Below are 72,089 nucleotides of genomic sequence, written 5' to 3'. Positions count from 1 at the left end.
CTATCATGGCTCCTTGGAGCTGTCGTCATTGGTACTTCCTGTCTATCATGGCTCCTTGGAGCTGTCGTCATCGGTACTTCCATGTCTATCATGGCTCCTTGGAGCTATCGTCATTGGTGCTTCCTGTCTATCATGGCTCCTTGGAGGTGTCATTGGTGCTTCCTGTCTATCATGGCTCCTTGGAGCTATCGTCATTGGTGCTTCCTGTCTATCAAGGCTCCTTGGAGCTGTCATCATTGGTGCTTCCTGTCTATCATGGCTCCTTGGAGGTGTCATTGGTGCTTCCTGTCTATCATGGCTCCTTGGAGCTGTCATCATCAGTACTTCCTGTCTATCATGGCTCCTTGGAGCTGTCGTCATCGGTGCTTCCTGTCTATCATGGCTCCTTGGAGGTGTCATTGGTGCTTCCTGTCTATCATGGCTCCTTGGAGCTGTCGTCATTGGTGCTTCCTGTCTGTCTCAGGAGCTTGGAGCTATCCTCATTGGTGCTCCCTCTCTATCACGGCTCCTTGGAGCTGTCGTCATTGGTACTTCCTGTCTATCATGGCTCCTTGGAGCTATCGTCATTGGTGCTTCCTGTCTATCATGGCTCCTTGGAGCTGCCCTCATCGGTGCTTCTTGTCTATCATAGCTCCTTGGAGCTGTCGTCATCGGTGCTTCCTGTCTATCATGGCTCCTTGGAGGTGTCATTGGTGCTCCCTGTCTATCAAGGCTCCTTGGAGCTGTCATCATTGGTGCTTCCTGTCTATCATGGCTCCTTGGAGCTGTCGTCATTGGTGCTTCCTGTCTATCAAGGCTCCTTGGAGCTGTCATCATTGGTGCTTCCTGTCTATCATGGCTCCTTGGAGGTGTCATTGGTGCTTCCTGTCTATCATGGCTCCTTGGAGCTGTCATCATCAGTACTTCCTGTCTATCATGGCTCCTTGGAGCTGTCGTCATCAGTGCTTCCTGTCTATCATGGCTCCTTGGAGCTATCGTCATTGGTGCTTCCTGTCTATCATGGCTCCTTGGAGCTGTCATCATTGGTGCTTCTTGTCTATCATGGCTCCTAGGAGCTGTCGTCATTGGTGCTCCCTGTCTATCTTGGCTCCTTGGAGGTGTCATTGGTGCTTCCTGTCTATCATGGCTCCTTGGAGCTATCGTCATTGGTGCTTCCTGTCTATCATGGCTCCTTGGAGCTGTCGTCATCGGTACTTCCTGTCTATCATGGCTCCTTGGAGCTGTCGTCATCGGTACTTCCATGTCTATCATGGCTCCTTGGAGCTATCGTCATTGGTGCTTCCTGTCTATCATGGCTCCTTGGAGGTGTCATTGGTGCTTCCTGTCTATCATGGCTCCTTGGAGCTATCGTCATTGGTGCTTCCTGTCTATCAAGGCTCCTTGGAGCTGTCATCATTGGTGCTTCCTGTCTATCATGGGTCCTTGGAGCTGTCATCATCGGTACTTCCTGTCTATCATGGCTCCTTGGAGCTGTCATCATCGGTACTTCCTGTCTATCATGGCTCCTTGGAGCTGTCGTCATCGGTGCTTCCTGTCTATCATGGCTCCTTGGAGGTGTCATTGGTGCTTCCTGTCTATCATGGCTCCTTGGAGCTGTCATCATCAGTACTTCCTGTCTATCATGGCTCCTTGGAGCTGTCGTCATCAGTGCTTCCTGTCTATCATGGCTCCTTGGAGCTATCGTCATTGGTGCTTCCTGTCTATCATGGCTCCTTGGAGCTGTCATCATTGGTGCTTCTTGTCTATCATGGCTACTTGGAGCTGTCGTCATTGGTGCTTCCTGTCTATCATGGCTCCTTGGAGCTGTCATCATTGGTGCTTCCTGTCTATCATGGCTCCTTGGAGCTGTCGTCATCGGTACTTCCTGTCTATCATGGCTCCTTGGAGCTGTCGTCATCGGTACTTCCATGTCTATCATGGCTCCTTGGAGCTATCGTCATTGGTGCTTCAGGTCTATCATGGCTCCTTGGAGGTGTTATTGGTGCTTCCTGTTTATCATGGCTCCTTGGAGCTATCGTCATTGGTGCTTCCTGTCTATCATGGGTCCTTGGAGCTGTCATCATCGGTACTTCCTGTCTATCATGGCTCCTTGGAACTGTCATCATCGGTACTTCCTGTCTATCATGGCTCCTTGAAGCTGTCGTCATCGGTGCTTCCTGTCTATCATGGCTCCTTGGAGCTATCGTCATTGGTGCTTCCTGTCTATCATGGCTCCTTGGAGCTGTCGTAATCGGTACTTCCTGTCTATCATGGCTCCTTGGAGCTGTCGTCATCGGTACTTCCATGTCTATCATGGCTCCTTGGAGCTATCATCATTGGTGCTTCCTGTCTATCATGGCTCCTTGGAGGTGTCATTGGTGCTTCCTGTCTATCATGGCTCCTTGGAGCTATCGTCATTGGTGCTTCCTGTCTATCATGGCTCCTTGGAGCTATCGTCATTGGTGCTTCCTGTCTATCATGGCTCCTTGGAGCTGTCGTCATCGGTACTTCCTGTCTATCATGGCTCCTTGGAGCTGTCGTCATCGGTACTTCCATGTCTATCATGGCTCCTTGGAGCTATCGTCATTGGTGCTTCCTGTCTATCATGGCTCCTTGGAGGTGTCATTGGTGCTTCCTGTCTATCATGGCTCCTTGGAGCTATCGTCATTGGTGCTTCCTGTCTATCAAGGCTCCTTGGAGCTGTCATCATTGGTGCTTCCTGTCTATCATGGGTCCTTGGAGCTGTCATCATCGGTACTTCCTGTCTATCATGGCTCCTTGGAGCTGTCATCATCGGTACTTCCTGTCTATCATGGCTCCTTGGAGCTGTCGTCATCGGTGCTTCCTGTCTATCATGGCTCCTTGGAGGTGTCATTGGTGCTTCCTGTCTATCATGGCTCCTTGGAGCTGTCATCATCAGTACTTCCTGTCTATCATGGCTCCTTGGAGCTGTCGTCATCAGTGCTTCCTGTCTATCATGGCTCCTTGGAGCTATCGTCATTGGTGCTTCCTGTCTATCATGGCTCCTTGGAGCTGTCATCATTGGTGCTTCTTGTCTATCATGGCTACTTGGAGCTGTCGTCATTGGTGCTTCCTGTCTATCATGGCTCCTTGGAGCTGTCATCATTGGTGCTTCCTGTCTATCATGGCTCCTTGGAGCTGTCGTCATCGGTACTTCCTGTCTATCATGGCTCCTTGGAGCTGTCGTCATCGGTACTTCCATGTCTATCATGGCTCCTTGGAGCTATCGTCATTGGTGCTTCAGGTCTATCATGGCTCCTTGGAGGTGTTATTGGTGCTTCCTGTTTATCATGGCTCCTTGGAGCTATCGTCATTGGTGCTTCCTGTCTATCATGGGTCCTTGGAGCTGTCATCATCGGTACTTCCTGTCTATCATGGCTCCTTGGAACTGTCATCATCGGTACTTCCTGTCTATCATGGCTCCTTGAAGCTGTCGTCATCGGTGCTTCCTGTCTATCATGGCTCCTTGGAGCTATCGTCATTGGTGCTTCCTGTCTATCATGGCTCCTTGGAGCTGTCGTAATCGGTACTTCCTGTCTATCATGGCTCCTTGGAGCTGTCGTCATCGGTACTTCCATGTCTATCATGGCTCCTTGGAGCTATCATCATTGGTGCTTCCTGTCTATCATGGCTCCTTGGAGGTGTCATTGGTGCTTCCTGTCTATCATGGCTCCTTGGAGCTATCGTCATTGGTGCTTCCTGTCTATCAAGGCTCCTTGGAGCTGTCATCATTGGTGCTTCCTGTCTATCATGGCTCCTTGGAGGTGTCATTGGTGCTTCCTGTCTATCATGGGTCCTTGGAGCTGTCACCATCGGTACTTCCTGTCTATCATGGCTCCTTGGAGCTGTCATCATCGGTATTTCCTGTCTATCATGGCTCCTTGGAGCTGTCGTCATCGGTGCTTCCTGTCTATCATGGCTCCTTGGAGGTGTCATTGGTGCTTCCTGTCTATCAAGGCTCCTTGGAGCTGTCATCATTGGTGCTTCTTGTCTATCATGGCTACTTGGAGCTGTCGTCATTGGTGCTTCCTGTCTATCATGGCTCCTTGGAGCTGTCATCATTGGTGCTTCCTGTCTATCATGGCTCCTTGGAGCTGTCGTCATCGGTACTTCCTGTCTATCATGGCTCCTTGGAGCTGTCGTCATCGGTACTTCCATGTCTATCATGGCTCCTTGGAGCTATCGTCATTGGTGCTTCAGGTCTATCATGGCTCCTTGGAGGTGTTATTGGTGCTTCCTGTCTATCATGGCTCCTTGCAGCTATCGTCATTGGTGCTTCCTGTCTATCATGGCTCCTTGGAGCTATCGTCATTGGTGCTTCCTGTCTATCATGGCTCCTTGGAGCTGTCATCATTGGTGCTTCTTGTCTATCATGGCTCCTAGGAGCTGTCGTCATTGGTGCTCCCTGTCTATCTTGGCTCCTTGGAGGTGTCATTGGTGCTTCCTGTCTATCATGGCTCCTTGGAGCTATCGTCATTGGTGCTTCCTGTCTATCATGGCTCCTTGGAGCTGTCGTCATCGGTACTTCCTGTCTATCATGGCTCCTTGGAGCTGTCGTCATCGGTACTTCCATGTCTATCATGGCTCCGTGGAGCTATCGTCATTGGTGCTTCCTGTCTATCATGGCTCCTTGGAGGTGTCATTGGTGCTTCCTGTCTATCATGGCTCCTTGGAGCTATCGTCATTGGTGCTTCCTGTCTATCAAGGCTCCTTGGAGCTGTCATCATTGGTGCTTCCTGTCTATCATGGGTCCTTGGAGCTGTCATCATCGGTACTTCCTGTCTATCATGGCACCTTGGAGCTGTCATCATCGGTACTTCCTGTCTATCATGGCTCCTTGGAGCTGTCGTCATCGGTGCTTCCTGTCTATCATGGCTCCTTGGAGGTGTCATTGGTGCTTCCTGTCTATCAAGGCTCCTTGGAGCTGTCATCATTGGTGCTTCTTGTCTATCATTGCTACTTGGAGCTGTCGTCATTGGTGCTTCCTGTCTATCATGGCTCCTTGGAGCTGTCATCATTGGTGCTTCCTGTCTATCATGGCTCCTTGGAGCTGTCATCATCGGTACTTCCTGTCTATCATGGCTCCTTGGAGCTGTCGTCATCGGTACTTCCATGTCTATCATGGCTCCTTGGAGCTATCGTCATTGGTGCTTCAGGTCTATCATGGCTCCTTGGAGGTGTTATTGGTGCTTCCTGTCTATCATGGCTCCTTGGAGCTATCGTCATTGGTGCTTCCTGTCTATCATGGCTCCTTGGAGGTGTCATTGGTGCTTCCTGTCTATCATGGCTCCTTGGAGCTGTCATCATCGGTACTTCCTGTCTATCATGGCTCCTTGGAGCTGTCGTCATCGGTACTTCCTGTCTATCATGGCTCCTTGGAGCTATCGTCATTGGTGCTTCCTGTCTATCATGGCTCCTTGGAGCTGTCATTGGTGCTTCCTGTCTATCATGGCTCCTTGGAGCTGCCGTCATCGGTGCTTCTTGTCTATCATAGCTCCTTGGAGCTGTCGTCATCGGTGCTTCCTGTCTATCATGGCTCCTTGGAGGTGTCATTGGTGCTTCCTGTCTATCAAGGCTCCTTGGAGCTGTCATCATTGGTGCTTCCTGTCTATCATGGCTCCTTGGAGCTGTCATCATTGGTGCTTCTTGTCTATCATGGCTCCTAGGAGCTATCGTCATTGGTGCTCCCTGTCTATCTTGGCTCCTTGGAGCTGTCATCATTGGTACTTCCTGTCTATCATGGCTCCTTGGAGCTGTCGTCATTGGTGCTTCCTGTCTATCATGGCTCCTTGGAGCTGTCATCATCGGTACTTCCTGTCCATCATGGCTCCTTGGAGATGTCATCATTGGTACTTCCTGTCTATCATGGCTCCTTGGAGCTGTCATCATTGGTGCTTCCTGTCTATCATGCCTCCTTGGAGCTGTCGTCATTGGTACTTCCATGTCTATCATGGCTCCTTGGAGCTATCGTCATTGGTGCTTCCTGTCTATCAATGCTCCTTGGAGCTGTCATCATTGGTGCTTCCTGTCTATCATGGCTCCTTGGAGCTGTCGTCATTGGTGCTTCCTGTCTATCATGGCTCCTTGGAGCAACCGTCATCGGTGCTTCCTGTCTATCATGGCTCCTTGGAGCTGTCGTCATCGGTACTTCCTGTATATCATGGCTCCTTGGAGCTATCGTCATTGGTGCTTCCTGTCTATCATGGCTCCTTGGAGCTGTCATCATTGGTGCTTCCTGTCTATCATGGCTCCTTGGAGCTGTCATCATTGGTGCTTCCTGTCTATCATGGCTCCTTGGAGCTCTCATGATCGGTACTTCCTGTCCATCATGGCTCCTTGGAGCTGTCGTCATTGGTGCTTCCTGTCTATCATGGCTCCGTGGAGCTATCATCATTGGTACTTCCTGTCTATCATGGCTCCTTGGAGGTGTCATTGGTGCTTCCTGTCTATCAAGGCTTCTTGGAGCTGTCATCATTGGTGCTTCCTGTCTATCATGGCTCCTTGGAGCTGTCGTCATTGGTGCTTCCTGTCTATCATGGCTCCTTGGAGCTGTCGTCATTGGTGCTTCCTGTCTATCATGGCTCCTTGGAGCTGTCGTCATTGGTACTTCCTGTCTATCATGGCTCGTTGGTGCTTTCTGCCTGTGGTGAGCCCTTGGAGCCCTGATCACTCCTGAAGCTCGAGTTTCTTAAGGCATTGTTCCTTTTACTCATACCTGTGAACCAGGTTTTGCAACAGAGTCAAAATACCTGTTTGAAAAACACGTCTCAAAGGAGCACTTGTGAAATTAAAGAAATCACTTCGACCCCGTTACCAATCACAAACAGACTTACTAGCCAACCAAGTGGCCAGATGCCTCAATAGGATGAACAGCAAATTTAATACCACCTTCTGTCTTTTTGTCCACTCTCCTCCCAACACACCGGGCCCGATTCACAGAACTAACTTAAGACAAAATCCTAAACTTACTACTAAGTTAGGATTTTGTCTTAAGTCTGTCTTAAGTCTGTCTTAAGACAAACTTAAGGCAAAATCCTAACTTCTGTGAATACCAAAAGTAGTAAGTTTAGGATTTGGTCTTAAGTTAGTTCTGTGAATCGGCCTCGCCCACTCTAATCCCAAACTACCCCCCTCTAACAGATCTTGCATGGATCTCAGAGCTACTAGAAAAAATAATCACTAGCCAAAACCAAGGATATAATGTGCCTCGGGAAATCCTGAACATGCAGAAATCCGGGTTCAGACAATGCAGAGACTGCAAAGCGGAAAATGAAGGTCAGAAACAAGCAGAAAGGGGCAGAATAAAGAACAGAAAAGAGCAGAAAGAGGCAAAATAAGGTGAGAAACGAGCGGAAAGAGGCAAATAAAGGTCAGAAATGAGCAGCAATAATCCACGTCTAATAATAGCTGTGAGTTGAAGGGTTAACAGATATCAGGCAATCAGTAAACCCCTAGCCGGTGTCTTTGATGCAAGGTCAACAGATAACCAAGAATTTATTCCAGGTGCTGACATCACTAAAGCTGTCTCCTCGTGCTGACTTTGAGAATGTTGGAGAGCCTAGCGGAGGGGTACATGGCCCGGGGCGACAAATTCTCAAAGATATTGGTAAAATTTGTAGCGTAGGCAGGTGTGTGAATTGAAAGGTTTCCTTGATTAAAAAACCTTTCCATTTGCAGGTAATCTGTGTATGTGTAATTTACACTTGAGTAAGCACCCAAGGACATTTTGGTATTCACAGTGAAAGGTAAATACAGGGTAAGGTAAGTCAAACACATTCTCATTGGCATGTTATCTCTACATGCAGTAAGGAATACTTTGGTAGTCAGTAAGAAAGTTAATTTACGATTTTTTTTAAATCTCACAACTTACATAGACATACATAACACGTTTTCCCCTTCTTTTTCCATGAAGAAGTAGTTCCAATATTGTCCAACCTTTCCCATAAATACCCATTGATGCTTTAATTGGTCGGAACACTTTTCCCTCTCTGTTCTTTGTAAGTATTCCCTTTGCCCGTGCCCCTGAAGTCTAATATTAAGTGGGCATTCTTGTGACTCCGGCCTCTCGTTTGACACCCCTCTTTTTCATGTGACCTTTTCACATTTAGGGGCCGATCCGATGTCGGACGGACCAGAGTCTGTCTGACATCGGTCAAGAACTGGAACAGTAAAGGCTCTTGTCGTCGCTTTCAGACCTGCAAGTAGGATGCGAACAAACCCTGTTCGGTCGTAATCCTATACTTAACAATGAGAGCATGCATTCTGCATTCTCGCATCGATAAGTGCCGAGGTGCAGTTCATCCCTGCACCCCGTGGCAGGCACCCCACGGTGCCTGCCACCGGGTGCAGTGATCAACAGGGCCGCCATTTGGTGGCCTTACACCCAAGAGGGCCCCGCTGGGGGCCCCCAAAGACAATATACCACTGTCTTTCTGTGTCGTAAATGCCGGTACAGAAAGGCAGTGGGAAACTTTAATCGTACTCGGATGGAAAGAGCCGGCCGGGGGAGTACCAAAGGGTTTGCGGACTGGCTCTCCAAGCCTGTTGGAAGCCATGCGAGGGGAGAGGATGAGGTCCGTCGGCTAGACTGCCGACTTTGGTGCTGGAAACCAGGGTTCGAGCCTCGGGGTCACGTCCACATCCTGTGATTCTGGGCAAATCACGTAATCTCCCCGTGCCTGAATGTGTAATGTAAATATGGTGCTCATGTAAAGTGCTCCAATACCTTCGGGTCGAGTTCGCGCTAAATAAATATGCAAAACAAAATGCGGAAAACGGAGTCGGATTCCTTTCCGAACTAGCCCATCGGGATGGCTCAGTCGGAAAGGAATCCAAACAGCAGTTCGCGATGCGGGAAGGAGGGCTCTGACAGAGGGCCTGAGCCCTTCCGGCCCGCATCAGAATTGGGCCATTAGTCATTGGCCTGATTCACCAACTGCATTTAGTAGCACATAAATCAGTTCTACAGGAGTTCCACTTACATAGTACAAAATGCAATTTACAATTTGGTGAGTTTAAATCTCCACCTCCACCTTTCCGATCTTTTCTATGGGAAGTGCCTCACACATGTAACTTTACTACTTAGTAGCAAATATACCCGAACTCAGAACTGATGTAAGTTCAGCACCACATAGTGCCAACCACTGTACTGCGATACTGTCCCTTAGAAAATAATAGTGAAAGGGACTTAAAATAGACTCCTCTGGGAAATAATGTTAAATTAAACTAAACTATTTAAACCGGTTAAAAATATAACTAAATGTAATTCAATGTTAAAAAATCTGAAAATAAGATATCTATCATTTTAGAATAAAATATTTAAATAACAATTTTTAATGTACACGTTAATGTAACATTATTCGAACTAAAACATAATTAAATTACTTTGAATTCAATCTATAAATCTCTACTAAATGTTTTAATACATAATAAAAAAAATATTTCTTTTACTATGTGTGGAATTTTTTTATTTAAAAAATAAAAAAATAATTGTAATTCAATCTAATATATTTAACATAATTAAAATTTTAAATTGCAATTATGTTAATAGTGCTGTAGTATTTTTAATTGCAGTTCTACATTCTAAATAAACATATAGAATTAATTTACATAAACATTTAACAGATTTTTTTTCTCCAAGTTTTCCAGACTTTTGTTTTACTTTACCGTACACTTTAACTTAAGGAAATTTGTGCCACAGTGAAATTAAATATTTAGTGAATTAAAATTTGTTAAATGAACATTCTTTTTTACAATATAAAAAAAACTGTCAAAAGTAAAACGTTTGTGTTTATGTATTTTGTATTAAAATGTACAAGACGTTACAGAATTAATTTAAAATAATTTAATTACTTTAAAAAAAGAAAGTTACATTTGTTCAAAAGGGTAGTAAATTATTTTTCCATAAAATCATATTTATGTCTTTGATTATGTTTCAGTTATTAGCATTAAAATAATTGTAAATACATATTTAAAAAGTCAAAATAAACTAATTTAATTTAACATTATTCCTAATGGGGTTCTATTTTAAGTTCCTGCCTCCATTATTTTCTATGGGAGTTTGTGGCAGCAACAGTAGTTGTCTATGTGTAGTGCTGGATTTATTCATTACTCCTTTTAGGAAACAGTAACTTACACTTCTAAATTTGGCTCCACCCCGGTTTTCAGGGGATGGAGAGACATGGAAGTCTACAGTTGTGAGTAACTTTACACTTGCAAATGGTGACTGGCTAAAGTAGTAAAGTTCCTCAAAAGTGTAATGGAAACGTATATTTGTAACTTACATGTGTAAGTTACATTTATGAATAACCCTAAGTATGCATACTTACCTTCACAATATTTTCGATGCCGATATCCTGGCCATGATGGTTTTATGGCGGGAGAATGTTCTCTCACTTGATATAGTGTCATACGACCCCAGAATATTTCACAGTGGCATTATTGTATTCTTTTATGGGGGGATAGCCTTGAAGAGGTTTCTTAGCCTTGACATAGGGGTAACAGGCGAACTTACGACATCTCTGTGTGTGGATTCAGCACATGCTCCAGCTCGACTTGCCCCCAACGCTTCCTTAGTAGCCACAGAAAAAGAATTTAAAAATAAAGGCTTGGGCAGGGTGAACTGTCCTACAGGAAAAAGGGAATTTATGAAGCAGCTAGTGTTATTTACAGACTTCTGGCTAGCTTTCCACAAGTCGACTAACATGTCAGGAACTTTATGCCTCTTGAACGCCAATCTGTTCGTGACAGTAGCCAGGGCCAGTGGTGAAACCCCAGTTATTGCCAATAACTGCTGATGGGGGTCCCCATTGGAGAGAGTTCTCCGAGTGGATATAAGTGTTGCTAGCAGAGATCATGTGAACAACACACACCACAATGAATTAGAGGTGACATACTGGGCAAGGGGAGGACGGGAGTGCGGTCTGCCCCGGGTGGCATGAGTTTGGGGGAGGCAACCTCCCCCGCTCTTACCTGCAGCCGTCGCTCACGGGGGCAGCAAGCACAGGAATCACAAGTACCCCCTCTTACATTTGGCCTCTGCGGGTTGCAAGCACAGGGACCGCCACGGTGGCAAGAGGCCTAGCTCCACCACTGGTGCATGTGGAATAACTCTGACGGCACCTCCTCTACACAGCGATTCACGTCCACCGAAAACAGTAACGGAACAACAAACACACCACTGACCATACAGCTTCATGTGCTAAACCATAGTGCCAATATCGGCCACACTCACCAGCCCTCCCGCAGCAACATACATGTAACATAAATAAGCAGAAAAGACAACTTTTTGGTGGGAAAAACTGCTGCAGGTTTATTAGCATACCAAATATGCCAACATGATGGGTTATCTTACAGGGATCCAAAGGCAAGCCGCCCCTTGCGGCCTACCACCTGATGGGCCAACTTGCATCGTGGCCTTAGCCAATTGGTGCTTAGCGGTTATGGTGAGGGGATAGCCCCTCCCACTTCCGGTGAACCGTCGAACCACCCCATTACTCACGCTCCCTACGAGGGGCGGAGCGTTCAAGCGACCCCTGGTTGTACAGGTTTCCAACTGCCAGTAGGGCAGACGGGGCGCCGTCGCACCTCAGGGTCCACCGCAAAGACTTCCTGGGGATATTAGGCCTCAGCACCCTTTGTGCTCCTGAAGAGGGTACACCTGAGTACCTTTCCGCCTCTGGATCGCCCTGTAACTCCGCCACAGCCCTGGGTGTGGCGACCGTCGCAGCCAGGGCCCCCCACCAAGGCCGGCGCTCCTACTTACATCCTGCTATTTCTAGGGCCTCTCCCCTATCCAGCAAGATAGGTCCCTACTTCTACTAGACAGATGTACCCCATTGTCCTCAAAACACCCTGTGAATTTGGCGTGTAGCACTCATGTCTAATGAAGCCAACTCTCCTCTGCTCAGTGAATTTATGCATGGCGCAGATGAACGTCCTGCACGCAGGCTCCATTGCCTCCCCCGACCGAGCTCCATGCCACGGGAGCTGGGGGGGGGGGGGGTGATTTCAGACCACTGAAGTTCACCTGTCCCCAACTGGTTGCTAATTTGCAGTGTGGTCTTCTTCTAGGGTGCATTACTTCACCACATTGACCAGACAATTTCATAGTTCATTTCAATGTATCCCTGGTGCACATAGTAATGGTGTCACAACAGGTTTGAGGGAATAAGTGTATGGTGCCCGTTGTTAGACACTGCACCCTTTCGCGAAGTGACATCTTACACAGCCTACCCTGTTTGCTGAACCTTTGACCGGTCACAGATGCCCGGGCCCTGCTATCCACGTGTGACCCTTGATACTTACACCAGTAATGGTGTCGGACTACAAGATTTTGTGTCACATGTTTCACTGTAGTCCCTTTGGTGGACCAGCTGGGACCCTTCTGTGTCCCTGCAAATGCTGTGTCACGCACTAAGGTCCTTTAATGCCCTTGCCCGTCCCTCAAAGACACCTGACAGCCTGATGCCTCCAGCCGCTTTGGTGAGGGGTTTTGGGCCCAGCACACCCCAGTCTGTGTTTCTATTATCTCCTCTACAGGCTCCAGATAGTGTGAGTGGCTATCCCTGTCCTGGCAAGGCATATCAATGGCCATTCCCCCCCTTTGGTGACTATCCTGCCATGGGATATGTGACATAAGCACGGGTGTCCTTGTGTACTTGCCATGCAAAAGGGGGAACCACATGAACGAATACTTGCCCCTTCTTGAGCAGTGAGAACGCCAAAACAATCCTTCTTCAATCATTGTAGCCAAATTATGCTCTGAGCCCATGTCCCCCTCAGCTTATTGCCCCGCAACCCACAAATTAGCTGGCAGCTTCCACAAATGCCTGGCTCCCTGGCTATAGGGCGGGTGTTTTTGTCTGTCCTGGATGGTCTCGAGGGTCCATCTCTTGGTGCATGCTTGCAACCCTTAACATTATCACATTAGTTGGACAAGACCACTGCCTGGCCGCAAGCTTAGCTAAGCCCCTGCGGAAAACGCCTGCCTGTGCGAGCAGACCAAGCTATCTCCCTTGGCATACCATCCCTTTAACACAAGGTTTACCTCTTTGGGCATGTCACTAATTGTCTCCATCATGCTTTTAACCACTTCCATGCTGCGGTAATTTTTAAAATGCCGCATACAGCGGGAAAAGCCGCCGCACGCATGCGGTTAAGTCTAGTTTGAGACCTGCTTAGACAACATCCCTTCTAGTACACTGTGCAGAGTAACTATTCATGTTTGTCTCTTGACAAGTCGCCCCGTTTGGGCACTCGTTGGACCCAAGGCGGTTTTTAACTAGCACCCTATCCAAATGAATGTATATATCATGTTGCGCAACTTGGGACACTATTACTTCCTCACTACGTACTTCCCGCATGTAAATACTGCCTAAGATCTCCCCACCTTAGTACCTGAATAACCACTAAATAAATACTGTCTCACGTAGAAAGATTACTACTGCACCTAGCCAAGGGCCCTCCTCAGTGTGTGAACCCCTGCTGTTGCGTTTTAGACTTGTTTTTTCCTGCCCACATCTGGACCCTACAAGTAAAAGCAGCCAAACCATTTGCAGGCCCTTCTGCAAAGACACAACCCAATATGGCCATAAACGTGCCAATATGTGTCCAATGTATTCTGGGCAACAGAAATTAAAACCCCGTTAAATCCAAATGCAATAGTCACCAATGATCTTGACTTACTCAGTGCCTGTTGTAGTGGTCCTCTCTGAAAGCCAGACAGTGCCACTTAGTGGCCGACTGTCAGAGGCGCCAGTGGTGACAATTGAGGGATGGTGCCGCGCCCCAGAATAAAACAACTTGTCAGATTGAGCACCGGTGAACTTGCTGCTGAAAATAGCAGTGACGGGCCATTGATGCACTTCCGGTAGTCCATACTTGACTTTCTCACCTTCTGGGGTTAAACCAGTTACAAATTTGACAAGTGCGTACCCCACAACTAACTAGATGGGGAGAAAATTTAAGTGCCCCTCCCCCTTGTGCGACACAGGTGGATTGCCATGACAGAAAGATATTAAACCGTGTTTGGCTTTCTGCAGCAGTGATTCTGGGCAACATAAATTAAAACAAACCGTTAAATACAAAGACATTAAACAAATAAAGGCTTTGTTGTATCAGCCAGACCAACAGTGGAGTCATAGCCGAATGGACTAAGTGTGGGCCAGAATGGAGGAGGTATAGGAGAAGATACGGCAGGCCCCAAGGTTTGTGCAACTTGCTGCTGCCTCACCATAATGCCAGTGGCCCTTAGTCTAAGAAAACGGTGATGTTGTGATACAACTTAAGTTAATGTGGGCAAAGTAAATCAGTTGGTTCTTAGTTCAAGCACCTGTGTACTGACAGGTTCTGAGCAGTACGGCGAATACCAGCCGTGCTGCAGTCTGCCCATGAGTTTATAAAGCTATCAAATTTAGAAACCCCTGGTACCACGAGGTTTGCTGCTGTGGAAACTTCTGAGGCTTTGCCTATGGGTCACAATTTGTAGTGTATATTTTCGCACAGCAGGTGAAACAATAGCTGATTAAAACAATTCTACTAGCTGCACTTAGTACCGTAATGCACTCCCACGAGCCATATTAGAGTGGATACATACACAGAGCCTGCTAGTATCATATGCTTGAGTTAATTTGCCACTTGTATACATGTAATTAACCACTAGTACATGTCAAAAGGTATAAGAATAAAGTATAAGAAAACTGGTGATGCTGTGATACAACTTATGTAAATGTCTCAGCGTGGGCCAGAATGTAGGAGGTATATGTGTGGCTTCTGCAGGCCCAACTAATCTGCAGGGCTACCCAGCTTACTCAGGCAATGTGCTGAATATTGCCTGGCATTTCGCCGCTATGTCATTGCCTCCCTATATTTACTACTAAAGGAGCACTACACCTACAACAAACCCATCTGTTGGCTTAGTCAATGCTTCTAATTACATAAGATAAATAAGCCACAATTATCGCTTTCTTCTATAGCCAACCGAGAGCTAGCCGCCCCCATCCATGGCTGCCAAGGTTTCAACTGCTCTATGTGACATGTCCATCATTGCAGTGTACTATGAGTGACATTTAAAAGACTATGAGTAACCTCTTTCTTGCTAGCAATCAAACAATGGGTGAGGGACAAAGAGGCCGCCAGGTGGGCGGGGGAGGCATATATACCTCCCCCTTCCCCCACCTCGGCCAGAAGTGACGCATGGGACGCTGAACGGGTCACCAGAGACTAGGCTGTCCAGTGTGCCATCCTGTGGCACTGATGGGGCCGCCCTCTTATGAGGGTCCCCTGCGGGGACGCGTCGGTCAGTCCGCAGACTCTTCGGGGGAAATTTATCAACACTGAGCTGGTTTTGCATCACAAAAGTGAACCCAGCAGCAAAATGTTGTATTGGGATTTACTTTCCAATGAAATCCAGATTTGCATGAGAAAGTTGCCTAAAGTAAAGCAAAGTTGTGCTCTGAGCTACTTTGCGTCAAGAGAGTGTCCTGTGGGTGCTCAATTGGAATACCCATGCAATCACCCAGGGGTTTTGCCACAAATCCATATCTACTATTAGGGGTAAACAGAGATTTGCACTAAAAACATACACCTCCGCAAGGTAAGCGTGGGTTTGAGAAAAGTGTCCTATTCCCAAACTTATGCGAAAGTGCATGAGATGCATAAAAAGTGGGAAACGTATTATATTTTTACTATTGGAAATGCACCCTTCCTATACGAAACCTATGCTTGACAGAGCGCACGTGCAAGGGTGTCTGCGTTGGCGCATGGCAGCTTAAAGTGAGCCAGTGGGGGGGGGATGAAAGCCATGCCATATCACTACAGATGTGGCACTGTTTTAGTCTTTCCTGATGTTGCTGCGCTGCACAGCACCAAACATTTGTAAATCTACCCCTCACTCTGGTTGGGAATCCTCAAAGATGCCTGGGTTCCGCTAGCGCTGCGAGGCCAGACTAGTCTCACAAAGCGCGCTAGTCAAATGACTCAAACATAAAACAGCATTAAAGTCATCAAGAGGGGCGTGGTTCGGAGGCCCTTTGAAGGCAGGTGACACTATTTTCCCTGAAGACAAAGAAACAGACTCTGCTTCTTGCCCATCCACAGACTGCTCAGGTGAAGTCACCCTGGGCAGAGCAGCTCATCTTACAGCGCAGGACAGAGCCCAGCAGTGACGCGGGAGCTCGCCTTGTTTCAGCCCTGTGAGCCTCGCCAGGTCGTTCCCACAGAAACTAGCGACGGGCCTGGGTGGGGTCAGGCGTCGGTGCATTTAGTTACCTACCTTGGATTGCAATCTGCAAACAAGCAAGTTCCTTGTTGATCTTTCTGCAAACTAGAATCACCTGGGCCTTTGCCGAGCTCCCTCTGCACTCCGTTCACTCTGGCCTTTCCTGAGCTCCCTCTGCACTGCAGTCACCAGAGCTCCCTCTGCACTGCATTCACCTGAGCTGTCTGTGTGCTGCATTCACCTGAGCTCCCTCTGCACTGCATTCACCTGAGCTCCATCTGCACTGCAGTCACCTGAGCTCCCTCTGCACTGCAGTCACCAGAGCTCCCTGTTCACTGTAGTCACCTGAGCTCCCTCTGTACTGCAGTCACCTGAGCTCCCTCTGCACTGCAGTCACCTGAGCTCCCTCTGCACTGCATTCACCAGAGCTCTCTGTGTGCTGCACTCACTGAAGCTCCCTCTGCACTGCAGTCACCTGAGCTCCCTCTGCACTGCATTCACCTGAGCTCCCTCTGCACTCCGTCCATCCCCGCCTTTCCTGTGCTCCCTCTGCATTGCGGTCACCTGAGCGCCCTCTGCACTGAATTCACCTGAGCTCCCTCTGCACTGCAGTCACTAGAGCTCCCTCTGCACTGCGGTCACCTGAGCGCCCTCTGCACTGCATTCACCTGAGCTCCCTCTGCACTCCGTCCATCCTCGCCTTTCCTGTGCTCCCTCTGCACTGCGGTCACCTGAGCGCCCTCTGTGCTGCACTCACCTGAGCTCCCTCTGTGCTGCACTCACCTGAGCTCCCTCTGTGCTGCACTCACCTGAGCTCTCCCTCTGTGCTGCACTCACCTGAGCTCCCTCTGTGATGCACTCACCTGAGCTCCCTCTGTGCTGCACTCACCTGAGCTCCCTCTGTGATGCACTCACCTGAGCTTCCTCTGTGCTGCACTCACCTGAGCTCCCTCTGTGATGCCCTCACCTGAGCTCCCTCTGTGCTACACTCACCCAAGCTTCCTCTGTGCTGCATTCACCTGAGCTCCCTCTGTGCTGCACTAACCTGAGCTCCCTCTGTGCTGCATTCACCTGAGCTCCCTCTGTGATGCTCTCACCTGAGCTCCCTCTGTGCTGCACTCACCCGAGCTCCCTCTGTGCTGCACTCACCCGAGCTCCCTCTGTGCCGCACTCACCTGAGCTCCCTCTGTGCTGCACTCACCTGAGCTCCCTCTGTGCTGCACTCACCTGAGCTCCCTCTGTGATGCCCTCACCTGAGCTCCCTCTGTGCTACACTCACCCGAGCTTCCTCTGTGCTGCATTCACCTGAGCTCCCTCTGTGCTGCACTAACCTGAGCTCCCTCTGTGCTGCATTCACCTGTGCTCCCTGTATGGTGCATTCACCTGAGCTCCCTTTGAGTTGAGCTCCCTGTGTGATGCATGCATCTGAGCTCCCTCTGTGGTACATTGAGTTGAGCTCCCTCTGTGCTGCACTCACCCGAGCTCCCTCTGTGCTGCACTCACCCAAGCTCCCTCTGTGCGGCACTCACCTGAGCTCCCTCTGTGCTGCACTCACCTGAGCTCCCTCTGTGCGGCACTCACCTGAGCTCCCTCTGTGCTGCGCTCATCTGAGCTCCCTCTGTGCTGCACTCACCTGAGCTCCCTCTGTGGTACATTGAGTTGAGATCCCTCTGTGCTGCACTCACCTGAGCTCCCTCTGTGCTGCACTCACCTGAGCTCCCTCTGTGCGGCACTCACCTGAGCTCCCTCTGTGCTGCACTCACCTAAGCTCCCTCTGTACTGCATTCACCTGAGCTCCCTCTGTGCTACACTCACCTGAGCTCCCTCTGTGCTGCACTCACCTGAGCTCCCTCTGTGCTGCACTCACCTGAGCTCTCCCTCTGTGCTGCACTCACCTGAGCTCTCCCTCTGTGCTGCACTCACCTGAGCTCTCCCTCTGTGCTGCACTCACCTGAGCTCCCTCTGTGATGCACTCACCTGAGCTCCCTCTGTGCTGCACTCACCTGAGCTCCCTCCGTGATGCACTCACCTGAGCTTCCTCTGTGCTGCACTCACCTGAGCTCCCTCTGTGATGCCCTCACCTGAGCTCCCTCTGTGCTACACTCACCCAAGCTTCCTCTGTGCTGCATTCACCTGAGCTCCCTCTGTGCTGCACTAACCTGAGCTCCCTCTGTGCTGCATTCACCTGAGCTCCCTCTGTGATGCTCTCACCTGAGCTCCCTCTGTGCTGCACTCACCCGAGCTCCCTCTGTGCTGCACTCACCCGAGCTCCCTCTGTGCCGCACTCACCTGAGCTCCCTCTGTGCTGCACTCACCTGAGCTCCCTCTGTGCTGCACTCACCTGAGCTCCCTCTGTGATGCCCTCACCTGAGCTCCCTCTGTGCTACACTCACCCGAGCTTCCTCTGTGCTGCATTCACCTGAGCTCCCTCTGTGCTGCACTAACCTGAGCTCCCTCTGTGCTGCATTCACCTGTGCTCCCTGTATGGTGCATTCACCTGAGCTCCCTTTGAGTTGAGCTCCCTGTGTGATGCATGCATCTGAGCTCCCTCTGTGGTACATTGAGTTGAGCTCCCTCTGTGCTGCACTCACCCGAGCTCCCTCTGTGCTGCACTCACCCAAGCTCCCTCTGTGCGGCACTCACCTGAGCTCCCTCTGTGCTGCACTCACCTGAGCTCCCTCTGTGCGGCACTCACCTGAGCTCCCTCTGTGCTGCGCTCATCTGAGCTCCCTCTGTGCTGCACTCACCTGAGCTCCCTCTGTGGTACATTGAGTTGAGATCCCTCTGTGCTGCACTCACCTGAGCTCCCTCTGTGCTGCACTCACCTGAGCTCCCTCTGTGCGGCACTCACCTGAGCTCCCTCTGTGCTGCACTCACCTAAGCTCCCTCTGTACTGCATTCACCTGAGCTCCCTCTGTGCTACACTCACCTGAGCTCCCTCTGTGCTGCACTCACCTGAGCTCCCTCTGTGCTGCACTCACCTGAGCTCTCCCTCTGTGCTGCACTCACCTGAGCTCTCCCTCTGTGCTGCATTCACCTGAGCTCCCTCTGTGCTGCACTCACCTGAGCTCCCTCTGTGCTGCACTCACCTGAGCTCCCTCTGTGCTGCGCTCATCTGAGCTCCCTCTGTGCTGCACTCACCTGAGCTCCCTCTGTGGTACATTGAGTTGAGATCCCTCTGTGCTGCACTCACCTGAGCTCCCTCTGTGCTGCACTCACCTGAGCTCCCTCTGTGCGGCACTCACCTGAGCTCCCTCTGTGCTGCACTCACCTAAGCTCCCTCTGTACTGCATTCACCTGAGCTCCCTCTGTGCTACACTCACCTGAGCTCCCTCTGTGCTGCACTCACCTGAGCTCCCTCTGTGCTGCACTCACCTGAGCTCTCCCTCTGTGCTGCACTCACCTGAGCTCTCCCTCTGTGCTGCATTCACCTGAGCTCCCTCTGTGCTGCACTCACCTGAGCTCCCTCTGTGCTGCACTCACCTGAGCTCCCTCTGTGCTGCACTCACCTGAGCTCCCTCTGTGCTGCATTCACCTGAGCTCCCTCTGTGCTGCATTCACCTGAGCTCCCTCTGTGCTGCACTCACCTGAGCTCCCTCTGTGCTGCACTCACCTGAGCTCCCTCTGTGCTGCACTCACCTGAGCTCCCTCTGTGCTGCATTCACCTGAGCTCCCTCTGTGCTGCATTCACCTGAGCTCCCTCTGTGCTGCACTCACCTGAGCTCCCTCTGTGCTGCACTCACCTGAGCTCCCTCTGTGCTGCACTCACCTGAGCTCCCTCTGTGCTGCCCTCACCGCAGCTTCCTGTACGTCGTGTCCTCCCATCCCGCAGGCCTCACCTGTCCGTCATCAGCCTCCGGGCCGCAGGAACGCCTCTGTTTGCACAGCGCTTGTGCGCGGCAGCAGGAAATGGAGTGATTTGCATCCGAGGACACAGATCACTGGAGCGCCCGCGAGCTCTGATCCAGCAGCGGACACACCTCTCCCCCTTGAGTACTATCGATCACCCCCTCTGCCATCTGATTGGAAGTGGGGGTCCCCTGCCCTGGAGTGCGCTGAGCCGAGTAATATCGATCACCCCCTCTGCCATCTGATTGGAAGTGGGGGTCCCCTGCGCTGGAGTGCGCTGAACCGTGTGACCCTGGCACCTTCCCTGGGGGACCCTTGGCTGTCACTGGTCCTGGGCCTCTAACCTGAGCTGGAGTCCGCCCCTGGCAGCGATGGGGAGATCGGTGAGCACCAGATCACTTTTCTGCTGAGGAGCACAGAGGCGTCTGCAAGGTATAGTGACTTCAGTTCGGGCTTTCATAATCCCCTTTAGGCTAAAATGATTCTCATCTCTTCGGACTGCCAGCTCTGGAGAGTAAAGTTTTAGACACAGTTGATAATGTTATTCTTCGCAGTTCCTAAGAAGTCCCCAAGCGCGTGTTATTTGAATATCACAGAAGGACCATCGAAGCCTCTTTTCAAGGCACGATGACAGATGACAGCCCCCCCCCCTTCGCCAGAGTTCCCACCCCTGGCTGGTGCAGAGGTTCTACCTGAGGCCCAGACCCTTCACCACGACCAGTGTTTGTTGGTCATGCTGATGCCAACCTTGGCTGGACATTGCATTCTCCAACCTCGCCTGAGTCCAGGGCTTAATTTGTAAAAAATATAAGTGTGGGGGGTCCGTAGTGTTTGGTAGGAGCTCTCCACCGATGCCACTGAATGCCAGGGCAGCTGAACACTGAGGCTTTCTGCTCTTCATTCAGCCTCAGGCCTGATCCACTTTCCAACACCTCCTGTCTCTTTACCTCATGAATGCCGAGACTGCCTACTATTGATTTCACCTCATGCCTCCTTCTTTCACCACCATACACTTGGGGGCCCGTTATGATGGCGGGCGGATTGCCCACGCCAGGCGGGCGGATTGCCCACGCCAGGCTGGCAGTGGCCACCGCCAGCCTGGCGGGGGCAATCCGCCCGCCATCAACTCTAGTTTCCCCCCCCGCCATATTAGTATGGCGGGGGGGACCTCAGCGGTCGGAAAGACCGTCCGCCGCTTTTCCGCCCCAGTCGCCTTGCGGCCGGGACGGAAAAGGAATAATATGGTGGCGGTGTCTATCAGACACCGCCAGCCATATTGCCGCCATGGAAAAGCATGCGGACTTCACTCTGGGGGCCCCCTGCGGGCCCCCAGAGTGAAGGACAGTAAGGGGGTGCACACAGGGGGTACCTGTGGTACCCCCCTTTCATTTGCATTTACAAAGTGGCAGGCACCGCGCGGTGCCTGCCACTTTGTAAATGCAAATGCTGGAAAGCATTTTTAGCATTGTGGCGGGCGGTGCAGAGAGCACCGCCCGCCACAATGCTAAAAATACAGGATGTGCCCGCCACTGTGGCGGGCACATCCTAATACCACCCCCGGGACCCCCGCCCTTATGGCGGGCGGTCCCAAACCCCGCTAGGATAACGGGCGGACTAAGTCCGCCCGTCATCCTAATGACCCCCTTAGTCTCTTTGGGCCCAATTCACAGAACTAACTTAAGACAAAATCCTAAACTTACTACCATTTTGGTATTCACAGAAGGCACTTACAGCCAGATTCATCAAGCCAAAATCGGCTCGCAAAGGGCCAGATTCTCAGAATCTGGCCCTTTGCGAGCGCTATTTTTGCATTTGGGATTCATCATCCCAAATGCAAAAATCGCAATACTAGAAATCGCTAATTTGTGAATAATTGCATTTAAGGAATCTCAATTTGAGATTCCTTAAATGCAATTCATGAACCATTTTAAAATTGCAAATTCACAATCTGGGGCCGCTATGTACCGCGAAGTCTAACTACGTGGTAAATAGCGAAAACTTAGAAAAATGCACTTTAGTGCATTTTTCTAAATTGTATGTTGTATGTTGTGTGTGTATGTTACACACACACACATGTCCTTTGGACAAGTGTGTGCGCAACACCAGTGTACATTACCATTTCAGGGGTGCTACAGGGTGTCCTTTGGACATCCTGGCACCCTTGAAATCGCTTCCTTATTTGCAATTCGCTAATTCGCTAATTGCGAATCGCAAATAAGGAATGAATTAAGGACTTGCAAAACGGGATTCATGTAGGAATTGCAAAAAATATTGCGATTGCGATTCCTACATGTTCCTTATGTTCCTTATTTGCGATTAGCAAATTGCTAATCGCAAATAAGGAATAACTCCCCATGCATTCCTATGGGCCTACAGGCCCATAGGAATGAATTGAATGAATTGGGAATTGGGAGTTATTCCTTATTTGCGATTAGCAATTTGCTAATCGGAAATAAGGATGCGATTTCAAGGGTGCCATGGGTGTCCAAAGGACACCCTGTAGCACCCCTGAAATGTGAATTTACACTGATGTTGCGCACACACATGTCCAAAGGACATGTGTGTGTGTAACATGCAACTTAGAAAAATGCATTTAAATGCATTTTTCTAAGTTTTCGCTATTTACCACGAGGTTTGACTTCGTGGTAAATAGCGGTCCTAAATTGCGAATTCGCAATTTTTAAATGTTTCATGAATAGCATTTAAGGAATCTCTAATAGAGATTCCTTAAATGCTAATCCTCGCAAATTTGCGATTTCTTTATTAGCGATTTTTGCATTTGGGATGATGAATCCCAAATGCAAAAATTGCACTCGCAAAGGGCCAGATTCTCAGAATCTGGCCCTTTTGCGAGCGCATTTCGCTTGATGAATCTGGCTGTTAGTTCTTTGAATCAGGGCCTTTATCTCATGAATGCCAAAGCTGCCTAATATTGATTCCACCTCATCCTTCTTAGTCTTCACACTTCCTGCCTCTTTCTCTCATGAATGCCAAGGCTGCTTAGTAGTGATTCCACCTCATGCCTCCTTCTTTCACCACCATACACTTTGTCTCTTTGGGGCAGATATACAAGAAACTAACGCAGTGCGGTGCCCGAAGTCTATTTGCTGCGCTACGCCGCGCTGCGTTAGTTTTGAGGCACAGGGATGTGACATATTTACAACAATATGTGGCATTTCTGTGCTTCCCCCCTGTGCCTGCGCACAAACTGCTGCCATGCGCCAGAGCAGGCAACCTTGCATCATGGTGCAAGAATACCTGCGTTGTAGGGAGATTGTTTTTGTGCAGGAAGGAACTCCTTCCTGCACAAAAACAATCAATGGAGGTGATTTCCTCTTCCAATGTGTGCTGTAGAATGCAGCACGCATTGATAGAGGAAAAAATAAGGAGAAATGAACATTTTTTCCTCATTCCGCCTCCCTACGCTTCCCCTGGGGAGGCGTAGCAGTCTGATGCATTTCCAGATTTATGATTGCTCGTTAATCTGGAAATGCATCGGTGGACATGGGTGTTGTGTGGTAACTAACCCTGGGCTCAGTACTACACTAGACTCATGGAGCTTGCGTAGTTTGCGCTACTACGCTCTACGTGAATTGCACATAGCACAGTGCAAAAACGCTTGCGTAGCGGGCATTTTTTGCTTGCTCACGGTCCACAATGTCAAGTTAGCGGCCGCGAGCGAGCAAAATCAACATCCCGGCGAGACTTTTTCCTCGTTCGCGATCAGCAACATCAAGTTGCAGATCGGAAGCATTGAAAATAAACCTCCAGGTGAGATTCTGAACGCGGGGAGGTCAGGTTTCTCATTGCGAGTGGTCACGTATGCTCGCGACCGCTCGCAATGAGAAACTACAAGTTCGCATTGAGAAAGCTGCCGCTCGAGTACAAATCTGCTCAAGCAGCAGAAAACGACCGCTTGCACTGTGCAAGATGCCATTAGCAATGATTAAACAGTGCGGACAAGCATCCGGCACTGTGCAATCAGTGAGAACAGCATTTTCTCTACCGCACTACGCAGTTTGTGTAGCTGCGCGTAGCGTGCGTAGTGCGAAGAGCACTTCATGTAGCTACGCGTAGCACTACTATGCAAACTACACTCAGGGGTAACCCTGACAGCAACACCCATGTCATGCCACTAACACACAAAGTGTTGCGTGAAAAGAGGTGATATTTACAAGCATAGGTACAGCCACGCAGGGTGGCTTTACGCGTGCTTCTAAATATCATGCAACAGGATGCGCCGCCAGTGCATCACGTAACGTGACACACCTGCGGCATAAAGGGCTTCTTAAAAATCTGCCCCTTTAGCTCATGAATACCAAGACTGCCTACTGTTGATCCGGTATGGGCAATTGGAGCATCTTTGCAAGAGAGACAGAGCAGGACTCTTTAACCTAAAGGAAATACGTCTCATTCCATTCCCCAGTGGAACTGGAATAAGCCCCCTCAGATGTATGACCCCAGAACGCTTAGGCTCGCACGCGGCTTAACCAACAGCACATGGCAGGTCTCCCAGCAGGACAAAAGGCAGGAGACTGACAGGGGTACTGAGCCAGGTACTGGCCCATCCAGAGGGAGTTGTTGAAGTGTTGGCAGCCAATCAAATTTTAGTAGGAGCCGCCAGTTCACTACAAGGACTCGCGTCCCCAGATATCTATATTTTTCAAACTTTAAATTCTCTGAAACTACTGAACAGATTTACACCAATTCACAAAAAACATGCTTTCTGCACCAACATCTAGCTTTCTGCCAAATTTGGTGTATTCCCATTCAGTAGTTCGGGTTATGGTGTGTTGAAAAAACAGAAAATCCCCATTGACATAGCAAGGGGAAAACGTGTTTTGGGACCCCCTCCTCTTTTCTCGGCTTCTGCTCGACAGAACACCCTGAAAATTTTAACACAGCAGCTGAACCAAAAATTGTTCATGTAACTACTTTTATGTAAAAGTTTCTGGCAATCATTGGGTGTTGCCCGTGGCGTGAACATTTTCTAAAATATAAAATTAATAAATAATGTTCAGATTTTCCACCAACCTGTGAAATGGAGGGAGTGCGGAACACTCTCTTCCTACAGTATAAACCTGCAGTGTTGACTGTAGGACATGAAAATATTTTTGTTGGTGGTTCTTTCAGAAATGGATCCCCATTGTCAAGGCAACAAGGGTGACCCATTTAGGAAGGAACAATGCGTTCTTGTGTTCATGACTTACTAGCAACAGTAATGTGTTTTATATCTTAAGTGCCAGCTCTGTCCTCATTGCTTTGTGCAAATAAAGGTTTCTGTCTAAGAGGTTTCTCTTATTTCCTTTCATTGTGCTGACCAATTACCGCAGAAGTCGGGGTGGATTTGCACAAGGGCACACTGAGGGCTGTGGGTAGAGCTGATTAAAGAACATAAGGTTAGAGGAGAAAACATTCTAATTCCTAACTCTGTGCCCTAACTTGTGAAATGCATCTTTGTATCCAGTGTTTAATTTGAGCCGGTGTTTGCAGGAGGCGACAAAAGCACTTACTTTTGGGACTCTGGACTTATTTTTTATCGTCAGATGCAGGCCCAGAGCAAGAGACAGGAAAGCATGAAAGGGAGGAAAATAAAGATATGAAAACAGTGGCAAACACATTAAACAGGGATGAAAAGATACTACAAGAGTACGAAAAAGAGAGAGGAAGTGTAGGGTGGTGGGAGAAAAATGCCTGAAGTGGAATCAAGACTAGACATCCCTGGTATTCATGAGATAAAGAGACAGGAAGTGTAGGGCAGTTGAAGAAAGAGGCATGAGGTGGAATCAAGACTAGGGTAAACAACGTTTAGCGCGAATCTTTCTCCCCGCAGGGAATCACAACGCGGTCGTTACAATGACTGCGTTGTGATTCCGCATACCATTACTCCGCAAGTCGAAACAACCACTTGCGGAGGGGGGGGGAGGTGTTGGATTTAAAGTTCAACACCTTCCCTATTGTTCGTACTTGCTGGAGTTGGAATAGTAAATTATACTTTTCCAACATCCAGCGACCCCCCTACGTAAATCGTTGTTCCGACTTGCGGAGTAATGGTTTGCGGAATCACAACGTGGTCGTTGTAACGACCGTGTTGTGATTCCCTGCGGGGATAAATACAGCGGGATGGCATCACATATTCCAAGACTAGACAGTCATGGTATTCATAAGGTAAAGATACAGGAAGTGGAAGGAGGTGGAAGAAAAAGAGGTGAGGTGGAATCAAGAGCAGGCACTTAGTATTTGGCAACACCTGTATTCTGAAGCATGGGTGGGGGCACTTGAGAAAAGCTGTAGACCTCTCGTGATATTATATTGGCTACATTAGAATGGTGTTTCTCTCTTACAGTCTGTTGTTCACTTTCAGATGTTTACCTTTAAAGTGTAAACGTTCTTTGGGACTCTGGTTCACCTTACACAATAAAAGTGTGGTCATATGTATTTGTAGGCGTTCTCGGTCAGAAGTTGCAACATATCCAGTGTAGGAGTAATGAACAGTACGTGTTAACTTTAAAATAGAAAAGCCTTAGGGAAATTGCAGGTTGTCGAGGAGAGTAAATCTCTCCTAGGGTACTTTGGACATTATACAAGATCACAACAGAACGGATTAGGTGCTGGTGGTGATGAAAAGTGGGAGCTTGGGTAATGAGATGTTGAAGGAATTTGTAGCAGTATTTTACTGCAAGATTGGTGCCCTCAAGGGGCTTTTGCACTATCATATCTTCAAAAAGGGAGTGATCCTCACTGTACATGTCACACAATCTGTCCTAGATTGCCATCTAAGAAGTGAACCAGGAAATCGATAAGCTTCCACAATCTGGCATGATTGAACCAATGATGTCATTACATTGGTTAGCCCCTTTGGTCGTGGACAGACAGGTTAAAAACAAAATTTGTGTGTGTTGACCTCAGGGACCTAAATAGTAATGTAGTTAAAAAGTTTCCATTGTCAAAGATAAAGGAGATGCTGGCCAGGGCTACTGACCTCTCTTTAGTTTATCATCAAATAAAGTTTACAAGCACAGAATAAGCAGTCAACTGCGTTCTTGACACCAATAGGATAATTCCATTATGTTTGCATGCCCTTTCGTTTGGCATCAGCGGCTGTGGTATTGCAATGCCTCATGGACCAAGTGTTGAGCAATCTTAATGGAGTGATGTTTTATCAAAATTATATCTTGGTTATGGGCGAAGATAGGGGCCAACATGACAAACATTGATAAATAAGAACAAAAGAGAACCCTGCCAATAATTTTTAAATAAGGTCCTATACAAGGATCCTAGGATGCAAACAAGACATCGGATCAGCCATCAAGAGAGTCAAAGCATCAGACCCAACGTTACATTAGTTGATTTTATTCATTTTTTCAAGTTTTCAGGATTTAATACATTATTACAACATAAACATTAATTTATTATAAAGTCATAGATATTAAAACACACACATGATTTTCAACATATAAAGTCCCACACACACCGTTCAAATCTCACACTCACATAAACACTCATTCAACTCTTAACCAAACAACCGATCTCACACTCGCAACTGTACATATAATCACAATAGTACATAAACGCCACAAAGTGTATTGGTGACCAGATGGAAAATTCAAACAAAGGGATGTGAGCAGGGAAAGAGGTAAGGGCTAGAGATGGAAATAACAATCCTGCTGCCCACAAGAACAACGCCGAGGCGCGTTTCGGTGTAGAACCCCGACTGGGGCCACACCTTCATCAGGGCGATGATGTACCACGGAGTAGGGGACAGTAAATCTGTAGATAAAAAATATACATTATAGTTTATATCGAAGCCCAAAACATGAGACTGCCAATAGCGAGGGCTCAGAGGCTGGATCCAGGGTTCTCTTTTGTTCTTATTTATTGCTTGTTTCCCCCTGCGAACCTGCCTACATTCCATTTTTGGGGGCCCCCTTCTGTCTAGTTATGACAAACATTTATGCTTGATCCATAACATCTTAGAAACATGTGGACTCACAGCAGAACATAAGAAATGTAAGTTTTCTGTTAGAGTATATAGACCTTGTGGTAAGTTGTGACAGGATCAAGCTAAAGAGACGTTGTTTTGTGCCATAATATGAAATAAAGTCCTACCTGAGACAAAAGGAATCAAATCCTAAATTTGTTCAAACTTTACCGAAAAGCCTTATGTCATGAGATAACTCCTCAGGAACAAAGTGAAGCATTACAAGCTGCTAAATTGTCAGGAGGAGTTCTATGGGAAAATAGAGGATATCTGCACACCAAGTGCATCATAACAACTGATGCAAGGGTGTTGTACCCAAAGAGACAAGAACGAATAAGAAAGAGTTGTGGTTGATTCTCATGTTTCAGCCCCAGAAGATGTACAACTTTCAAGTGCAGAGAGAGAGATCTTGGTGGGATTGTGGGGATTAGAACACTTCTGCGAGATCATTTGGGGATCTGAGTTACTTATCAGATGTGACCGTAAACTAAGCCTGGGCAGTGAACTCCGTGTTACACGGAGCTCGCGGAGTTCCGAAAAGTATTTTTCCTCGTTGCCGATCGTCAACATCAACTTGGTGAGCACGAGTGAGGAAAATCCACCTCCCGGCGAGATTTTTCAGCGCAGAGGGTCAGGGTTCTCATTGCAAGTGGTTGCGTGTGCTCATTGAGAAACTGCCCATTCGCTTTGAGAAAGCTGGCGCTCGAGTAAAAATCTAGTCGAGCTGCAGAAAGAAAACCAGCGCCTGCTTGCGCTGTGCATGGTGCCATTCACGATGATTGCACAGTGCGGAAAAGCATCCAGCACTGAAAGTCACTGCGAACAGCATTTTCCTATCACACTCTGCCACTTGCGGAGCTCCGCGTAGCGCGGCGGAGTTTTTTTTCCACTTCGCCAAGTTTTGCATAGTGCAACTCCACGAACTCAGCGAACCCCGCCCATGGTATGGTACTTGCTGCCGCCGTGGTGGCGGCCACATCATAATACCACCTGTGGAACCACCGCCTTGTAGGCAGGTGCTCCCACTCCCCGAGACGATGGCGGACGGACTTCAGTCCGTCCGCCATTGTAACCAGCGCCTATGCAACTGCCTAAGAATGTTCCTCTCATTGTTCTAATAGTCTGAATTTAGAGAATGGTACTTTGTCCATAAGGGTGGCAGGGGACATTATAACAAATTTGGGGATCGCTATGAGCCCAGCAGTGTTCTCTGTTCCTTGATAGGGATCTCCATCATCGCGGTTTCTGTCCAGGGTCAAAAAGATGCAAAAGGTATAAACGTATGTTGGATCTGGAAGGCTGCCATCTCTTTTGATGGCCATTCATTCAACCTTTAACAAACTTTTTGTTTTTCATGAACATAATCTTAAAGATGCAGGCTGAGCTATGATTTGTGTTTGTGGTCTCTCACCGGCTGCTTTACCGGATGGTGAGGGACAGAAAAATCAGGACATCACATAGTCTACCCTATATAGGGCGGCTAGTGTAATTCCCTTCCTCTGACAGAGCCTTACGACAGACCCATACTTCATCGAGCCATCTGGCGACACAGTCCGTTGACTGAGCCAATGAAGGCTCCATCAGTGGAAAGCTGGTGGTCCTTCTGAGCCGAAATAGGGTAGAGAGCCCGTCAGTTTGGAAGACAGGGTACTCCTTCACATTTGGGGTGGAGGACTATGGCCACCAAACGATTAATATGTCTCGTTGATTTATTTATTTATTTTCTTTTATGAGGGGGAAGATGTGTGATGTTGGAAAACATTAGCATTTGATGAGGTAAGCATGGTATATTTATATTTCATGTTACAACGTGTTGTTCCTTTTCGTATGTTTACTTTCCTCAATTGCGATTGCATTTAAGGAATTGCAATTTGCGATTCCTTAAATGCAATGCAAGAACCACTTTTAAATAGTGATTTTGCTATGTGAGGCCGCAAATTACAGAGCAATTAAACTTGTCGGTAATTTGCAAAAACTTTGAAAAATGCACTAAAGTAAATGTTTCAAAGTTTCATGTTTCACACACACATGCCCTTAGCTCAAAACAGTTCAGCTCCCTTAACTAAAAACAAAAGCCAAGTAAAAAGGCTTCAACTTAAAGACCAACATCCCCAAGAGTGAAGTAAATTAAGAGTAACTCTAAATCTCCAATAAGACGGAGCAGGGGTGTGAAGTATCCAACCCAAAAGAAAGGGAGCTCCCAGAGGCATCCTCCTGATAACTAAAGTAAAATTGGAAACAAAAACCGTACTGAAGTGGTTAATTCCCATAGTCTCTGAGGAAAGACCAAGAATACTGGTTGAGAAAAAACCCATATAAATGAAGGGAACGGAAAATATGAGCAGAGGTTAAACAGACTCATATGATTAAAAAAGATCCAGGGAACCCCACCTGGATGTGACCAATGAGGGAACGAGTCCTGAAGAAGGTGCAAGAACTCAAGAGGCACCGAAACGCCGCGTCGACAGTTTGTTCCTATTATTTGTGTTTGATTAACTTTGTATAAATATGTCTTTTGGAAATAATGCTGCATAAGGAAAAATCCTTTTTTTAGAAATAACTGAAATTGATTTTAATAAATGTGTTATTAATATTGTTTGTGTAAATTAAACATATATCATGTAACGGTTTTTAATGCAACAGTTTTGTAGTACTATGAATTCTATCTGAATAAATGTATGACAATTTTTAAACAAGTCTTTGTTTTATATATGGTCCCCCATGACACTGAAGGGTTGTTAGTCCATGTTGTAAATTTGGTAACCTAAATAAGACTGCACAACTTTTGTACACACAGAGGTGGCCGCCCCCATTGGGAGAGGCACACCGAACAAGGTATAACAATCAGGAAAAGGCACCCTGTTTTTTCTCATATGTGCAACATGGGTGCACATCACAATTTCAGGGGTGCAACAGGGTGTCCTTTTGACACCCTTGCACCCTCGAAATTGCATGCGCAATTTGCGAGTACCTATTGGTACTCGCAAATTGCGCATGCAATTTCCCATTCATTACTATCGGCCTTGAGGCTCATAGAAATGAATGGGGAGCCATTCCTTAATTGCAACACGCAATTTGCAAGTCACAATTAAGGAATGTTTAGGAATTGCTATTTTTATAGCGATTCCTACATGCATAGGCTTTTGCGAGTCGTTAATTGCGATTACTTAATTATCGCAATTAGGGACTTATAAAATCCTACCTTGATGCATGTACCTGTAATATACCAACCAGCAGAGAAGTGAAGTGTTTGATAGTTCTATATGTCGTTGCATTGGAGATTGCAACCTCACTCCCCTCCTAGCCACTAATCACTATGGCTTCCATCTCACAGGCAGATTTCATGAGACGGAGGTGGATTGGATGCCATAAAGGGACACCATGGATGGAGATGCAAACAAGGACATCATGGAGAACTTGCCGGGAGATGGCTCATCCACCGAGGCAGAACTGGAGGTAGCGTACCCTATGTTTACCTATCATCAGAGGTACCAGTGTCTGGCAGTAAATGTACCTGAAAACATGGGAAGTGTACGCGATTTCTGCCCCTTTATGAGCAGATGTTTCTTAGACTTAGTAGTGGCTTTGAGGGAAGTTTAGCCCCTACTCTCTTTTCTCTTATTTTGCTGCAGAAAGAATTCATGCAACTTGTGAGTTCCCAAGTTTTCAGTAACATTTACTTTTCAATGTGATACAAGCTTTTCTTTTGTTTTCATTGGTTTGCATTTCTAGTTATACAAATACTACTGGGTATTATTTGAACATAACTGTGACCGGTATACCATGATCTCTTTCTAAAGGCATCCTGAGGACCGATTTGTCAATTTTGTCCACGTATTTGATATTTTTAGGCCTCAATAAGACTTTCAGATTCACCATATAGGATTGTGACTCAAGTAGACACATATAGGCGAGCTCTCTTTGCTACTTTGCTACTTTATTGTTTTATTTATTTTCTCTGCAAGCATTTTAATTTTTTAAACTATATCATTGTGTCTCATTTTAGGTTGCTACCAATCTGTCCTGAAGAAGGACACTTCAACATTTTTTTGTGGGTTGAAACATCAACAACTTTTTCTTTGGTCTTGCACTAATTGTGGAAAACATACACCTGAACCATTAGCATATCTGGAATCTAATTTATTTGCCAGTGTATAGGGTTTGGAGGGTTTGGAAAGTTAGCATAAAAACTAGCACAACCCTGTTAGATTTTCAGAATGATTAACACGTATGCAAACGATCTCCACTAATATCCATAATTTGCACACTTGTCTCAAATATAAGCTGTATCGAAACACTAATAACTTGATTGGATTTTAGGGGTGAGGAGGTTAATAAACCCAGTGTCCTTCAAAAAAACTACTTTAATTTGAGGTTGTTTTTAGCAAATATCTTTTATGTTATGTCCATGCCTTCTTTCTCCTGCAGCAGATGCTACAGTAAATGCACTGTAGGGCTCATCCTCCAATATACAAGGTGAGTTAAAAGGAGTGGAGTCTCTGATGATTGTCAGATGGATTCGCAAAGACAAAACGCCATGTTGGCATTCAAGAGATACTCAGACGTCCTCTTATGGCACATTGAGAATCTGCGGCCTATAGAAGATTCAAGTCTATTTAATGTAAGGTATGATGTAGGGAAATCCAGCCAATCATCTCTTCTGGATAGAAGACAGAAGACCTCCTACCTTGAGATTTGGTTGTCACACAGTAGAATACATTTTTCTTAATATACAAGTTCCTTCAATTTTCCATAGTGGCAGCATAACAGCACAACATTAGTGTGAGAGTCCCAAAAAAAGGGACATTTCACATTGATTATTATGATAAATTTAGTTCTTATCTGCAAAGGAGACCACATATTATGGCTAGTTGTGTGGCCAGGATCTCTCTGCTGTGACGGGTGATACCACTGAAGTGCTACAGGTTTGCAGAGTGTTGTCATCTTTAAATTGCCCCATTGGAATTTTGTTTTGCTTAGAGAGAACAAACTCTGAAAGCAGGCTCTTGTTTTCCTTAAAGGAAACATAACTGACCCTGGTGCACCAGGAGTTTCCTGTATCTCAGCTGCACTGCATTTTCCCTGTCCATGTCCTAGGCTGTGACCAGGGGCGGCTCCTCAATTATGGTGGAGGAGCGTCGCCCCACTGCTTTTCAGCAGTGAGAAACATAAAATGATAATTCCTTAAAGTTATTGTCATTTTATGTTTCGTGTCCTGCTGCTTTGCGGCGGGTGGTTGGACGTGGCTGCTCTGCTCTCCGAGCAGGTATGGGGAGGAGGGTAAGCCCACTCCTGAGTGCACAATCACTGTTTGGTCGGCCCTCTCGTGCGGCCCAAACCAGTCATGCGCACTTCCCTGTTCTCCATGCCGGCTGCATTACAGCCTGCATGGAGAACATGCTCCCCCCCTCCAGCCCCTGGATGAGCGCTGTGACGTGTTTTTTCTAAAAATACTTTTTTTTAAGGAACACAGGCTGCATTAAACAAAAATTATTAATTAAAAGCAATCACAGATGTGTTGGCCTGCTGAACCCAGGAGGCCACTATCCTGTGCTGGCTACCAAACTGAGAGAGTTGTACTCTCCGACCTACCTCAAGAGCAGTAATGCAATACGTTGGACTGCGACCCACTTTGAATGGGATTTTTATGAACTGACCTTTAGCACACAGGCACGACTGGACTGGGAACCGAAACCGGCCTTGGCAAACAGCTCGGCCAGCCATCTGGAGGGGGGGTTGAGGACGGGGGGATGCTAGTTGCAAGCACCACTCCCATTTCACCGGTGCAGCTTTTGTTACAGGGGGTGGGATTGCCAGCCTCCGGTAACAAAAATGCCCCCCCAGGGGTCCAAAAGTGGCCCCCAACCTGGTGGCTCACCGGAGAAACGCCTGGTGCCTGCTATTTGGCCGTCCCTGTACACACAAGTCGATTTGCTAAATTTTTCTCCATTAGCAAAAAGTTGTTGCGTAATTTGCGCCCAGTGTAGGCGAGCGTAATTTTTGTCCATCTGTCCTGCTACTCTTTGTTTCGTTACTCCAAGAGCCACGCGTGGCAAGGTAGAAGCATTGGAGACTGCCTAAGCTCTGAAGCATGTGGCAGGGATTAGCAACAAATATTCACTGACACAAACCTATACTCTGGGGATCTATATTATGAATAAACATAGGATGGAAATAAGGAATTTCCTGCTTCAAACAGGAAGGTTTTTATTTGTGTTGAATTACTTTGCAGCTGTGGAAATAATCGTTTTTGGCAGTGCAGGCGAGGAAGTGATGCAGTAATTACCTTGTATTGATACTGATTGTGGTGCAATGGCTTGGAGCACAATTAGACATTGTGTGTGCGCAGTGTGATATCTGTTGCCAATAATAGCAGGGCAGATCACGTGTAATGTGATCTACTGGAAATCTGCCAGACAAGCACCGAGCACCGCCTTATCAACGCCCTGCAGTTTTATTCTGCAAACTGCCAAGGTGACCTGTTCTGTAGGTCAGTTAATGATTGTTTCCTGTCTCTTGTAGGCATTCCCTCATACTGTGGGTCCCTGATGCAGGTTTACCAAGGACCTCTTTGGACAACCATGTGTGGGACCATGGAAGCTGTAGTTGTCTCCTGTGATGTACCTATTACATTTTTTGTGAAACAACAACGGTCCATGCAAAAGAATTATATGCAAAGCAATGAATATAGACTCAATCAGTTCTATATTTGGGGCGACATGTCCAGCCGGACAGAGGTCTTCAATTTTTTACTCAATTGAAATATTTCATACACAGGAATACCTTCAACAAATCACCAGTGTGGGACACAAGCCTGTACCCAAACACAGTCAGATCAGTACAAAAGGTAAACAGAGGAAAAGAGCAGGGCTTTTCAAGGCAAAAGCAGCGATTTCTGTAAAGTATTGAGTGTACAGAAATATCAGTTAAACACCATTACATATAACATATAAATCAAGCATTTTTATATGGTGTACAATGAGTCGACGGCGTTTCGGTCCCACTACTTAGTCATGGGGACCATCATCAGGACATTTATATTTGCCTTTAACATTATAAGCCTCTAATGCCGGGGGGGAAAGGAAAAAGGTTACCCCGATCGGCACGGGCAAGGGCTAAGAAATTGATAGCCTGTGGCAGCCCAGAATCGGGCGCTATTGAGGTGGGCCGCGCTTCATTGATTAAAATCCGCGGTACCAGGAGAAGACCGGTTCAGTCGGTAGTGGAATCTGTTTCCTGGTTTCCTCTCACACACGTACCTATTACATGCCACACACTGCCCTCACTTAACTCAGCGGCCAGACTCATCACAGGTTTCAAAAGACACTGCCATATTTCCCCCGACTTCAAAACGCTCAACTGGCTACCCTTCGAAGCAAGAATCCAACTAAAAATCACTTCCATGACACACAAAGCCTTACATCACAACACCCCGAGTTACCTGGCCCAGAAACTGGAGCACTCGTGTGGAAACAGATCGTCTAGGAGCACCAACAACCTTCTTTTGAAGCCTCAAAGATTTGCTAAGAAGAAAACATATAATCGTGCCTTCTCTGGAATTGCTCCAATGATTTGGAATGCACTACCCCCAGAAACCATACTCAACCCATCATCTGCATCCTTCAAAAAAGAAGTTAAATCTCTTCTCATGACGAAATTCACGTGAACATTATTTCGGATTCCTGGAACAATCCAGCTGTAACATATGTCTTTATCTCGAAATACTATGTTTCTTTTGTACAATGCTTCTTTTGTCTAACTACCTCACTTGTGAAGCGCTCTGATACCAGTAAGGGTCTTGTTCGCGCTATACAAAACCTTTAAAACAAAAATAAATAAAATAAAAATATTCAGATTCAGGGTAAAACTCAAGACTTTGCCCTTCATGGTAAAAAGGCAGAAGGATACCCCTAGAGTCAATCTCCCCACATCTGTGACCCAACAGTGTCTGACACCAGTGGGGTAAATTGGACTTTTTCAGAGAGGAAGTTGGCCAGGGGGAATTAGGTTTAGGTCAACAAGGTTGTGGGAAGTTGGAAAACGTCTTTGCAATTTCAACAAGTTGCAAAGATTGTCACTTTCACATTACGTCACCCTTGGGTACAAATTCTGTCCAAAAAGGATTTGCAGTCATATATCTGAAGAAACTTTAAGGCAAGACAATAATTCCTCATATAACTCAGTTTCACAATTTTTTTATGTGAATCTTTTTTCCAACAGTTTTAAAAAAAATAAATTTGCTAACAACGCAGATTGATTCATTTTAAATTAAATCTTCCAAAGGATTGCAAAAATTAGATTTGCAATGGTCGCACACAAGGAACCCTCTTGAATGGAAGGAGATATCCCAGGCACAAGTTTTATGAAAACCTCTTTTCGAATTTAGGCTATTTCCAACAGCTGCATTCAGCAGCAAGGAGCTTAAGGGTCATAATTTCTCAGTTTGACAGATAAGCCTTTAGATTTATGATTCTTTTCTCAGTCTCCCCAGATATGTTTAACATTTGACGTACATTTCATGTCAGAGGATGAACTATGCTCCTCTATCCTGGCTAGAGTTATGCATAGTCTGTCCTCTATGTCTATCAGTGCAGGAGATTAGGTCAGTTGTACCCATCTTTAGAGCATCCTTGACTTTTCCAGTGGATGCTGATGGCCTTAAAATCATCTTATTATTATTATTATTATTATTTGGGACATTTGTATAGCGCAGCTGTCACCTTACAGGCATCCTGGCGCTGAGATATCTCTAGAAGAAGGAAAACACGGGGGAGAGCAGCGCAGCACGACGGCCATCAAGTTAACCCTTTGGGAACAGCCAAGTTTTGACCTGTTTCCTAAAAGGAAGAAGTTCTTTCGTTTGACGGATATCTAGGGGCACACTGTTCCAGAGTTTAGCGGCGGCAACTCTGAAGGATCTTCCCCCTGCCCTAGCTTTTTTAAATCTCTGCACTTTCACAAGACAGGCCGTTGCAGAACGAAGTGCTCTGGTTGGGGTATACCAGGAAAACATCGCTTGCAAAGAGCTGGGCCCAAGTCCATGCAGGGCTTTGAAAACGAGACAGAGGGATTTAAAGGACACTCGCTGTTTTAACGGGAGCCAATGGAGTTCAGCCAACGCCGCTTTTCAGTGTTAATAGGCTTTGGGCCAGATGTACAACCATAGCATTTTGCAACTCGCAAATTGCGAGTCGCAAAATGCTATGTACAACAGTGTCTGAGACACTGTTTGCAATTCCCAATGGGGTCACAATTGCATGTCTCATGTATATTAATGAAGCAGTCGCAATTTGCGACCCCATTGGGAATGGCTAGCACTCCCAGGGATGGTGGCCTACTAGAGTCAGCATACCACTATGTTTGTGACTGCTTTCAAATAAAGCAGTTGTTTTTCAATGCAGCACGTTTTCCTTAAAGGAAAATGAGATGCATTTAAAAAAGAAAAATTAAACTGCCTGCCCTTAAAATATAATTGCGCATGCATGCATTGCCAAAGGTGAAGGGGTCCCCTGGGGACCTCTCCCCATTTGCGAGGGCCTTACCACCCTTCTGAGAAGGGTGGTAAACAGCAGGTGTTTTGCGGTCGCAAAAAAATCATACATTGGTTTTAGAGTCGCTATTAGGAAGGGACGCCCTTGGAACGCCCCTTCCCAATACTGATTCGCTTACTCTATTTTGCGAGTAGCTAATTGATTAGCGACTCGCAAAATAGGATTGGTACATGGGCCTCACGTTTTTCGCAGTCGCAAACGGGCCCAAAACCCCTTTGCGGCCGCAAAAACAGTCGTACATGTGGCCTTTGGAGTGTTTTCATGACCCACCTCTCCCCTCACACCAGGGGTAGGGTGGTACTAATGAAGAGGGATCTTAGAGAGTATAGAGAATGAGTGATAATTTAAAGGTAAGGTGGCCTTTTCAAAAACATAAAAATAGCAATGAGCCAATGTGACCTGCTTTGTGAAGAGAATCACTGTATAAATTAAAAATGATTTACTTTCAGCCCCATCTCTTCTCCTGTGAGAAGACTCAGCAGGAAAAATGCACATTCTTTCTCTACCTTATGTTTACTGTAAAGACTACATGTGGGCGTTACTTGCGTAATTCTCGCTACGTAATTACAACAAAAATACTAGTAATTGTGTGTAATTATGTGAGAAGCGTAATCCAGCATTTAGAGCTATTTCCTTAGTGCAAAATTCTCTCTTGTGGCCAAAATAGACTTAAGGATGCATTTAGCGCTAAGGAAATAGCACTAAGGACCAGATGTATGAAAATTAGGACTAGTGTTTTCCTAATTATGATTTCCTGTGAATCGCAACAGGAAATCACTTTTTGTGAGTTTCAGTAGCGATTCCTAATGGGTTGCGATTAGACCTACCTCATGCATATTTATGAGGTAGGTCACAATTTACGACCCCCTAGGATTTGTTGCTATCACTGGAATGGTGGCCTGCTGGGGTCAGCAGACCATCATGACTGTAATTACTTTTAAATAAAGCAATCTTGTTTTTTCTTTAATTCGGCCTGTTTGCCTTAAAGGAAAACGGGATGTGTTTAAAATCCACCCCACTCCACTCCAATATATCCATCTCCACTTCACCCCACTCCACTCCAGTCTACCCCACTGCACTCTACCCCAATCTACCCCACTCCATTCCACTCTACCCAATCTACCCCACTACAATCTACCACATGGAACCCAAATCTATCCCACTGTAGTCCAATCTAAGCCATTCCACCCCAATCCACCCCACCCACTTCACCCCACTTGAATCTACCCTACCCCACTGCTCCCCTAACAACCCTACTCCAATCTACCCCATCCAGTCCGCCCCACTCAAATGTAACCTACTCCAATCTACCCTAATCTACTCCACACCAATCTACCTCACCCCATTTCAATCCACCCATCACCACTCTATCCAACTCCACTGCAATCGATTTCACTCGTATCTATCTTACTCCAATCTACCCCAGTCAACTAAAATCTACCCCACTTCACTCCAATCTACCCTACCATAATCCACCCAATCAACCTCACTCAACTCTACCCCACACCACCCTAATCTACACCTTCTCCACTCCAATCTACCTCACTCAACTACAATACTCCCCACTCTAATCTACCCCATCCCACTCCAATCTACCCCACTCCACTCCAGTCTACCACACTCCAACCCAGTCTACCCAACTCCACTCCAATCTAGCGCAATATATCCCACTCCAATCTACTTCACTCGATTTCATTCTACTCCACTTCACTCAATCTACCCCAATTCAATCTAATCCTCTCCCCCACTCCAATCTACCTCAATCTACACCACTCTAATCCACTCCACCCCAATCTACCCCACTGTACCCTATCCAATCTACCCCACCCATCACAATCTACCCTACACCACTCCAATCTAGCCCACTCCACTCTAGCCCACTCTACTCTGCCCCAATCGATCCCACTCCAAATTACTCCAATCTACCCAACTCCAAACTACCCCAATCTACCACCATTCCATTCCAATCTATCCTACTATAATCCACCCAATCTACCCCACTCCACTCCACTCTACCTCACCCCACTCTACCCCACCCCAATCTACACTAATCCAAACCCACTCTACTCTTCCTCAATCTACCCCATTCCACTCCAGTCTACCACACTTCAGTCTACCCCTATTCGATCCCAATGGGACCCCTTCTTATTTGCAAAAGAGTTACCACCACTTTGAAAGTGGTGGGAAAGTATTACTGTATAGCGACCGGAATTCGGTTGCAAAACAGTAATGCATACTATACCGATTCGGTATTTTGAACTGACGCCCAAACACGCCCCTTCCAAATACCGAATCGCAAATGCAAATTGCAACTCAGTAGCAAGCTACTGAATCGCATTTTATATTTTGTACATCAGGAAAAACATTTATGTTGCTTTGTGCATCTGGCCCCTAATGCTATAAAGTACGTATTAAAAGGTGTTCTGCCAGCAATTCTTAGAACAAAATGATCGGTTAATGGGACAATCTTATCAAAAAATACCAAAATTCCACATAAAAGAGGATTATTGATTTTATATTTTCAATCATCAAATGCAGATAACTGATCATCATAATGCAGTGAAATGTAGGTGCTTCAAGTGATGGCGCAGTGCAAGTATAATACAATGAGCCATACAAAATAACAGAAAGGGTACAAAAACAATAAGCATTTACAAGGTGCATTGGGCCAATACCCATAGGATACATGAATGAATCAATAGAAAACCCAATGATATGGGGATTTGAGTTAGGTGGTCCGTCAATTAAAGATATGGGTAGGCCTATAAAGTGTTGATATTTCGACCCTCTTCAAGACCAGTCATCTGGGGTCTTCATCAGGACAAATAACTGATACCAACCTACAGAGTGAAGTACACAGATAATAGGTCAAAATGTATTCAACAAGATACTTGGTTGGAACATATGGAAGACAAAATAGTCTTACCTGACCACATCAATCTGGATATAATTGTCAAAGATAATGAATGTCCCTCTCTAAATAGAGGGTAATGCTACAGGACACGAACAGCAGTAGACAGCAGCCACTCGCTCTCCCTTGGGGGCATATGTAAAGAAGCAAATTTGCGGTCGGTAACGGCTTGATTCTTCAAAATGGGCTGTTTCAAACAGCAAAAATGCTTTTTGATTTGTGCAATACACAAATTGCGATTCGGTAGCATTTTACCGAATCGCAGTTTCTGTTTAGTGATTCAGTATTTGGAAGGGGCATGTTTAGGGCATCCCTTCCAAATGCAGAATCGCAGTGGTATTTATGAATGTTTTGCAACCGACTTTCAGTTGCAAAACATAATTTTTTTACCAACACTTGAAGGGTGGTGGCAACCATTCGCAAAAGGGAAGGGGGCCCCATTTTCTTTTTTTAAACATCTTGTTTCCTTCAAAGAAAATGGCCCACATTTTCTTTTTTTTTTTTAAAAGATGGATTTACTACAAAGTAATCACAGATATGGTGATCTGCTGACCGCAGCAGGCCACCGTCTCTGTGATGGTAGCGATTCCAGATGGGCTGCAAATTGGGACCTACCTATGCATGAGGTAGGTCAATTGCGACCCCATTAGGAAATGCTAAATGCAATCCAATGGGTTTCATGCATGAGGAATCACAATATCCTAATTGCAATTGGCAAAGAATCGTAATTAGGAAATCGCAATCCCTAACATATATATATATATATATATATATATATATATATATGGCCCTTGGTTTGTTGTTCCTGTGCTCCTGCTGTGGGATTTTTGCCCCAGTTTACTCGTTATTGCTCAAAGTGGTGTAATCACGTAGTTTCGCATCACAAGAGTAATGAATAATTAATGAAACTACCCTGATTACAACGGCATAATAAAAATGTTGCCCAGGCCTAGTAAAGAGTAAAGACATGGAGGTTGCTTACCATCATGGACAAATCAGAAGCCCCTATAGGAGGGGAGCTGCCAACCCTTGAGAGGTCCCATATCCAGCCCAAGGCCAATGTATATCTGTGAGATGCGGGCCCCCTTACTTTGCTTTACACCACTGGGACGGCATGAGACAAACATATAAGTAATAATGCAACATATTTGCACATATGTGGCCACCCTGTGCTGCTATCAGAAGGCTTACAATTGTTACCTCCTCCTTCAAGTACACAAATGTCCTCAACATTGGAATAAATTGTGTCAAACTCACAATGATAATCTCATTTTTATATTCTATCCTAAATGTTTCATATAACAAAACAAGCAAAGTGTGAAAAGTAGGAGCAGTGAGACTCACGCCTCTTCTTGCTATCATCCCCCACCAATCGCGACTGTCAGGAGGACTTCCTGCGCTGGCTGACGGAGGATGAGCGAGAGTGCCTGGAGTACCTGCTGGAGACCATCAAAGCCCTGGAAGAAGATCTTGGTGAGGAGACCCCAGTGGAGGGGGCCAGGTCTGAGATCATCAGCCAAGACTGTCCAGGTGAGAAAACCCTGTCCCTGCCCAGGGCAGTCTGTACATTGAAACCCCCCCTTTTAAAGTCAATGAGTGGGTTATTTATTTATTTCACTATACATTTATTGGGTATATTTATAAAGTGCAAATCTGACCTTCCAAGGGCATCAGACAATTTACACATCAACAATTTACCTATGCATCATGTGGGAGGCATGCACGTGTGTTTACAACAAAAAGACCAATAAAAGCAGAAAATGCAGAAGAAAACGTAAACTTTCAGAGAGGAGAAAAAAGGAAGGGAAACTGAGGTTGGCAAAGAGAGTGTGAAACAGTCAATTTTGAGATCTTGCCTGAATTGCTCCAGTGATCGGGAACATGTATAAAAAGAGTAGTATTACCATGTTACTTCCTACAGGAAAGTTTGCTCTCCGATACAGAAAAAAATGGCTGACCGGAATTACACCAACTGGGTCAAAAAGTTAGAACTTTACTCAGAAGGCCACGTTAAATGGGACTAGTCGGTTATTATTGGATGGCCACAACATGAACAATATGTTGTGGCGGCCATTACAGGATTCACTGACAGTCCCTGTGTTCTGAAAATTAATTTTAAAAATCTACAGTGCGGCAGGGTGAGCAGACCCTGACCCCCAGGGGACCTGTACTCTAGGGTCTCCAATCCCCCCACCCCAGTTGTTTGGCTGGCCACAACATGAACACCATATTGTGGCAGTCATTAGAGGACTCTGAGACAAAGTCTCCATTGAAATGCATTGTAGTGAATACCAGGTTGTGTGAGAACAGATTTAAGCCATAATATATGTCATTTGTTGGTGGAGTTGTGCTCAGTTTCGGAATCATGGGAGTTTTCAGATGATTTAACCATTTAAAAAATGCTGACTCTGTGCTAAGATTTAAAGAACCATGGGGCATATTAGCAAGAACCTCGTTAAAATTATCACTGTTTTAGCGTCAGGAAACTGCCGCTAAAACGGCGATAATGGGATTGCTAATATGCATTATAGAATTCCAATAGAAGCCCAGGTTAGATGTGCAGGACATCTAACCTGGGCTTCTATTGAAATTCTATAACACATGTTAGCAAGCCCAATAAAGCAGTTTTAGCAGCAGTTTCCTGCAGCTAAAGCGGCGATAATTTTAACAAGGCTCTTGCTAATATGCCCCTATGTTTGAAAGAAAACTGTTTTCTTATAACTTTCTAATACAGGTTCTGGAAGGAATCTAAAATGACAGCACATTTACTGTAAGTTCACACTATCTTCCTCGGCCATGTGAGAATACAGTCTGATATCCTGAAAAAAACATGCACTTTCGGCAGCAGAAGCAACAATCTGTCTGTCCATTCCCCAGTGTTTCTCCGGCAGCTTCTCACTGTGTTTTAATGAACAATTAGAGCGCTAACATTTTGTATTTACACCAAACTGTGACACACCTGAAGCCATCTTGATGGAATCAAAGTTAAAACATTTCCCTTAGAAATGGACAAGATGAGGGGTTTTTTGTCATAAAATTATGGTTAGTGTTCTAGAAAGCTAAAATGAGGTCACATTTTCTATGAGGTCTCAAGTATCTTCCTTGTCTGTTTCAGTAAAATATTCTGAGTAAAACATGAAGTTTTAACGCCAGCAGCAGTCTGTCAGGTCAATGCCAGTAATCACCTCTTGCGTCACCACAGAGGTCTTATGAACAACTAGAACACTAACATTTTGTATTGGAGACAAAACTCCTGAACGCTATTTTGTTGGAATAGGAGCTGTTGAATTTAAAACCTTTTCTTAATGTAAATGTAAATGTGTGTATACTTGTAAAGCGCACTGCCGCCCCATCTCGGGCCATCCTGGCGCTGTATACCGCTGTGGAACCCTTCCTGGCTCTCCCTGCGAGATGCCTCTCCTGGGAACCCCCAAGGTGAAGCCAGGCATCCCAGCGCTGTTGGGGCCGTTGTGGAGATTAAGCAAGCTATTGCCCAGAGTTGCAGAGTGGGACTCATGATTAGAGTAGGCACCGAGGTGAGAATTATCGAGTCCGCGGACATTGACCCAAGACCCTGCCGCGTCGGGAATTGAACCCTGGTCCCGGGCCTGACCTCTGCTTCAGGGTCTGCCGCTTCTAACCAGTGAGCCACACTTCTCTTTAAACTAGATGTTAATGCAGATATGAAACCAAAGAGTAAAAATGTGAGTGGAAGTGTGGGCTTTTAGTAATTTAAGGTATAGTATATTTTAAATGGGGCTAAAAGTAGTTAAAGAGAGAAATGCCTGCATAAGTATAGCATTTGCTTCATGTATTATATGTGTGTGTGTGCGCATGCATGCGTTCGTGCGTGTATGTGTGTCCGTGTAGACGAAAACAAGCTGCAGCTACAGAGTACTGATAAGATTAAACATAGGGTAACGTGTTGTGCATACCGGTAGGATGCACATTAAATAGTTTAGGAATGAAAATCCGTGCAGTACATCCCAATAATCCGGTCGCAGAAGTGAACATGGAAATTCTATGTCATTTGGATAGAGAATTGGAGCAAGTGGGAAAACACAGCAGACAACAGGGTGGAGGGAGCTCTGTCAGGAAGCAGCAAGAGAGAAGCAATGGGTGGCCTCATTTATGAAAAGTGACGCATCGCTGCATGAAAACAGCAATGCGTCACTTTTCATTGTGCCCTCCTTGCGACATGCTGGGTGCATCATATTTACAGTATGACGCATCATGTCGCAAGGAGTTGCAGTTACGTCAGTATTTGTGGCGTATCTGTAGGAGCAAAAATGACGCATTGCTGGAGTGTGTCACGAGAGTGACGCAACTTTCAAATGGGCAAGTCCCATTTCAAATGTGCCTGCTTCAGTCTTATGCCTGCTATGAGGCAGGCGTAAGATATTGACGCATTTGCGTCCTTGATGCAGTGAAATCTCATAGATTTCACTGCGTCACTTCTTCGAGGCTTACTTGTGTCAGAATGCCCACCCTGCATACATTATACCTGGTGCAGGTATAATGTGGCACAGGGGTTTACAAAGGGACGCATCTGCTTAGATGCGTCACTTTTTTAATATGGCGCAACATGGCACATTTTTTCCCCTTCTGGTGCAGCACAAAAAGTGACGCACCGGCGGCGTAAAAGTGAAGCACGTCCTCATAAATAAGCCCCCAGCGTCTTTAACCTACAGATCTCTTGTCCGGGGCTACCACTTGGCTTCTAGTGCAGCCGAGTGTGATCCTTCTGTGCTCCACAGCCACACCTGCTCTCCTGTTTTGTAAACTGTGTATTGCAAAGCAGCCTCATGTACACAAGGAAGGTCAACAGCTCAGCAAAGCCCAGGCAGGAAGTGAAAGGGACTATTTGCACAGTGGCTGTTAGCTCTGCTTATCTCCAGCCCACCCCTCTTTCCACTCAATATTTACGGATCTCACGAGACCTACCTTTCATTCTGCCTCCTTACACGTCTTGCCATGGTAACAAGTGTGCACATCACACTGCAAACAATTTCACTGCTTGGCTGGTGGCCACCTGATACGCAAAAAAACAGAGAGGAAAATCAAGAAAGTAAGAGGTGAAATGCTTGAAGTAATCTGAACATTTACCAGTCACTACAGCTACATTCCAAGCCATTGTTTTTTTGCCCAGTGTGCCTCTCTATGCAGAGACCAGCCTCCGCCCTGCTCCAATAGGAGGATTCCTACCAGCCAGGTCCTAGCACAGTAGTCATACCTTTCTAATATAGTTAAATATGGGTTCTCTTGATCCTATTAGTCTGTCACAAACGTGAAACTGGGGGACATAGTACCAACAAGTAGCGATATTTATCGCAAAATAGGCTTAGCGATGATTTTTTATCGCTGCCTATCGCTGGATATGTTAGCAGAGAAAACATGCTATTAGTAACGTTTTTCTCCATTGTGCTAAAATATCTAGCGATAGCGACGAAATGCGTGACATGCATCACAAATCACCTCCTCCACTCAGGCGTATCAATCCTAAATTTCACACATTTTTGGCATTATCTCTTCATTTCTGTTTTCTCAAATCTTAATTTATAATTTATTAAGCTGAGAGATTCTTGGAGCGCTCCATCACTTGGGAGCATGTGGGCGTTGGACCCCTAGAAAAACAGATTACATGTAAGAGTAGTAGTGATGATAACAGTAATTGCACAGCTAACCCGACTTAAACAAGTATCCGGGAAGGGGAAATCAACTGTCTAAGAGTGAAAACATACGGATCTCACACCAGGATATTTGCCTTAAGTTATGTCACGTTAATTACATTTAATATAGCGCACGACTCACCCTAGGGTATCTCAGCACAGCCTAAGTCTGATTCTGTATATCATATTGCGATGGGGAAAAATAATAATGAAGATAATGTCTGGAAAAAATACTAAGAAAACAGACTTCATCTGAAGGACTCCTGCCCATCTGGTAAGTATGTTCTGAAAAGATGAGTTCTAGTTGTCCACAGAAAGACACAAGTCCTAGGTTACTCTTAAATTGTTGGGTGATGAGTTCCAGGAGCATCAGCCGCACCTGAGAATGGATAGTTTGGAGCATGTGGTGTTCTGGAAGGATGGCAAGAGGAGTGTATTCTTTCTAAGCGGATCTCATTTACCACCGGAGAACTTGAGCTGGTCAGTGAGGTAGGATGTAGGGTTAAGAGGTAGTGGTTTGTGTATGAAGCATCCCTCCTTGAACTTGATCTGGCCTCAGCTGAGAGCCAAGCTCAAAGGATGTGCGTGAGATCATAATCAGTTCTTGCGGGTACAAAGGAACGGTCTTCGAATGATGCCTTCAGGCAGTGAAGGGATCACTGGAGCAGACTGGCCAGGACAAGTCCAGATACAATTAAGAGCCAACAGCTATCTCTAAGATGTTAATAAAGTCAACAAATTTGGTTCTGTAAAGGCTTTTCTCTAAAAAAACTTAACCCCTTCGGTGCTGATGACGACTCCCGGCCATCATGAGTTATGGTGGGCGTGTGCTGATGACCGCCGAGCGCCGTCATGACCACGCCCACGATCGGAATGTCCAGCACCAGAGCGGAATTCCGGCCGCAGCCAAGGTGTTAATAACTATAGTTACATAATTACAAATAGATAAAATAGTAACACAGTCACTACTGCATTTTATTTTCCGAGGTCCTGGTGAACATTAGCTGTTGATGTCAACTGGCTACGCGATCTGGGTGGATGGGGTGTTTTTTAAAAGTCGACAACCCCTGGTAGATTGTTACGCATGTTTACCCCATCCTTTTTCCATCCTCATTCCAAGAATGCTTTCCCCATCCTTCCCCAGTTTGGGAGAAAGAACCAGGATATTATAGCTATTGTCAAATGGTGCCTTCTCCTCACCCATTTGAGTCACTCATGGTCTTAGAAGAGAGGGGCTGGTGCAAGTGGACACGTGGGAGAGTGTGAAACCCGAGTATCGAAGCCAGAATATCGAAACCTGAATATCGAAGCCAGAATATCGAAACCTGACTAGCGAAGCCGGAATATCGAAACCTGAATAGTGAAGCCAGAATATTGAAGCAAGAATATCTAAGCCAGAATATCCGGAGAGGGTAATATTAAGGAACAAATTTTCAATCCAAAATAGTATAGATTTTCTGTACCTTACTCCACATATATGTACCTCGACAATATATATATTTTCAAGCTACATAGATGTGGAGTTAAGAATTGTAAATCTACACATCATCTATATGTACATACCTTTTGTATTTTGGTCTTTGACATTTTGTCTACGATACTCTTGCAACACAATATTCATGGTCTTGGATATTCACTAGAGCAGTTGTATGGGATGTATTCACACTAGAGTACAACCTTAACCATCATCTCTGAAAGCCACGGCAGATAAATCTTTGCTGATGCTGCACTTTCGAAAGGCAAAGTCATATCTATTGCATGTGTAAATGATTGCTTACTCTCTGTTTCTCAAACCTGAGGATAGTGTTAATATATTCTGAACTCTATTGTTTCTGCAGATGTGAAACAGGAAGGTGACAGCTTCAATGGCGTCAGCAGACAGACAATGCAGGGAAAAGGACAGATGACATCAGGGAAGAGTGACGTGGCAGTAAATACTACAATGACGCAGGTGCCAAATGACCCAAAAACGAACCCGCCTAAGTCTCACTCGGAGGGTTCTTCGGAGGAACCACCCACTGCAGCTCAAGAGGGCTTGAACAAATTAGTCAATTTACACCCAAGTTATCTGCGAAAATTTGACACCATCATGAGGTCTGGAGTCAATGTACAGGAGCTAAGGGCCAGGTTTGTCACTCAGCACGCCACCGCCTCGTCACTGGACGAAGAAGCCAAAACTAGTGAGCAGATATGTCCTTCCAAGCAGGTTCTTGTATTCCCTGGAGTGCACACATCACCCAGAGAAAAAGCCCTGCAGAAGCTAGGTTTGCTGAAAAAGAACCAGACCAATCTCATCCCAACCTTCTCAGCTGAGGTCCTCGCTAGCCAAGCCGAGGTGGACCAGCCATCAGCACCGACCACTGACCACCTCCACCGTGCCTGTCAAGATTCAACATCCTCCTCTACTGCGGAATCCGGCTGCTCCTCTTTGCCTACAGATGACATCCAACACCAAGAAACGTTTGAAAAACTGAGACTCCTTCAACTCTAACTTGTGTGTCTCAAAGTTATCACAGACAGCAGCTGATTCACGAAGATCTTCCTTAAGTCATCGACAAGTGTATGTCTTCCTAAAGTCATTGTTGCCCTCAGTGGTTAGTAGCAATGGGACATCTGATAAAACAAAATGGTGGATGTCCCGTCTGCCCCAGCTCTGAAATTCTCTCTCATTGTCAGGGAGAGGAAAGGCCACCTTTCCAGTGGCATGCTGGCAAGGGAACAACTGCCACACAACTTTACGCCTGCGGTTCCTATCGACAAAGAACAGATAGTGGATGGTTTGGAGAAGGCAGAAGATAACTTGGCAGCAGATGCAAAATTGGGTGAACAGCCCACAGCATGAGTGACTGAGATGTTTCCTCTGCTATATCAGTGGTTTAGTCAGCCACCTGCCAACCCTAAACCATGTATCGTCTCCCCTTATATTTATGTCTCGCAGCGGATAGGGTCTCTGTGCCAAACATCTTATAGTTTCTCCCTAACTGATCAGGGCATCTCCTTGTAAAGAGAGGTCTCTCTTGCAAGTATTGATACTGCTGATGCATTTTCTTTCCAGGTGTAAGTTATACTTATGGTTGGACAAAGATGAAACTTACACTCGGGTAAGCTGTGCAAGAGTCTCAAAGGTGTAAGTATGCAGAATGCGATCAAGTCATTTCCTCACATGTGCTAAACTTAGACACAAGGACTATCCAGCCCACTTTACACATGTTGCAGTTCATAGGCATTGTCAGTGGAGTCCTCAATTTATCCCTATGCAATTGAGATGCACACCCATCCAGGTGTACCCAACCATCTGTTAATAAACAAGTGCAAATTCAATAGCCATCCTTTACAACACATGTACTCAACACCTGAAGCATGCAGGTCTAAGTGGTGCCCAATGTGTGAGAAGGTACACACATTTTCACTGCAGAAGTGTAAGAAAGAGATGGGTGTTGGGGAACATAATTTGAACTAACCCATTTTTTTTTTTTACCAAAGCCATCAATAAATAAAAAATCCTAACCGTGTGGATTCATGAAAAAAAACATGTGGGCTAAAAGACCAAGAGCAAACCTGTTTCATATTATCAGATACTCAACCCTGTTTCATTAAACTGGAATAAATCATCCCTGTTTGAGTAGAAACATGTTGTCAATGATTTTGTAATTTACACACAGGCTAGATCGGGCTTCTCCAACGAGTAGCTCGTGAGCTACTGGAAGTTCTCCGGCTACCAGTATTTAACTCCCCTCTGTGTCGCCCAGCCTAGTAAAGTAGAATGTGTTGCTTGGTTTAACTAAGATATGTATACGCGATTTCAAAATGTATGTATTTTCAGAACTCATAAGCTGATATTTGTTGGAATACTTGAATTTCCCAAAAAGATTTGATGCTGATATTTCAATGATAAATTATGTTGCATTGGGAGGACTTATCGCTAAAACTATTACGTTGGTAATATGGACATTGCAGCTATGGGTGTTCCGTTTTATCCATGATGAGGCGTTTGTTTGGGGAACTAAGGTCCTTCCTACGGGAAACATCCTTTACAACGCGGTGTTTACACCGCGTGTCCTTTACGACGTGGCCATTACAACGCAAGTCATTACTACGACTTGCGCTGGATGGCGCTCTTGCCTAAGGAATAGTTTGATTTTCTATTCCAACCCCTTCCCTACTGTTACGTGGGCTGGAGTTGGAATAGAAAATTAAATTATTCCACAATCCAGCGCCCTCCAACGCAAGTCATTGTAACGATTTGCATTGTACTGACATACATCCCCTTCCTACTGGTAATCTTGCAAAATGTGTCCATCAATGATTCTGGTCTGATGTGGTCACTATTACAACAACCATAATATGTGTTAGTAGCTCAGGATGACTTTTATTGAACATAAGTAACTCTTATTACAGAAAAGGTTAAAGACCTCGGGCTAGATTGTGACTTACATTTTGTCAAAGTTATAATAGTTCACGTGGGCCCATAATATCTCCTGCCGTTGGACTCAGAAATATCTCTGTTGGTTTTACCCTTTCACATTGATCATCAAAGCCTTTGCTGCAGTTCTCCAATGAATGCAAAGCATTTGCCATTTAACCCGTTGGCTGCTGCCGTCGGCCAACGGTCGTCACGAGCACTACCTTGGTAGTGCTGCGCTCGTCCGTTGGCCGACGCTGCCCCACCCGTTTTTCGAACGTTCAGCACTGGAGCTGAACGTTCGACGCAGCCAACGGGTTAAGATCCATTAAGGAATTCTGCTCTCATAGTCTATTCTTGTCAAGCTTTGTCCTGGGTCCAGATTTATGTTAAAACCCACACACTCTAAAACATGGGTAGAATTGTGAACACCTTTGCATAAAGGTTTCCAGTTGGCAGCTGACCAGAAAGTGATGCAAATGTCTCTAGTGTCTGTCACTGGTACTTTCGTGTCCATGTCGTGCCATACAAACTAAAGTCAAGAGACCGCTTTTGTGCTCCTGACGTGTGTTTCAAACAATAGTGTAGTTCATTTTGTTTGGTCACACCCACGTTTTTGACTGATGCTGTTAGTTTTTTAACTCGGAGAGTGCCCTGAGGCCTGCTAACCAGGCTTCAGTGCCAGTGTCCTGCCCCTCGAGTGTATGATGAACTGGCTATACCAAATTGGAATTGGTTAACTTACCTGTAAGTCCCAAGTAAATGGTGTTGTTATCCAGAGCATGTAAGTTAGAGAGGAACCCCAGGGTTTGTAGCACTGATTGTGCCTCCCTGAAGGTTCCCCGAGTAAGAAGTTCCCACAGCCTGCCACTGCAGACTGGTAGAGGAGTTGTGCACTGCTAGCCCAACTGTGTCCTTGAAAGCAATGGCAAAGCCACGACGTCCCCTATACATCTGTGCAAGCCGCCCCTCTGGCAGGCTTACCGAGTCCTAAAGGCAGGGTGCAACATATGACAGAGGCAGGATGTGTACTTTATATATCCTGACAGTAAAACCCATGAAACAACAGTTTTTACTGTGGGAAGACTTGGTCGCCCAATTGGCAGGTACAGGGTTACAAGCTGAACCCCCCATCTATGCTAAATCCTGAACAGTGAGACCAAAGTGGGCACTCCAGGGTATCAAACAACTAGTTACTTACGCCCGACTTGTATCTCAAGTCAAAATTAATGTAACTTTTCTCAGTGTCCAGGTTTAGCAAAGCTGCCACTTTGTTGCCTTTAAACTCCTGTGCCTTCAGAGACACACACAGAGCTTGCTCCACGAAACAGCTTTCTGCCCTCCTGGAGAGATGTGTAATGACTCTCCGGGAGGAGAACAATGAGGGGAGCCAGGCCAAAGAGGTGTCATCTCCGTCCTGCAGGAAGACACCTGGGTGTTGGCCCCAAACATCAGGCTTCAAAGGTAAAGCCACCTTTGAAGGGCAGGTGTGTAGCACCAGGGGGGAGGGCTTCCCTATGGTTAAGGTAGACAGGCTGGCATAAGAGAAACATATGGGAAACCAGTTGTCAAACCGGTTGTCCAGGAGCGTGTAGCCCTGAGGTAGCCACAACCCAGGGGCGGGCTAGGAAGGTCTGTACACTAGGAGAGGGGTCTCACCATTTTGGAAGTGGGCAATATAGTACATCCTGGGATAGCCAGATGCCACACTCCACAGGAAGTGGTGACTAGGTGGGAAGGAACTGCATCCTGCCTTTTGGTCCGAGAGTAAAAGGGGCAACCCTGGCACTCAGACCTCAGGTCTCGAACTTTGAAGAAGACTCGAAGAAGAACTGCCCAGACGCACTGAAGGACCAGCAAAGAGAGGCTGCACTGACGAAGACTGCACCTGCTCCACCTGTTGCCTATTCAAGAGAGGGACTGTGCCTGCCATGTCCTGCTCAGGGCCAGAGCCCAGTCAAGCCAAGAGAGCTCCAAGGGCCAGCTGAACGGCCTCCTGTTTGTAGCTCAGGGACACAATAGCTTAAGTAACGTGCTGGGGCCAGTTGGGAGTGCAAATTCTTCAAGCCGCTGTCACCACCACCACGCAGCACCGAGGACCACGACCGATGCACAGAGTTGCACCTGGGTTCGCGGAGCCCAGGAGTTCTGTCGAAGAGTTGCTTGAACACACAAAAGGAAAGTTATCAACCAAGGAAAGCTTGGCCTGTGACCGTGACAATGACTGACTTTTAATTCAGTGGCGACTGGACTTCGGTCAAACCAGAGAGGAGTCCGTGGGACGTCGACCCTGTAGCCATGCCCCCTTCACTATCTTTGTGGTCCAAGGAGTACCTGCCGGAAGACCCCCCTCAACTGAGTTGCATCCACAGCATCCTTAGAGCACCTTCAGCATCCTTCATCCCTTGCATCAGGACCACTCCAAAGGAATCCATTGCAACGTGGAGAAAGTGCCTGGAGCTGTTGACTGCTTCACCTGTTAAGGTAACTTTTTTAGGGACCCTGAGGGTCCCCTTAACTAGTTCCCTGCAGGACTTGGCCGACTCAAGGACTTCTAACCGACTGCATTGCCACTTACCTACGTTTTCTTCGCGAAAGTTATTAAGTGTCCAATTTCTTGACTTTGTCAAGGCTTGTTTGCGGTTGAGTGAAATTGCATTGATTTATTATCGCTCTTAAAATCTATTTCCCCGGAACCCTCAGCTGGATCTTCTTAGTGTCTAAAATCTTATAAAATGCAGTCTATTTTTATAAATTGGTGTCGGATTTCTTGACTGTCATGTCAATTGCTTCTTTAAATGTTTTGGTGTTGTTTAAATGCTTAACATGTGTTCCTCTGTGTAAGACTTGCTGCTCAGTGCCATAGCTACTACAGGTTGAGCTGAGGGTTTTACAGAAAAAAACCTATTGGACCCATAGAGGCTGGCAAGTGTATTGCATGGTGAGGTTGCCCACCCACACCATATAATCCACCCCATTTCCTCACAAGGTCCCATTGTCCCAGTCTGTACAGGGCCCAGCCTCATTGGGCTAATGCATTGTATTGTAAGCAAACTGATTTTTGTCCTGACCTTTTGGATTGCTAGTACAAAAACTGTGCATCCCTGTGATCACCATCAACTGATGTAGGAGAGGTCTACCTTATGGAAGTATAGGCCTGAGAAAAATCACAAAACTACTACCTATATTTACTTACACTGAACACTTCAACCCAAAAATATCATATCAGTAAATGTATCTCCCAATCTAAACTCAGGGCCTCATTAGGATGTCGGACAGACCGCCACCGATGTCTGACATCCAGTGTATTGGTCCTTCCGCCGGATTACGATACCGGTAGTTGGAGACATTTGGGTGGGCACACGGTGCATGGATGTTTACAAATATCACTTTTTCCAAAGATCTGGGGAGGATGGAAAAAAAAGCAGAGTGATGATTTGCCGTCCTGTCAATGACTATTCCCCCCTGGGAAACACTAGGGGAGGGTAATGCAGGATTTCCTATATATACATGTTATCATAAATAAGAGTGGTGGGGGCGAAGCACATAATATTGTATACATAATAGACGTCGGTTCCGATGTATGCCAAACACGTAAAGTATGAACAAGTGCTGAATGCAATGTTGGTTAATGTATCTGATTTGCTGCCAATATTTCAATAAAAAGAGTAATGTGACCAAAATGTATTTTAAAAAAAAGACCTTCACATGCCTAAAGCCGCCTCTGCCGCACAGATTAGATTAGAACTGGGCTTACTAAACTATGGAATTTCAAACACTGGCACGTATTTGAATCTGTGCCACAAACTTAGGCAAGCAGACCCAGGTTCCTTGGAGTCATTACTTTGGCTAGACATTTCTCAGAAAAACCCAGGTGGCTCTTATGGCCGATTCTTTAAGGACTCCGTCCAGCAAATGTCTGCGGGCGATCTGTGGGATCTCAACCCCAGCAAGGCAGTTTTTAAAATCAGCATTAAGAAACGCATTCGAACGAGGTCCCTAATCACTGATGAAGCTCACCTTGCTAAACGTAGACACGCATGGGCAATAATGAATCCTTATGGGCTGGCCTCTCCTTCTTCTTATCTGTCCTGCACTTATCCCCTGCACTTAAAACGTAGCTTTATGGCTCTCAGACTGGGTGACTGGCAATTTTTAAAGAATTTGCCCTTCTGGTGCCGAACGTCAGAGGATCTATTGTGCAGAGGGTGTGGCAAGACGGCTGAAACTCTGGAGCATGTAATATGTCTTTGCCCCGCTCTACTGTCACAGCGCAGACTAAAATTGAAAACTGAGTGGAACAGGCTGGGAATCCGGACCCGTAGACAGGCAATTATCGCAGCTCTGACTCATGAAAACACAGCTTTAAACATAGGCCTTACAATTTTCATTTGTTATGCATACCGTAATTTCACTCAGTAATCGGAAGGGCCTGTCAATGCTTTTTTTAAAGAAACCAACGTGGGACAAAGCTAGATTTAAGTACCAATATTGATACATTTTTCTTTTTCTTTTTCTTTCTTAAAAAAAGCAGTTCCATCACATTTGAGTTATTTAAACTGTTTATTTATGTATATGCTTGTATGTACTCCACTTTTATGATTATAATTTTTTTTAATCAAATAAAGTATCATTTTAGCTATCATCACTTAATCTACTGGGCAGGTTTTTTACTGCTGATTTCCCTGATATTAAAACAAACATTACCTGCAACATACACAAATGCATACAGTCTTCTATACCTTGCAAAGCACATATGCAATCTCTTTAAAAGTTCAAAACTGCCTCGGATTCCAAATGCGGGTCATTTTTTTAGTTATCTGATTCGCTAATAGGGTCTACTTTTATTTCTGTGTCAACCTATCCTATGCTGTCTGAGCTCTTTTTAATCACATGTCTAACACTGAAGGCCATATTCACAAGAACGTGCTATAATTATCGCCATAGTAATTTATCGGCACAAAAGTTAACGCTGCCTAACCCTGATTAATATCGCCATGTTAGCTAAGTATTTTCAAGCCCGCGGTACATTGTGATAGTAACTGGGAAGGAGTGTCAAAACCCACGTACTAATCATCGCGATGGCGCATCGTAATTCTGCGTTAGCCGGCGATACATTGTGAATGGCCGATAATCGGCTGCAAAGTCTCATCGTCGCTACTTTTAGCTCACGGCCCAACACTGCCCCTGCTGGAAGCCAGGTGTCACTGTGAGTCTGGCAGCATGGTGGCCGCGTTAATCAGCTTTCTCGAAGTCTGACCATTAGTTTTAATCAAAAATACTGTCATTTTAGTGGTGCGAACTTAGGCAGACACCTTCCCTCTGGAATACCTGCATCTTAAAAGGCTCCTAGCAGTGTTCCCTTCCATGCTGCAGGTAGGTGTCCTGCTTAACACCAGCAAAAGGCAGGTGTAAAATCCCTGGCGCTACCGCGGGTTATCCCCTGTTTTTGCATCGCTTCACAGATCTAGCAGTTCGTTGTGAATGTGGTGTTTTGGTTTTCTAGTGTGTTTTTGCACGGGAACGCCTACTCTGCATCTCATTAGTGTTAGTTGGTGGTGTCCACCGTGGAGATACATTTGGGGGCAGTTAGCGCGGGAATACTGGTGTTGTCTGCAGTTTGCACCAGCTTGTGAACGGGATGTTAATTCTATCACTACTTTTTATGCGTTAAAGTGGGGATAATTTGAAGAAAAATCCTTGTGAATATGCCGCTAAGATGCTTCTTTTTAAAAACAAATGGTGCCATATTCCTTAATTCAAAGACATAAACATGATTCTCTTTATCTGACTTGTCTGGTCACTCCTGTCTTACTTTAAAAGAAATATGCCAGTTAGGCTAAGCGCTTCTTTTTCACTGGTGTAGGTTTAAGACATTTAGAATTGTTACCGTTTGTAAAGATTCCCTTTTTAACTTTGTCTGACCTCGTTTGAGATTACTCTTATTAGATTGTAAAACTAATTTCACTGTGTTTACAATGTTTGAAGAGTTTTTCAATCACACAATGAAAAATTCAAGTAGATTATTTCTCCCAGTCAACAGGACTCTTGCACAAATGTAACTTAGGGCCATATGTATCAAGTTACCCATTTGCGATTCTCAAATAACGATTTTTAAGAAATCGCTATTTGAGAATCGCAAATGGGTATGTATGTACAAAATCGCATTTTTTTTGCGATTTCTTAAAATTCCTTAATTGCGATTAGCAAATTGCGAATCGCAATTAAGGAATACTTTCCCATTCATTTCTATGGGCCAGGAGGCCCATAGGAATGAATGGGAAGTTATTCTCAATTTGCGATTCGCAATTTGCGAATCGCAAATTGAGAATAATTTCAAGGGTGCAGGGGTGTCCAAAGGACACCCTGTTGCACCCCTGAAATATGTATGGGTGCACATGTGGCGCACATACATGCCCTAAGGGCATGTATGTGCGTCACAGGGCACTTTGAAAAATGCAAAAATTTGCATTTTTCAAGGAATTCCCAACTTACCACCAACTAGAAGTGGGATTCCTTAAGGGCATTTTGCTAATTTTTTTTGCTACATACATTGCATTTAAGGAATCGCAAAATTTACGATTCCTTAAATGCAATTGCAAAATAAGGAATCGCAAATTTTGCGACTCCTTATTTTGCACCAGATTTTGCCTAATACATTCCATTTAGCAAATTCGTATTCGCAAAGGCCGAAATTCTGTGAATTTGCATGATACATATGGCCCAAAGTGTACGATTTGACAACGTCTTTGAGAAGGTTGCAAAAAAAATAAAAAAACAGGTTTATGAATTAGCACACCCTAATATTAGCATAACTGATAAACGTATTGTATTTGATGTTCTATGTCTTAAATCCACTGCAGTGAATTTCAACATTGGAAAAGATGTCTAACTTCAAAATCCATCCAGGTCCCTTTACTGGCCAAATGGAGCAACAGAGAAAATGTAGTCATATTCATTATGAGGGTGACGTGGGACCCTTTAGGAGGTGGCTGATAAGCTTCTGAAATATCATATCTGTACCAAAACTCTTGCCAGACTCTGGGCCTGATTGAGATCTCCAGGACAGGTTACTCCCTCACAACGGTGACGGATATCCCATCCACCGAAAAATAAATTCCATTATATCCTACGGGATTTATATTTTGGTGAACGGCATGTTCAAGTAGCACTCCGCATCTTCCGAGCATATTGCTGGCCAGTCCACTTATGCCAGACATGACCTGGACAACTCGCAGCGGATCCTTGGACCTTCAAGCCAGCGGTCTCGTCCCTTCACAACTTGGAATCTTATGGCCATTGAGCCTCAATCTTCACAGGCGATTCAATAGGACCTGCTATTCGTGGACTGTCGTGCAACACATCTTTGTCTTTAAAAAGACCCGCCGCGACCTTAGACACAGGCGCAGAAGGGTCGAAACGTCGACATCCCACAACAGGCCATTGACCTTTAGGATTTCAAAAACTTAAAGAAATATTGACAATCTCTAGACATCCATCAGTAATGGCCTTTGGAAAAAATAACTGTGTATATATGTATAAATTGATTGTATAGATTTGTATCTGTCACTGTACATATAGTTTTTCCCCACTTGATCACTATTCTCTGCTGTCACTATTTCTGCACAAAAATCCACTTTGACAGTCTTTTGTCTGTATTACATGAAATATCAATTGAATGACGTTAATTCATATAAATATGAAAATGCAATGAATAAGACCTCGAGTCATTAATTGTGAGGTTCTGAATTGTGTTGTCTAAAGAGGGGGTTCCTCAACTACAATAATAGTATTCTTTGAATTACTCATGTTTTGCACCCGACAGAACCGTTTTTTATATTAACCAGTCCACCTATGCCAGACATGACCTGGACAAGCTCCCCCGGCTGCTTCTGACTTTACAATGCTGCTTTGCTGCAATGCTGTCCTCAGATAAGCAGACACCTGCTGGAGTACCTGAACGTCACAATGTGATTATGCCAAAAAGCATTCCTCAGTAATGCCACTTTAACTCTTTTTTGATATTTGTGTTACATGTTAAAAGTGTGAAAAAATTCAGATTTTCTCTACCGCAAAACAAGGAATTATTTTGTACCACCGTTAGATCTGCAAATCACAAATCACTTATTTCGATTATTGGCCAATTCTTGATTTCTGGACCTGACTTTAGGACATTCCCTTCACCATAGCACCGGACTGCAGGCCGTGGTCATCTCGGTGGCTTGAAGGTAACCGCCGCGTCTGCAGTTCCCATCAATGTACCATAAGTGTGGTGGATGGCGGCTGTCAGTTTTGATGACCGTTCACCAAACTTTTTTAAAGTTTTTCTTTTTCTAAAACAACCCCCCCAAAGTGGGAGTTTGTTTCTAAAACACAAATAACGACTCCCAAACCTTGGGAGTACTCAAATTTTATTATTTCATTTTTTTTTCTGTTTCTCACTGCTAGGTTTTCCATGAAGGTGAGGGACAGAAAAAAATGACGTTAAAATGTCCACCATAAACAAGGCTACCTATGTAATTTTCCTATGACACCCTCTAGTCCATGGGGCTGTTGGAGGAAGTCTTCTATCCGCAGAGCTAGGTGGGCTCTGTTACCGAATAACATAAGGTCCGCCCATCTCTAAATGAGGCTGTCCAGCCCAGGGGTTGGCAGACAGGGCACTGCATAACCTTTGCAATGGAGTACTCTCACCACCAAACTCTAAGTCAGACCCATAATCATTGTTTTTCCAAAACTCGGTCAATTGTTTAGCGAGGATTAAATATTTTTATACCAAACTGATTGCTTTTTTCAAGAATAGATATGTTTATTCAAGAATCAACTTATTTTTGTCGTACTGATTCACCTTTCCATTAAATGAATTTTTGTTTTCCAGAATCAATTTGTATCTTTCAAGAATAACCATTTTTCTCTCATTGGATTTTGTTTTGAAGAAGTAATTTCTATTTTTCAAAAACGTTTTTTTTTTTTTTTTAGCCCTGCAAGCATTTCTTTTATTACAAATTGTCTTGTTATTTTATATTTATTCATTTAGATAGCAAGAATGATTCCAGTCGCAGGTTGGTGCTGTTTCTAGACACAACAGTAACATAATGAAAAAACAGACTTGATGATGTTGAGAAGCAAGAGTGTCTAATATTCATTGTGCCAACTTTTTGGGTGTTGAATTGAACACACGTATGCTTTGAACAAAAATATGAACATAAAACACCATATTCCCTTTTTGGTAGATGCACTTTTCCCAGTCCTGTTCGTAAGACTTGGGTTACCCACACTCACCATAAATCCAGTGGAAATTCTTAAGTTGATACTTTGCTTGTTCTCACACCCCTACAGTCTTACATTAGGAGTGTTGGCACATGTGCCAAGGCTGCCAGGATGCCATGTGTGGATTTTGTGTATGCTTTTATTTTAGAGCAGGAAGATACGCTTTAAAAATTAAAAGCTACCGCTGGTAACCTTCAACTTTAGATTTGCATATGCAAATTACATTTGCTTATACAAAATCCTAGGCATGTTGGCAGCCTCCCAGCACCCTAGGCTGCAAAAACAGAACCAGCAAAAGATGTGACTGGCTTACAATGATGTTTGGAAGAGCTTTGGTAAAGAGGAGGGCACAATCTAAGGGATCACAACTAAAGGTAAATTCATATCTCATAAGACTTCCTTGGGCACTGCGGGCCCGATTCACAGAACTAATTTAAGACAAAATCCTAAACCTATTACCATTTTGGTATTCACAGAAGGCACTTATTCATTTCGGTATTCACAGAAGTTAGGAGTCCTCACTTTAGGACTCCTAAATGCCTTCTGTGAATACCAAAAGTCTTAAAGATAGGATTTTTCTCAGTTTAGGAGTAGTAAAGTTAGGACTCCTAACGTCTGTGAATACCGAAATGAGTAAGTGCCTTCTGTGAATACCAAACTGGTAGTAAGTTTAGGATTTTATCTTAAGTTAGTTCTGTGAATCGGGCCCTGCAAGTCCCTGAGTGCCCATAATGATAACAGTTTGTAGAGCCTAGGAATGACATGGCCCCTTTAGAACACATAAAAACATGGAGTCCTAGTTATCAAAAACGTATTAATTCTGCACCGATAGACATATGCCTATTTAAGGATGCACATTTTCTACTTTTTGCTATTCAGAAACATTCCCAGGTGTGTGCCTGGAAGGCACATCAGGTGTAGGCTTCTCAGTGAACTAAAGGGAATGTCATGTAACAACCCACAAGTTCCAATTCCCCCTGTGCAATTTTACATATTTTATCCTCTATGTAACTCCTGTATCTACATCCCCTGCAAACCTGGGGGTGAGCTGTCCCCCTTCCCATCCTGTAAGTACAGTTACTCCTACACTTAGTTGGAGTAAAGCGCCAAAGATTTACAATTCCAGGGTGGGAACAGATTCCACCAGGGTTTAGGAATGCCTACAAATGTAAATGTTTGTGCACAACTGCAAATTTCCAAGGTAAACCATGCCTTAGAACTCCCAAGTCCAACCTTCTGCGTGGGATTTACCACTGTGGATTTCTTTACACTGCTGCTCGTGATGGAAAGATCAACAATAGTAAATCCAACCCCAAATTTGATGAGAATCTCTTAGTCAGTTTTGAACAAGGTATCACTTGTTCAAGCAAGAACATTAACCGCATGCGCGCTAGCGGGTTTTCCCGCTTTGCGCTGCGACATGTAAAAACCCTTGTTACATGACAAGGTCAGCTCGTCATGCGCGCAGCGCAGGTAACGCCCATGACGAGCTGACCTTGTCATGAGCGTCGAAGGGGTTAAAACATGTCTTTATGAGTCATGTGTAATCTGGACATATGACCATATACTGGAGGAAGTAAGGGGCGAGTGCTGTCGCCCCAGATTATGGCTAATGAATAAGGTGGATGAGGGAAGACTTGTAGGCTCATTTATGGAACATCTGATAGAAAGGTGATTCTCAGCGCTTTCTGATCAGCAGCAGCTCCTCCGCTAAGGCGGCGGAACGTCGCCCCACTGCTCTCAGAGAAGTGCAACAAGGAAAAATAAAATGATAACACATTGTTATTATCAATTTTGTGTATTTTGCACGGAGCCTGGTTGGAGCGGGGCGGGCTGGTCTGGTTCACAGGAGGAGGAGTGGTGTGGCACTACTAAGTGCGCATGACGGTTTGCCCAGCCGTCTTGGGCTGGCCAAACCGTCATGCACTTTTCAAATTACTTCACCTGGTTGTGTTTGCACAGCCAGGTGAAGAAGGGTCCCAAGGCTCCCAGGAACTGCCTGAGTGGCCAAACAGGCTGCTCCGACCAATCACGACTCTGATGTCATGGCTTGTGATAGCAGTGCCGTGATTGGCTTGGGGGAGCCTGGGAGCTTCCTGCTTCTGGGAGTCAGTAGAAAGAGAAGAGGGTGGAGGAGAGGCAGCGGCCATAACCAGGTAAGTGATTTTTCTTTTCAACCCCGCTTCTGCCCCGCCACGCCGTTCCTTAGCAGCCGCCACTGTTTCTGAAACTTTAAAACTTAGATAAAGTCCATCCGTGGTACTGACGTAGAAAGCGAGTATCAACAACCAGGGGCGTAACAAAGGCCTCAGGGCCCCCAGGCTTTCCTAAACTTGAAGGGACCCCCTTTGCCCCACACTGAACGGAATGCTGACTCACAGGCCCGAGCAATGCACTTCATTTCTGTTTAGCTCCAGCCTTTCTTCTGGCAGGTAGCATCGCACACAAAAAAAGAACATTTGCAATTTAACCCGTTCCCTGCTGCCATCGGCCGTTGGACGTCGCGCAAGCTACCTCCCTGGTGCTGCGCAAGTCCAACGGCTGTCGCGGCCGCACCCGTTTCTTCGAACGTTCAGCACTGGCGCTGAACGTTCGAAGCTGCAAACGAGTTAATAGCTTTTGTTTATTGACAGCGTAGAGAGGCCTGGAAGGAAATACTCCCCAGAATGCAGAAAGAAACATTCAAGAGAGCGGCAACCAGTAGAGGTCAAAGGGCAGTTCAATAGAAGAAGCAATGCATTGCGGGAGAGAGAGATGGTAGAACTTTGTGTGAAGGGGGGTGCACTCAGAGGGACTTAACCCCCCCTAAGCCTTGGTTCAGGAGGCCCCGGGACCCTTTAGCCTTGCAGCTTGCTTGTCACATATCATGCAGCAGGCCCCAACATGCTCTGCTCTTTGTGCAGAGACAGTGGGATAAGGTGACACTGCTCTGCAGAATTGTATGTAACACTTTATTGTTACATTTTAGGAAGCCACTGATTCAACAGGAAGCCAGGCCAGGGTTTTTGTAATTTCAGGAGGGGGTGAAGGGCTCTTGCAGAAGGCCTGGATGGATGACTAAAGCAGGATTCAGTGTTTGTGGACCCTCCCACATCCAGCCTGCACCCTCGTTAAGAGTCCATTCTCAGAGTCAGGCTACAGAGATGGCAAGCTGCAAAGAGCAACAGGGTCTCATGCGTCCTGCAGCAGCCTTTGACCCGGTCATGTTGGCATCCTTCAGCTGATGATGAGTTGTGATTCCCGGGGATTAAAGAAGTAGTGAGGCTAGCGCTGGACTAACTGGGGTCACCCAAACAGGTGAGTCCACCAACAGCCCTTTTCATTTTACCTTGATGTAATAAAGGGAGGCATCGAGTAACAGGCAGGCACTGGGGTATTGGGCCCATACCACAGAAGCCTCACCACCTGGTCACACCAGACAGCAAAACCTCAGAAGCCCCCACTGGGGCCCCTGCAAGTATTGAACAAAGGCAACTGTTTTAACAGTGCCTGACAGCGGATGGACTCTGGGTAGGTTAAAGACGCTGCTATTAAAGGATTTAGGGCCCGATGTAGGTAAATCTCATTTACCGACTCTAGAATACCGAATTTTACCGATTCGATATTATAGATTCGGTAAATGAGATTTAGGTAAACATTCTGTAATTTTTACCGAATCGGTATGATTCGGTAATTACCGAATCGGTATTTACCGATTCGGTAATTGCCATTGATTCCTATGGGCCTTGAGGCCCATAGGAATCAATGTCAATTACCGAATTGTCAAGGAGGACAGGGTGTCACTTTGACACCCTGTTGCACCCCTGATTCTGGCTTGTGTGTCACATGGCACAGGTGTACATGCACAGATGCGCATGTATACAAGAATTCGTTATTTACCATGAAATAGTATTTCATGGTAAATAACGAATTCTTAAGGTCCTGTGGCACTGTTTTCAGTGCCACCTACATCTAGATTTACCGATTCGGTAAATTTACTGATTCTGTATTTTACCGAATCGGTAAATTTAAGGCCCCCTACATTTCAAAAGCCAAATACCGGTCGGTAACGGCCGAAACCGACCGGTATTTGGCGTCCTACATCGGGCCCTTAGTCTGATCTCTGTTTTTCTCTCGCCTTTTGTCTAGTTGTGCCTGCCGCACACATGTTCAGAGATGGGAGACCCTGTTGGGTAGCTGTACACTTTATAAGTGTAATAATAATAATAGGAGTGACTACTTGCATTGCTTGGTCTGGCTTTTCAAAGGTAGGTTCTGCCTCCCCTCCCCCCACCCACCAACGTGAGATCTGACCTAGTAAATGCACCTGCATTAGGATTTCCAACCTGAAGCAGAATTACATTTAGCGCAGATGTGGATTGCACATGTTGCTCTGGCCTGAGGATGGAGACGAGAACCAAGTCAGGTTCAGGTCTTGTGACTCTGGCAGGGGCGCTGTCGGCTCAGACTGTCAGTGCCTCGGTGTCATAGCAGGGTGGGCCTGTGCCTCGGAGCCCTGGCCTACAGCTCTATCTCAATGATCCTCTGAATAAGGGCATTGCTCCTTTAACATGTCTGTTTTTCCTCCATAATTATTGAAAGCTGGGTGAGAAAGATGGGACAGCTTTTCTATTTTTCAAACTGCACTAAAATGAGTGCACTGCACTTCCTTAAAATGTATGTTTTTCCTGTTGTAGGAAAGCACTGAAAACTTGTGTAAAAGCCCCCAGAGCTCTGCTACTCTGTATAAAGCAAACATTTAAAGTACCATAGTCACGCTCCGTTCAATGTACTTATTTCTAGTGTCTTCCCATCGCCTTGCAAATCTCTATCCCCAACACAACATCCCTCTTTTTCCCTGTTTGTTGCCTCTCTTTTTATTCCGTGGGTTACTTGATCTCCGCTATCTCCTAACGTGTAGTTTCATTCCTGCTTTCTTTCCTCCCCTCTGTCTAGCTTCTACTATGATGTACTGTTCTTCTGTGATTCTTCCACATAGTCCCCTTCCTGCACTGTGAATGACCCTCATTTTAGGTCATCTTACTCTCTAGACAGCATCTGCTCAGAGGTGGTCACTCTTGGCCCTCCAAACCCCCATTCTCTTTCTAGCTCTTTTGTTTCTCTCTCGTTTTATTTTCCCTTTCTTGTTTTCTTCAACTGTCCATAAATGTCCCTCCTTGCTACCCTTACCTCTCTGATCTGTTTCTCTCATTCATTCCTTTATCTCTTTGAAAACTGTCCTGACTTTCTAAGTATTCTTTCTCTCTCTTTATCACTAACTCTTTCACTTACTCTCTCTCATTCACATTCTTTAAGAGTACTCCTCCATTACTCACTGACTCTCTCTACGCACTTTTGTTATGGACTGTCCTTGTCGATCTCCTTTTCTTTCTCTTTCCTTGACTGGATCATCTTGCATCCTCTTTCAATCTCTCTTTCCTCTTATACATCCATTATGGCCTGCTGTCTCTTGCTATTTGACCGCTCTTATTTTCTTGCTGCTTCTTTTCTCCTGTAATGTTTCTCTTCAATGACGGTCGCTCTCTCCTGGCTGTCCCCATCTCTCCTACAGCTGCCTCCTCTTTATGAATGTAATTGGTGTAACTATGATTCTAACTCATGCTCTGCAATACATCTTTCATTAAGTTACCTTAATTGTTCATTGTTGTTTCCCCCTCCACTCTATTCCCTTGTATTAGTTCCTTGGCTCATCTGATTGGTGTTTGGAGCATTGCTGAATAAATGAGTCTGCCAGTTAACTATCACTGTGCTTATTGGCAGGGGTGTAACAATAGCCCCTGAAGCACAGCGGGCCCCCGAGCCCCAGTGGGCACCCTCTGGCACTATACACCTGCAGCGGGGCCCTGCCCTAAGACAGGCCCAGACTGGCAGTATCTGGGGTTTTGAGGTAACGGGTTTTTAGGAACCCGTTGGTGCCAGGGGATAACACCCGAAGACCTCTGAGTTCTCCCTTGTTCCGGACCACAGAAACACGGAGTCTTCTAGTCACAGTCAGAGATCAAGTTTTATTGGCAGCTACCAAGTAACATGTGTCCTAGAAGCACGACAAACGCGGATCGTGTGTTCTCAGGAGACTGTTCGTTTTTACAGAACCAGCCGTCTCCTTATATACAAAAATAATAGCTGCAAGCAAGAATTCCTGAGTTTATGATATGGCTATACACATATTTCTACAATAATACAAAAGAGCGAAGTCATGTAGGCAAGCCTCTATTTTAGACGTCCAGTTCGTGATAGATTACCCGGCCAGGCCGGGACTCCCATCAGATATCGATGAAACACCAATAAAGAAAGGCACCTCCTAGTCATAAAACTGGCCATAAAACAGGGAATGTGGACAGGTGCATGTTTGTAGAAAGCATGGTCTGTATGTAGTGAATAGGTTGTGGAATGTTATGCATTGATGTTATCGTTTTGGGCCACTGGGCGATGAGCTGCCCAAACAGGTTTGGCTAAAGGCAATGGAGTCAGTTGGGACAGGTCAGGGGGAAGTCAGGGAAGGTGGACGTGTCCTTTTAGATCAAGCTCGACCTTTAATTGACTTATCATGAGGGCAAGACGTAAGATGGATGTCGTTTACAAAATGGAGTCTAAAGGGTCGGGACGGAAACTACGATTTAGGGGTGTTAGCAATCTTCAATTATGATGCAAATGCATAGGAATGATGTCCTAAGCATTATCGGTTCGTCGACACCAAATTCATCATGGTACGTTGATATTTTGTGACACGGGTATTGGACCTCGATATCGGGAAAACAACATGGTCCAGATTTTCAGAACCACAGACCCTCCTTTTGCCCTTATGTAAGGCAATAACTCATGTTAATCTGAGTCTAAATCTGTATGAAGGAATTCGTGGAGATGATGCTGTAGCATCATTCTGTTGCTCAGTCCGTCCTTTAACACAAGCTTCCGTACACATGAAGTAGCACAGAGGCCACAGAGTGCAGGAGCGCACTGTACACACAGGCAGAACATAAACAGAAGCGCTAAGATCATCCCAATGAAGATCAGTGTTTTCCATCCCCAGGCAGTGATCAGGCCCCAGAACCACCCTAGCAAGGACCAATCTCCTTTTTCCACGTGAAGGGAACCAGATATTTCGTGTAGTTTAGAGATGGCCTGGTACACTGTCGGTGCGTTATCAGGGATGAAAATGCAACAACTGGATTGGATCACTCTACACACACCACCACGATCGGCGAGTATGATATCTAGGGCAACTCGGTTCTGAAGGGTCATAAGTCGATCTGACTGAAGCTCGGTTGTCAAATTGCCAAGGGCTCCGGCCGTTTCAATCACGGCGGATTCAACTATCCTTGCTAATTGACGAATATTCCTGCTGTTCACCATAGGCCCCCAAAATGGCAGAAAACCCTTTGCAAAGTCAGCGAATTCCTGACTTGCGGTGTCGTCTTTACTCACGACACCCCTAGCCGTCCTTGTCCGATGGTAATCTGCTCTGGCCGTGTAGGTGGGAGGCAGCAGAAATGAGATAAAACATGTACCTGAGAAGTCAGGGGGCAACCATGTGTAGGCTTGGTCGTGGCAGACGAAATACGTGCCTTTGGCTGCTAGGAGTATAGGGGAGGTTCGGGAAGCGAACACATATGTTTCCGTGCATATGCTCTTTCCTAATTGTGCTTTGGGATCCCTACCGATACCTTGTAAACATAAGTGACCTCGGTGGGGTACTATCCAAACTGGGCGGGATTTCTTCGCTGTCTGGCTCTTACTCAGGTAAACCCCATATTTAGTTACGTTCCAACGGGCGTACGGAGTGAGTTCATCTTTGGGAATCGTTAGATAGGTGTCGATATCCCTACTCATATTTCTTATCCCTGCTATTAGTACCTTGTTACTGGAATCGCTCTCAGTGGAACGGGTCGGGTATGGTTCTAAGGCGAATAAGAACGTGGTCTGGAAAGCCCACAGAGAACCATGATAACTGAATGGCAGGACGAAGTATGGGATACCCTTATCAGTCGAGTGTGGCATGAGTCCGCATATCCAACAGTTTGATGTGTTCATTATGGATTGGTGTTGGTGTAGGAGTTGAATGAATGAGTTGTTTACGAATTCGAGTCTTCTGGCAGACTCGTGTTCGGGTAGAGGGTGAAAGGAGTGCGGGGAGAGAGTGGGAGGAGGCGTTGGTCGAGTGTCATTCGAGAACAAGGAAACTTGAAATACGAATAGAGCATAACCAGTCAAGAACATCACTATGCTACACAGCATTAAAACACATATTATTAAAAATCTTCTTCTGGACAGTATTGTACACAATTGTTTTTCAAAGTTCGTAAGTTTGGCAGGTCTCTCTACCCTTGGAAACTCCATCCTCTACTTGCTGCCCGCGGTGGTAGGTTGATTCTGCCAGGGAGTGCGCTCCGTTCAGTCCAGGGTAACTCCCTCGGACCAACCAGAACCGTTGACCTAAAACTTCCCCAGTTGCACTCCCCAGACTTCAACCGCGACCCTAGCAGCGGAACCGGATGGCGGTTCGAAAATCAAAAAACGAGCACGTTTCCTGAGAGTGAGAGAGCTGAAAAATCAAAAATAGTTCTTAGGGGAAAAGTAATCACATTAGTTTGCTTTTTTTTTATTAGTCTCTTGGGCTAGATCTTATTTTGTACCGTCGTTTCCCAGGTACGGTGTGGTCTTCAAACAATGTCTCAGGTTCGGTAGTGTCCAACTGCATAGACGGTGGCACAAGTCCTTGCAAAATATGATCACTCTCCTTTTCGGAACCAGTCTCTTTCAAACGTGCATCGCTGAAAGGGATGAAGCGAGGTACGGATTCTGTCTCTGAGTCGGCAAGTCCTTCATTGACCCACCGGTCGTATGGAAGGGGCAGAGGGACCCGTTTACAATGGGTCCCATGTACCCAGTTCTTTTTGCCTTCCACCCGAACGGCTGATCTCGTGGAAAGAAGTACCAGGTGCGGTCCGGTCCACCTCGGTTGTTCGTTGTTGGTGCGCTGGAAGTTCCGCACCAAAACTCACGTGCCGGGTACGATGGTGTGACCTGGATCGTCAGAGGCTGGCGGAGAGGAACTGTGAACCTGTTGGTGTAAAACACGCAATTTAGTTTTCAATTCGCACAAGTAGTCAAGCAGTACGGGGTGTTCTATTTCACTGAGTTTCTTTGGTCTTGGCACGCCCCAGACGTTGGCTGGGCGGCCAAACACTATCTCGTGGGGGCTAAGTCCTAATCTGGAATGGACAGTCATTCTGGTCGACAGGAGTGCTAGAGGCAGGGCGTCAGGCCATTTAAGACCTGTACTGGCTTGGATCTTGGCTAATTTCAGCTTTAATGTGCCATTGTAGCACTCTACTAATCCAGCTGATTGGGGGTGATTTGCAGCGTGGAACTTCTGGTATATGCCTAGACACTCACACACTCTCTTCATCACGCGTCCTACAAATTCACTTCCATTATCACTCCAGACAATTCTAGGCATACCAAACCTCGGGAAGAACTCTTTGACAAGGGCTTTGGCAGTTGACAAGGCGGTATTGTCCTTAAGGGGGTACGCTTCCACCCACCTTGAAAAGGCGCAAACAACAACGAGCACATATTTCAGATTGTTGCACCTCTCCATGTGGATGAAATCGAGCTGCAAAACCTCGAACAGATACGTTGGAGGCGCAAAATGACCAGCTGGAGTTGGGGTTCCCCTACCGGGATTGTATTTTAAACATACCATACAGTTTCTGACCACATTCTCTGCATATTTTGGGATATTACTATTCTGCCATACTGGGGCCAATAGTTTACATATTCCTCTCGAACTGATGTGTGCAATTCCATGAGCCATTGTTACTACTGCAAGTACATATGCGTTAGGTAATAGCCATCGCTGGTGTTCCGACAATTCGACCCAACAACCATTCGTATCTAATCTACCTGTACTTTCTCTCCATTCATTCACCTCTTTCTCAGTCGCCTCGGCTTGTATAGATTTCACGCTTTCAATGGTGTCCTCACACATTCCCACATCAGTAATCCATCTAGCGGGACCTACAACATACATCCGACTCATCGTGTTCCTTGCAGTCTCTTTCGCAACCTCGTCTGCAAATGCATTCCCGCGGCCAACATCATCCTGAATCTTTTTGTGTGCACTGCATTTCATGATGGCAACTTGTAGTGGCAAGGTCAGTGACTCAAGGAGTTTATTAACTAGCTGACCATGTTGTATCTTTGCACCATGTGACGTAAGGAACCCACGTTCACACCACAATCTCCCAAAACTGTGAGCCACACCAAAGGCGTATTGGCTGTCAGTGTACTCATTCACTCGCTTTCCTTTCGCCAACACACATGCTCTAGTAAGCGCAATCAGCTCTGCAGCTTGTGCAGAATTGTGGGAAATGCGCGCGGTCTCTATAATGGTGTGTAATGTTGTTACGGCATATGCTGTAGTCGTATCACCATTCGGCAATTTGAAACATGAACCATCAACCCATAAAGTATCATTGCATTCGGGAAGGGGAGTGTCCAGTAAGTCTACTCTCCCTTTTGTCTCTTCTTCTGTCCTAAAGCAGCAGTCATGTTTATCAATCTCGTCTGTTTCTGTCGGGATGGGTAGTAGCGTAGCGGGGTTGAGTGTATCACACCTCTTTATGTGGATGTGACTTGCTAACAGTGTAAGTTCGTAACTGGATAGTCGAGCGCTAGTAAGATGTTGTGTCTTTGTCCTGTTTAGCAAAATGTCTACTGCATGCGGAACCATAACGATCAGAGTATTATTCATGACTAATCCAGCAGACTGTCGAATGCAGACAGCTGCTGCGGCGGTAGCCCTCAGACAACTTGGTAGGGCTTTAGCCACAGGGTCTAGAGTTGCCGAAAAATACGCGCATGGGCGCTGTTTGTCCCCAAAGTGTTGTGTTAGGACTGATAATGCACAACCTTCCTTCTCATGGACGTATAATGTGAAAGGCTTACTGTAGTTGGGGTTTCCCAACACAGGAGCCGAACACAATGCATCACGCAACTCGTGGAAACTCGTCTGACAATCTTCAGAACAGGGCATAGGATTGGGTGTGTCTTTGCAGAGTAGTGCCAGCAAGGGTTTAGCTAGTAGTGAGAAATTCGTTATCCATTGTCTACAGTACGATGTAATGCCCAAGAAGGCTCGAACCTCTCTCTGTGTCCTTGGGGCACTCAGATCTGCAATTGCCTGTATTCTTTCTGGTGTCAGTCTCCTTCCCTCCTTCGACAAGATGGGACCTAAGTAGGTTACTTCTTGTCTGCAAAATTGTAGCTTGGAAAGAGAGACTTTGTGCTTCATGTCACATAAGTGACGCAATAATGACAATGTGGCATGTTTGCAAATTTCTTCAGTGTCTCCAGCGATCAGAAGATCGTCTACATACTGAATCAGAGTTGACCCATCTGGCAGAACAATAGTGTCCAGTTGTGTTTTCAGGGCCTGGCTGAATATTGATGGGCTTTCGCAGTAGCCTTGAGGAGCGCACTTGAAGCGGAAGCTTCGTCCTCCTAAATTGAATCCAAAAATATCCCTACTCTCCTCAGCAATCGGGATGCTGAAGAAAGCGTTCTTCAGGTCAATCACCGAGAACCAAGCTGCTGAAGCTGGAACCATGGTCAATAATGCAGTAATGTCGGGGACAACTGGAAACTGTGGGATAACTACCTTATTCACTTCTCTGAGGTCAATCACGAACCTGTATACAGGCGGTTGTGAAGGATCAGTGCGTTTTAAGACGGGCAAAACTGGACTGTTACAAACATTTCCTGTTGTTTCCTCGATAACATCTTTATCGATCAGATCATAAATGATCGTCAACAACGCCTTTTCGCATTCGCTAGATATTTTGTATTGGGGAATACGTGGCAACCTAACGTTGGCTTTCAAAGTTATGACATACGGTGCTATCTCCAAACGACCGACATCATTAGAACCATTAGCCCAAAGTATATCAGGGAGTGATGACAATTCAGTTGGAATATTTTCCTTTGACAAATACATGGGAGAAATGACTTTCTTACCTAAAGTAAGTTGTACTCCCAAGGGGGAACAGTATAAAGTCGCATACAATCTCTTTAGTAAATCCAAACCTAACAAATTTTCACCGCAACCTGTTGTCAAAATGAGGGGTGCTTCTAATTCGCATGGGCCAACAGAAAGTGATATAGGACTAGAGATCGGGTTTCTAACAGGGGCGCCAGAGAAACCTACTGAGACATTCATTTCGCCAGACAAAGGTG

At 45.8% G+C, this 72,089-nt stretch overlaps 1 protein-coding gene across 1 annotated transcript; it reads left to right on the top strand.

Moving 5' to 3' along the window:
* Positions 1-20,100: 20,100 nt before the first annotated feature.
* Positions 20,101-49,809, top strand: LOC144780812 (uncharacterized). The gene is made up of 4 exons (XM_078659319.1): positions 20,101-20,500; positions 31,384-31,505; positions 41,897-42,041; positions 48,019-49,809. Exons 2-4 carry the CDS (start codon positions 31,431-31,433, stop codon positions 48,669-48,671), a joined length of 873 nt encoding a protein of 290 aa, XP_078515445.1. The 5' UTR covers positions 20,101-20,500; positions 31,384-31,430; the 3' UTR covers positions 48,672-49,809.
* Positions 49,810-72,089: the final 22,280 nt, after the last annotated feature.

This window comes from Lissotriton helveticus, chromosome 9 (assembly GCF_964261635.1).
Source record: "Lissotriton helveticus chromosome 9, aLisHel1.1, whole genome shotgun sequence".
Taxonomy (NCBI): domain Eukaryota; kingdom Metazoa; phylum Chordata; class Amphibia; order Caudata; family Salamandridae; genus Lissotriton; species Lissotriton helveticus.
This window is presented reverse-complemented; position numbering and strand designations above follow the sequence as displayed.

Coding starts and splice junctions, on each gene's coding strand:
- LOC144780812 (XM_078659319.1), top strand. CDS start 31,431: ATGGATGGAGATGCAAACAAGGACATCATGGAGAACTTGCCGGGAGAT. Junction 31,506..41,896: donor CCACCGAGGCAGAACTGGAG/GTAGCGTACCCT, acceptor CGCGACTGTCAG/GAGGACTTCCTGCGCTGGCT. Junction 42,042..48,018: donor CATCAGCCAAGACTGTCCAG/GTGAGAAAACCC, acceptor TTGTTTCTGCAG/ATGTGAAACAGGAAGGTGAC.